We start from the raw sequence: 72,089 nt of genomic DNA on the forward strand, positions 1-72,089 counted from the left end.
ACCCCAGTTCAGACATGGCTATATGCAAATCAGTCTGACCCTGTGCCTCACGGGAACAGACCAGCCCGAACTGCCAAGCCATGTCTTCCCTGGACCGAAAACAAGCTTCCGAGGACCGGTTTCTGGCATTCCAGCCGTCTTCAGCCCGGCTTGCTTGAATCCAGTGGCAAAGTGAGCAAGGGACTCACGTCTGAGCATACCCTGCCACACCTATGGCGGCCAAAAGCGGTACAAAAGGGGGTGGTGATGGACGGAGCATCTGAATCAATCAAACACTCACACCCAGTCAAAAGATCTGGGTTTAATCCATCACCATTCTTTAGCCCACTCTGCCACCCCAGTTCAGACATGGCTATATGCAAATAAGTCTGACCCTGTGCCTCATGGGAACAGTCCAGCCCGAACTGCCAAGCCATGTCTTCCCTGGACCGGAAACAAGCTTCCGAGGACCGGTTTCTGGCATTCCAGCCGTCTTCAGCCCGGCTTGCTTGAATCCAGTGGCAAAGTGAGAAAGGGACTCACGTCTGAGCATACCCTGCCAAACTTATGTCGGCCTAAAGCGGTACAAAAGGGGGTGGTGATGGACGGAGCATCTGAATCAATCAAACACTCACACCCAGTCAAACGATCTGGGTTTAATCCATCACCGTTCTTTAGCCCACTCTGCCACCCCAGTTCAGACATGGCTATATGCAAATCAGTCTGAGCCTGTGCCTCATGGGAACAGTCCAGCCCGAACTGCCAAGCCATGTCTTCCCTGGACCGGAAACGAGCTTCCGAGGACCGTTTTCTGGCATTCTAGCCGTCTTCAGCCCAGCTTGCTTGAATCCAGTGGCAAAGTGAGCAAGGGACTCAAGTCTGAGCATACCCTGCCACACTTATGGCGGCCAAAAGCGGTACAAAAGTGGGTGGTGATGGACGGAGCATCTGAATCAATCAAACACTCACACCCAGTCAAAAGATCTGGGTTTAATCCATCACCGTTTTTTAGCCCACTCTGCCACCCCAGTTCAGACATGGCTATATGCAAATCAGTCTGACCCTGTGCCTCATGGGAACAGACCAGCCCGAACTGCCGAGCCATGTCTTCCCTGGACCGGAAACAAGATTCCGAGGACCGGTTTCTGGCATTCCAGCCGTCTTCAGCCCGGGTTGCTTGAATCCAGTGGCAAAGTGAGCAAGGGACTCACGTCTGAGCATACCCTGCCACACTTATGGCGGCCAAAAGCGGTACAAAAGGGGGTGGTGATGGACGGAGCATCTGAATCAATCAAACACTCACACAAAAGTCAAAAGATCTGGGTTTAATCCATCACCGTTCTTTAGCCCACTCTGCCACCCCAGTTCAGACATGGCTATATGCAAATCAGTCTGACCCTGTGCCTAATGATAACAGTCCAGCCCGAACCGCCAAGCCATGTCTTCCCTGGACCGGAAACAAGCTTCTGAGGACCGGTTTCTGGCATTCTAGCCGTCTTCAGCCCGGCTTGCTTGAATCCAGTGGCAAAGTGAGCAAGGGTCTCACATCTGAGCATACCGTGCCACACATATGGCGGTCAAAAGCTTTACAAAAGGGGGTGGTGATGGATGGAGCATCTGAACCAATCAAACACTCACACCCAGTCAAACGATCTGGGTTTAATCCATCACCGTTCTTTAGCCCACTCTGCCACCCCAGTTCAGACATGGCTGTATGCAAATCAGTCTGACCCTGTGCCTCATGGGAACAGTCCAGCCCGAACTGCCAAGCAATGTCTTCCCTGGACCGGAAACAAGCTTCCGAGGACAGTTTTCTGGCATTCCAGCCGTCTTCAGCCCGCTTGCTTGAATCCAGTGAGAAAGTGAGCAAGGGACTCAAGTCTGAGCATACCCTGCCACACTTATAGCGTCCAAAAGCGGTACAAAAGTGGGTGGTGATGGACGGAGCATCTGAATCAATCAAACACTTACACCCAGTCAAAAGATCTGGATTTAATCCATCACCGTTCTTTAGCCCATCTGCCACCCCAGTTCAGACATGGCTATATGCAAATCAGTCTGACCCTGTGCCTCATGGGAACAGCCCAGCCCGAACTGCCAAGCCATGTCTTGCCTGGACCGGAAACAAACTTCGGAGGACTGGTTTCTGGCATTCCAGCCGTCTTCAGCCCGGCTTGCTTGAATCCAGTGGCAAAGTGAGCAAGGGACTCACGTCTGAGCATACCCTGCCACACCTATGGCGGCCAAAGCGGTACAAAAGGGGGTGGTGATGGACGGAGCATCTGAATCAATCAAACACTCACACCCAGTCAAAAGATCTGGGTTTAATCCATCACCATTCTTCAGCCCACTCTGCCACCCCAGTTCAGACATGGTTATATGCAAATCAGTCTGACCCTGTGCCTCATGGGAACAGTCCAGCCCGAACTGCCAAGCCATGTCTTCCCTGGACCGGAAACAAGCTTCCGAGGACCGGTTTCTGGCATTCCAGCCGTCTTCAGCCCGGCTTGCTTGAATCCAGTGGCAAAGTGAGCAAGGGACTCACGTCTGAGCATACCCTGCCACACTTATGTCGGCCAAAAGCGGTACAAAAGGGGGTGGTGATGGACTGAGCATCTGAACCAATCAAACACTCACATCCAGTCAAAAGATCTGGGTTTAATCCATCACTGTTCTTTAGCCCACTCTGCCACCCCAGTTCAGACATGGCTATATGCAAATCAGTCTGACCCTGTGCCTCATGGGGACAGTCCAGCCCGAACTGCCAAGCCATGTCTTCCCTGGACCGGAAACAAGCTTCCGAGGACCGGTTTCTGGCATTCCAGCAGTCTTCAGCCCGGCTTGCTTGAATCCAGTGGCAAAGTGAGCAAGGGACTCACGTCTGAGCATACCCTGCCACACTTATGGCGGCCAAAAGCGGTACAAAAGGGGGTGGTGATGGACGGAGCATCTGAATCAATCAAACACTCACACCCAGTCAAAAGATCTGGGTTTAATCCATCACCATTCTTTAGCCCACTCTGCCACCCCAGTTCAGACATGGCTATATGCAAATAAGTCTGACCCTGTGCCTCATGGGAACAGTCCAGCCCGAACTGCCAAGCCATGTCTTCCCTGGACCGGAAACAAGCTTCCGAGGACCGGTTTCTGGCATTCCTGCCGTCTTCAGCCCGGCTTGCTTGAATCCAGTGGCAAAGTGAGCAAGGGACTCACGTCTGAGCATACCCTGCCACACTTATGTCGTCCAAAAGCGGTACAAAAGGGCGTGGTGATGGACGGAGCATCTGAATCAATCAAACACTCACACCCAGTCAAACGATCTGGGTTTAATCCATCACCGTTCTTTAGCCCACTCTGCCACCCCAGTTCAGACATGGCTATATGCAAATCAGTCTGAGCCTGTGCCTCATGGGAACAGTCCAGCCCGAACTGCCAAGCCATGTCTTCCCTGGACCGGAAACGAGCTTCCGAGGACCGTTTTCTGGCATTCTAGCCGTCTTCAGCCCAGCTTGCTTGAATCCAGTGGCAAAGTGAGCAAGGGACTCAAGTCTGAGCATACCCTGCCACACTTATGGCGGCCAAAAGCGGTACAAAAGTGGGTGGTGATGGACGGTGCATCTGAATCAATCAAACACTCACACCCTGTCAAAAGATCTGGGTTTAATCCATCACCGTTTTTTAGCCCAATCTGCCACCCCAGTTCAGACATGGCTATATGCAAATCAGTCTGACCCTGTGCCTCATGGGAACAGACCAGCCCGAACTGCCAAGCCATGTCTTCCCTGGACCGGAAACAAGCTTCCGAGGACCGGTTTCTGGCATTCCAGCTGTCTTCAGCCCGGCTTGCTTGAATCCTGTGGCAAAGTAAGCAAGGGACTCACGTCTGAGCATACCCTGCCACACTTATGGCGGCCAAAAGCGGTACAAAAGGGGGTGGTGATGGACGGAGCATCTGAATCAATCAAACACTCACACCCAGTCAAAAGATCTGGGTTTAATCCATCACCGTTCTTTAGCCCACTCTGCCACCCCAGTTCAGACATGGCTATATGCAAATCAGTCTGACCCTGTGCCTCATGATAACAGTCCAGCCCGAACCGCCAAGCCATGTCTTCCCTGGACCGGAAACAAGCTTCTGAGGACCGGCTTCTGGCATTCCAGCCATCTTCAGCCCGGCTTGCTTGAATCCAGTGGCAAAGTGAGCAAGGGTCTCACGTCTGAGCATACCGTGCCACACATATGGCGGTCAAAAGCTTTACAAAAGGGGTGGTGATGGATGGAGCATCTGAACCAATCAAACACTCACACCCAGTCAAACGATGTGGGTTTAATCCATCACCGTTCTTTAGCCCACTCTGCCACCCCAGTTCAGACATGGCTATATGCAAATCAGTCTGACCCTGTGCCTCATGGGAACAGTCCAGCCCGAACTGCCAAGCCATGTCTTCCCTGGACCGGAAACAAGCTTCCGAGGACCGGTTTCTGGCATTCCAGCCGTCTTCAGCCCGGCTTGCTTGAATCCAGTGACAAAGTGAGCAAGGGACTCAAGTCTGAGCATACCCTGCCACACTTATAGCGTCCAAAAGCGGTACAAAAGTGGGTGGTGATGGACGGAGCATCTGAATCAATCAAACACTTACACCCAGTCAAAAGATCTGGATTTAATCCATCACCGTTCTTTAGCCCATCTGCCATCCCAGTTCAGACATGGCTATATGCAAATCAGTCTGACCCTGTGCCTCATGGGAACAGTCCAGCCCGAACTGCCAAGCCATGTCTTGCCTGGACCGGAAACAAACTTCGGAGGACTAGTTTCTGGCATTCCAGCCATCTTCAGCCCGGCTTGCTTGAATCCAGTGGCAAAGTGAGCAAGGGACTCACGTCTGAGCATACCCTGCCACACCTATGGCGGACAAAAGCGGTACAAAAGGGGGTGGTGATGGACGGAGCATCTGAATCAATCAAACACTCACACCCAGTCAAAAGATCTGGGTTTAATCCATCACCATTCTTTAGCCCACTCTGCCACCCCAGTTCAGACATGGCTATATGCAAATCAGTCTGACCCTGTGCCTCATGGGAACAGTCCAGCCCGAACTACCAAGCCATGTCTTCCCTGGACCGGAAACAAGCTTCCGAGGACCGGTTTCTGGCATTCCAGCCGTCTTCAGCCCGGCTTGCTTGAATCCAGTGGCAAAGTGAGCAAGGGACTCACGTCTGAGCATACCCTGCCACACTTATGTCGGCCAAAAGCGGTACAAAAGGGGGTGGTGATGGACGGAGCATCTGAATCAAACAAACACTCACACCCAGTCAAACGATCTGGGTTTAATCCATCACCGTTCTTTAGCCCACTCTGCCACCCCAGTTCAGACATGGCTATATGCAAATCAGTCTGACCCTGTGCCTCATGGGAACAGTCCAGCCCGAACTGCCAAGCCATGTCTTCCCTGGACCGGAAACAAGCTTCCGAGGACCGGTTTCTGGCATTCCAGCCGTCTTCAGCCCGGCTTGCTTGAATCCAGTGGCAAAGTGAGCAAGGGACTCAAGTCTGAGCATACCCTGCCACACTTATGGCGGCCAAAAGCGGTACAAAAGTGGGTGGTGATAGATGGAGCATCTGAATCAATCAAACACTTACACCCAGGCAAAAGATCTGGGTTTAATCCATCACCGTTTTTTACCCAACTCTGCCACCCCAGTTCAGACATGGCTATATGCAAATCAGTCTGACCCTGTGCCTCACGGGAACAGACCAGCCCGAACTGCCAAGCCATGTCTTCCCTGGACCGAAAACAAGCTTCCGAGGACCGGTTTCTGGCATTCCAGCCGTCTTCAGCCCGGCTTGCTTGAATCCAGTGGCAAAGTGAGCAAGGGACTCACGTCTGAGCATACCCTGCCACACCTATGGCGGCCAAAAGCGGTACAAAAGGGGGTGGTGATGGACGGAGCATCTGAATCAATCAAACGCTCACACTCAGTCAAAAGATCTGGGTTTAATCCATCACCATTCTTTAGTCCACTCTGCCACCCCAGTTCAGACATGGCTATATGCAAATCAGTCTGACCCTGTGCCTCATGGGAACAGTCCAGCCCGAACTGCCAAGCCATGTCTTCCCTGTACCGGAAACAAGCTTCCGAGGACTGGTTTCTGGCATTCCAGCCGTCTTCAGCCCGGCTTGCAGGAATCCAGTGGCAAAGTGAGCAAGGGACTCACGTCTGAGCATACCCTGCCACACTTATGTCGGCCAAAAGTGGTACAAAAAGGGGTGGTGATGGACGGAGCATCTGAATCAAACAAACACTCACACCCAGTCAAATGATCTGGGTTTAATCCATCACCGTTCTATAGCCCACTCTGCCACCCCAGTTCAGACATGGCTATATGCAAATCAGTCTGACTCTGTGCCTCATGGGAACAGTGAAGGACTGGGTTCTTTAAGACCCAGCGGTGCCAGGGCACAACACCTGAAACCTTCGTGGGTAACCTGCTCCGGCGTACGAGTGACAGAGACACGGGACACTTCCTTCGGCGTCAAAGATTCAAGGTTTATTTACTGCAGGGAACACAGAAGTCACGACAAGTACAACACGTGCAACTTGGGGAGACTGCTTCAAATTGGTTCTGTGGATCGCTCCTTTTATACAGAATTTACCCATAGGACAACATGGTACACAAAGGTTTACAAGTTCCCATAATTATCCCCCAGAGGGGTCGCTTTGGTCACTTTGATACACATAAGGTCCGGAACATAAGTGCGGAAACATTTGGCGGTTCCCAACTGTAAAAACCCATCTTCCCAACATTAGTGCATTCCAATCGGCAGTAAAACAGATCGAAATAGGAACAAAGACAGGTGCAGAGGAAGATGGAGAAAGTGGGGAGATCGGAAAGGGTGTAAAAGGGGAGGTATCGGGAAACACGAGATACAGGCATCAAAGGGACGTGCCTAATGAGATGCACGGCTGAGACAATAAACCGGCACGGCGAGATGAGCCTCGAGCGGGGCCATCTGCCTTACAGTATCATCCCCCGCTACTTGAGGGCAAGAGACAAAATGGATGCCGTATCTAAGATGGAACGCGTGGGTACAGATGAAAAACCCACATAACAAACGAACGGTTTAAGTTAGCACAGCGAAACTGCGCACACTTACTAAACTCGTCATTTGCGGTTCATAGATACCAGACTCGACCATATCCGTGCGAGTCGAAAACATCACTTACAATTGTCACGGAACCTCAGACGCTCCTTTTGCCCTCATGTAGGCAAGCACTAGTCGGAATCATACTCGATATTCATCAGACCATCCAGATGTTGTTGTAGCATAGCTCTGTCCAACCGAGTCCCTTGGTAACAGGTGGCTGTCTCATACACGTTGTAGCACAGAGGCCACATAAGGCAGGACCGCACTGCACACAAAGGCAACACGTGAACAGGAACACCACAACGACTCCGATGATCATCAGAATCTTCCAACCCCAAGTCGACATCAGGCCCCAAAACCACCCAAGTAGCGTCCAATCCCCTACATCCACGTGTATGGATTCGGAGATCTTATGCAACTTCGAGATGGCTTGATAGACAGTCGGAGCATTATCAGGAATGAAAATACAGCAGCTCGAATGGATCACCTTACATACCCCACCTCGATCTGCTAAGATCACGTCTAAAACCATACGGTTTTGTAACGTCATAAGTCTATCCGCCTGAAGTTCAGTGGTGATATTACCAAGGGCACTGGCAGTAATGTTAGCTGTCGATTCTACCACTCGAGTCAACTGTCTCAGGTTCCTACTATTTACCATAGGTCCCCAAAACGGGAGGAAACCCTTGAAAAAGTCTCCTGCCTCTTGACCGGCAGTATCCTCTTCGCTAATTACGCCTCTCACAACTCTAGTCTTGTGATAATCTGCATCTACAGTGAACGTCGGAGGCAACAAGTTTGCGAGGAAGCATGAGCCCATGAAGTCAGAGGGCAACCATGCATATGCACGATCATGACAGATAAAGTATGTACCCTTGGCAGCCAGGAACACAGGGGACGAGACCATCGGCAGAATGTAATTTTCAGTGCAAGCACTCTCTCCAAGTCGGGCTTTCGATCTTCGGCCACGACCTATTAGACAAAAATTACCAATGTGGGGTACGACCCATATTGGAGGTGAGCTTTTAAGCTGTTTTTCACTAGTGAACACACTATATTCGCCTCTACTTAGGACCCTATAGGCTTGTACCTCTTCTTCAGGAATAAGCGAGGGATCATAGATATCGCTATCTAAATCCTCTATTGCTATAGACAAAGGTTTTTGGTACGAGGTAGGACCAGAGTAGGGGGAACGTGGTTCTCGAATGGGGTGGAAACCCAGTGCGCTTCGAAACATTGTTTGAAATGCTCGAACAGACCCTTGGGAACTATACGGTAACACCAGATATGGAATTCCCTTATCTGTAGTATGTGGCATCAACCCACACACCCAACAATTAGTAGTGTTGACCACTAACTGATGCTGATGGAGGAGCTGAATAAAGGAATTGTTGCGGAATTCTGCACGTCTAGCCTGCTCGTGTTCAGGTAAGATGTGAAAAGAATGAGGAGAAGCAGTGGAGGTAAGTTTAGGGTCAGGGGTAGGAGTAGGTGTAGCAGGTGGTAAGAAATAAGACATCGTGTAATACACCCCACCCGCCAATAATGCAGAAACAGTCAAAAACAACACGAATATTTGGAACAAAAAACATTTGGTACGACTGAGTTGCTGCAGCTTGAATCTATGAGCCTGAGCTTCTTCCAAGTTCATTAGCTTTGAGAATGCCATTCCCTATGACCGTCCGCAACGTTTCTTGACGCACTTCGTTCTGTGTAGCAGCAGTCAATCCCTAGGAGTTCCCAGGAACCGACGGTCTTTAACCTAGTGTCAAGACCTACTAACCAGAAGGAAGTACGCGCGCGGCCCTACGGCCTTTATTTCACAAGTGTATATATGCGAAAACAATGTTTCTCAGCTGTGGAAGCAAAAAGTGTAAAGAATGAAACTCAATGAATATATACAAAATAATTACAATGATACGAATGTTCAAACTGATCGTGGAAAACGGGATAATGCAATTGTCAAGGGACAGAACAGGATCTTTATTAGTCTCTGGTGCTAGATTGCAAAAAGTATCGGGTTTTCCCAGGACGTGTCTGTTCGTCAAACAAAGGATCCGTTGAAGGGACAGCGTCCTGTTGATCAGCTGAATGTTCTGGTCTTGAGTCTTTTGCTGACAAATGTTCAACAGTGCCTTTCTGCTGCACTGAGGATTCTCCGACAGGTTGTGCATCGCTGAAAGGTACAAACGCCGGCAATCCTTCGGTTTCAGTTGATGCAATGCCTCTCCTCACCCACGAGTCTGCTGGCAACGGGATAGGGACTTTCTTGGTATGGGTGGCATGCACCCAATTTTTCCGGCCCTCTAGACGAACTGCAGTTCTCGTGGCAAGGAGGACCTGGTAGGGTCCAGTGAACCTGGGATCCAAATTGTTCTTGCGCGAGAAGTTGCGCGTCACCACCCAATCTCCGGGCTGGAGCTGGTGGCCTGGACCCTCCGTCTGCAATGCTTCGTGAACCTGTTGGTGAATTAACCTCAGTTTAGCAGTCAAGTCATGAAGATAATCGATCAACATTGGATACTCAAGATCACAGAAAATACCTGGCCTAGGAACCCCCCAAACATTCGCAGGACGACCGAACACTATTTCATAGGGGCTGAGCCCTACTCGGGAGTGTACAGTCGCCCTAGTTGACAGTAATGCTAAGGGTAAAGCGTCAGGCCACGAGAGACCAGTCGTAGCCTGAATCTTCGCTAGCTTTAGTTTAAGGGTACCGTTATACCCTTCAACCAAACCAGCTGACTGGGGATGGTTGGCGCTATGGAATTTCTGATTAATTCCAAGGCCCTTGCATACACTCTTCATCACACTCCCCACAAACTCACTTCCGTTATCTGACCACACGACTCTAGGCATTCCGTACCGAGGAAAGTATTCCTTCAGTAGGATTTTTGCAGAAGACAAAGCAGTATTGTCTTTGAGAGGATAGGCCTCGATCCATCGGGAGAATGCGCAAATCACAACTAAAACGTATTTCAGGTTATTGCATCGCTCCATATGGATGAAGTCCAATTGAATCACCTCAAAGGGGCATGAAGGGGGAGCAAAACTGCCAGGAGGAGTTGGGGTTCCCTTGCCAGGATTGTACATCATACACACCATACAGTTCTTAACCAAGCGTTCAGCACATTTTGTAATACCATCATTCTTCCACACAGGAGACAGCAACTTGCAAATACCTTTCGCGCTAATATGTGCTACCCATGCGCCATTGTCACAACAGCCAGCACATATGCATCAGGCAACATCCATCTTTTCTGATCCGATAAGTCGATCCAACAACCATTCGCATCCAACTTTCCCGTACTTTCTTTCCACTTCGTCTTTTCAGTCTCGGTGGCTTCGTTCGGAATTGCTTTCACACTCTCGATAGTGTCCTCACACATACTGGATTCTGTGGGCCACCTAACCGAACTCGTCACATACATTCGAGTGCTAAGGTTCCGCGCAGTCTCCTTAGCAGTCTCATCCGCAAACGCATTACCACGACCAACATCATCCGTCACCTTACGATGCGCACTACATTTGACAATCGCCACTTGCTTAGGCAACGTAAGTGCATCCAAAAGATCATTCACAAGCTGGCCATGCTGAATCTTCGTACCATGCGATGTTAGAAAACCTCTCTCTCTCCACAACCGTCCAAAACTATGTGCGACGCCAAAGGCATATTGGCTATCGGTAAACACATTCACACGTTTCCCTTTTGCTAACACACACGCTCTAGTGAGAGCAATCAGCTCTGCAGCTTGGGCAGAATTCTGATTTAGTCTCGCAGTCTCAACAACAGTATTCAACGTTACAACAGCATAAGCAGTAGTCACATCGCCATTCGGCAACTTGAAACATGAACCATCCACATACAGTGTACCATCTGGGTCTTCCAATGGGGTGTTTTTAAGGTCCACTCGACCTTTCGTTTCCTCCTCTGTCCTCAAATAACAATCATGTTCTGTTATTTCATCTGACTCTGAGCTAATTGGTAACAAAGTTGCCGGGTTCAGAACATTACAACGTTTTATTTGAATGTGGCTTGCCAACAGCGTCAACTCGTACCCAGACAACCTCGCACTCGTCAAGTGCTGAGTTTTCGTACGATTCAAGAGAGTGTCGACTGCATGCGGAACCATCACCGTGAGCATATTATCCATGACCAATCCTGCTGATTGTCGGATAGAGACCGCAGCTGCCGCTGTTGCTCTCAAGCAACTCGGCAATGCTCTAGCTACTGGGTCCAAGGTCGAGGAAAAATATGCACATGGACGTTGCTTACCACCAAAAGGTTGCGTTAAGACACTCAACGCACAACCTTCCCTCTCGTGAACATATAATGTAAACGGCTTGCTATAGTCAGGAGTACCTAACACAGGAGCCAAACATAATGAATCACGTAATTCAGAAAAACTTTTCTGACATTCTTCCGTCCATGGTAAAGGAGTCGAAACATCCTTGCACGTAAGAGCTACCAATGGCTTCGCTAGCAATGAAAAATTTGGAATCCATTGCCTGCAGTACGACGTGATACCTAAAAAGGCACGCACATCTCTTTGGGTTGTTGGCACAGCCATTCGCGCAATTGCTGCAATTCTCTCTGGGGTCAACCGCCTTCCCTCCTTTGACAATAAGTGACCTAGATAGGTTACTTCTTGACAACAATATTGGAGCTTAGAAGGTGACACCTTGTGATTTAACTCGCAGAGATGTTGCAGCAGCGATACCGTAGCAATTTTGCAAATGTCCTGAGTATCTGCAGCTACCAATAGGTCATCGACGTATTGGATTAAGGCCGCACCAGCCGGCAACCTAAACACATCCAGTTGACCCTTCAAGGCTTGGCTGTAAATCGATGGACTTTCACAGTAGCCCTGAGGAGCACGTTTGAACCGGAAGCTGCGTCCACCAAGAGAGAAACCGAAAAGGTCTCTGCTCTCTTCTGCAATCGGGATGCTGAAGAACGCATTCTTCAAATCAATCACCGAAAACCAAGATGCAGAGGCTGGAATCAGAGTCAGTAGCGCCGTGATGTCAGGCACAACGGGGAACTGAGGAATCACAATTTTATTCACCTCCCGTAAATCGATAACAAAACGATAAACAGGTTGTTTCGAAGGATCAGTACGTTTTAGAATGGGCAGTACAGGGCTGTTGCACACGTTTCCCCGTGTTTCTTCAATAACATCTTTCTCGATCAAATCATAGATGATCGCTAGCAACGCTCGTTCACCATCAAGGGAGATACGATACTGGGGAATACGTGGCAATCGCACATTAGATTTCAACTGAACAACATAAGGGGAGATATCAAGTAGGCCCACATCATTGGGACCTGTTGCCCACAAAGACGCAGGAAGAGAACTCAATTCCGGCGGAAGCTTATCGAGAGACAAGTACATGGGAGAGACAACCCTCTCTCCCAACGTAAGCTTTACACCCGCAGGGGAACAATACAAAGTCGCATACAAACGTTTAAGCAAATCCAGGCCCAAAAGATTTTCACCACAACCCGTAGTTAAAATCAACGGAGCTTCTAGCACACGAGGCCCAATTGTAAGGGGCAAAGGGCACGAAACTGGATTGCTAACGGGGGCGCCAGAAAATCCAACGGAAACATTTGTTAAGCCAGACAAAGGTGCGCCAGGGAGTTTCGAATGCTTAATGGAACTTTTCGCTGCACCAGTGTCCAACAGAAAAGGCTCAACGACGCCCGATGTAGCAACTGCGACGTAAGGCCCTCTCTGATCAACCGGAACTGATACCACTCCCTCTCCTTGTCTATGGCTGTCCTAGTAATTACTGTCGTCAGTTCCCTGATCGACGTAATAATCGTCTACATTGTACTGCGCAGATCGTCATTGCGACGATCCACGTTGATCAAAAGAATTATCGGAATTTGATGAATTATCTGAACGATCATTCTGAGCTCCACGACCTCTACCACGTGGTGCCTGCTGTGAACCACCACGACCTCCTCTAGATGAGTTACCACTATTACGCTCGTTAAGAACAGGACAATTGAATTTAATGTGACCCTCTTGTCTACAATAAGCACATTGATTGTACCCTAACGAGGATCTTCGGGAAGAGGAGTCATTACGAGATTGTGATCTGTTCGATTGCGGCTGCGATCTATTTTGTTGCGAAGCGTTCTGATTCGAACGAGGAGGATACGCTTGCTGAAGCAATACTTTAGTTTTAAGCTCTTTCGTCTTTTTATCAGCACGATCGTTCTCTTCTTTCTCTCTATTCTCATAATATTGTGCCGTGGCCAATATCTGAGCTGAAGTAGAAACGGCCCATGCACTTTCCGAATTCTTTAATTTATTGCTCAAATCGGGCAATAAGTTCGAAACAAATTTATCCACGAACAACCTCTGACCACCCTCAGTGCTCATATCCTGACCACTATGATCAATGAATGCCTCCTCGAACCTCGTAAAGAAGTCGGAGACACTCTCGTCCTTCTTCTGTTTACAAGCTGACAATTTGTCCCAATTTACTCTCATAGCTGGCATAAGAGTTTTCATTAACGTTATTATTCTTTGAGGAAGATCAGTAATCAGTTGTTCAGGCTTAGCCCCACCGACTTGTCGCGTATCGGCCGCAGCAATGGCAGCCCAAGCACCACCTAATTCATTCGGATGGTTTTCCTGACGAATCTTAGCCCATACCGGTTGCGGTACAACATTACCAAACAGCATGTCAATATCGGCTAGATTCATTATCGTAGCGTCTACGAGCTGCGATAATTCCTTATAATACCCCGCAGGATTTTTGCGAGGGTCAGGCAAAGATTGCTTCACCTGTAACACTTCTGAGCGTTTCCATGGGAGATGTATCCACACTCTCTGGAAATGTGCCAATGTCGGAGGTTGAGCATTAGGATCAGCTGGCATCCATACTGGTGGAACTTCGCACATAGGAAATTGACCAGACTCATCCGTCTGTCTTTCAACATCCTCAACAAACAAGGCTTGAGGTATGGGAGTGGGACGGAAAGATAGCAACCGTTCAACAGCACGTCGAACATTGGTATCCACTATCAGTCCAGCCGAAAACTGAAGCTGTAGATCAGACAAAGCGGTCAGCACCTCGTCAGGTGCGTCGGCCGATAACTGATCACGATGGACCTTACACATTTCCTCGAACACGAATCTTTGGGTTGGTATATTAAATTGACAAAACGTATCGAGTACGACACGTGGTGGATTTCTAAGAGGATGCGTCATCCAACCCATCGCCATATTATATAGCGAAGCACGTTCTCTATTACCAGGAAGCTGACTACGTCTCTGAGGACCATCTGAACCAGCGGACCCAAGAACAGGTCCGAGCGAATGAAAGAAACTAGCCGCAAGAGGAGAATTACGACTACGAGTAGAGGGAGAAGTATAGGACACAGGACTAACAAGTGAAGGAGTAGAGACAGAAACAACAGCAGGGGTTAACAGAGCAGGAGCAGTAGCGTGAGCAGGAGTATGTGGAAGCGGAGGAGCAGTAGGAATAGCAACAGGCAAAGGAGCAGGAACAGTCGGAAGAACGGGTGCAGGTTGAGGAACAGGCAAAGGAAGAATAGGTGCAGGAACAGGTACAGGGGGAATCACAGGAGCTGTGGTACCCTGTACATATGGAGGTGGCGACTTCATAAGATAAGACATTAAAGAATCCTCAACTGCCTCTTCCTTCTTTTCCGATTCCGTAGGCAAAGTAGGATAGCATTTATCTATAGTCATACGCTGTAATCTATCAAACACTTCCTTTTCCTTAACCTCCTTATCATGCTGAAACTGCTCTGCTTTCTTTACAATAGTAGCAACATTATCTCTCTGATTTCGTTTAGTCTGTCTGATTTCTTTCTGTCGGGCTTCTTTACGCCACAACCGAAAGGCATCAAACATGGCCGGCCTTGACTTTTTCTCGAACAATTTAGCCTCTAGGTTATCTAAGATCGGGGTCTCAAAGCTACCATGAGGTGGCCAACTAAGGACACCGTCCTTCTTTGTGTAGCGAATCCAATAATCATTAAAGGTAATCGGGCCTAGCCCATGTTTACTGTACAGTTCATAAGTCGGAGTTCCAACCGGAGGTATCGGACACGAGTCCTCCAATCGGGAATCCGCACCACAAGGTCTGAAACAACTAAACAAAGTACTACGACCAGGCATCTTGCACACTAGCCGAGTTTCACAAACTTCAAGGGTTACGGGATTTACCAAGTCCCAGCAAAGAGCTAATACCCTCGGTTTTTGGCGTCTGCAGGCGTCAAATAACAAAACAAAGTACGCTGGCAAAGTGTCACCGACAAAAACACTCACACAGCGTCAACAACAAAAACACTCGCTAAAGTGTCAACAACCAAGAACTCTGGGAGCGACCCACAAATACTTAACTCAAAGATCGATGGCGTCACCAGGAAGGCTCGTCAATCGTCTCGCTATACCAAGGTCTACGCCAGGCGCCAAAACAGGTCTACAGTCAGGGCAGCAGTCCGTCGCAGCCGTCAGGAGGCGGGAATCTTCGCGGGAAAAGTCTTCGGGCCACTTGTTTCGACAACAGGATCGATGAAGCGGAGTGCACCTTCCCTCGGAGATTTCACACGAAGTTCCTCACGATCGTCGGGCTTGGACCGGTACCACTGATGCAGCCCCACGTTGGGCGCCAACTGAAGGACTGGGTTCTTTAAGACCCAGCGGTGCCAGGGCACACCACCTGAAACCTTCGTGGGTATCTTGCTCCGGCGTACGAGTGACTGAGACACGGGACACTTTCTTCGGCGTCAAAGATTCAAGGTTTATTTACTGCAGGGAACACAGAAGTCACGACAAGTACAACACGTGCAACTTGGGGAGACTGCTTCAAATTGGTTCTGTGGATCGCTCCTTTTATACAGAATTTACCCATAGGACAACATGGTACACAAAAGTTTACAACCCGGTTCCCATAATTATCCCCCAGAGGGGTCGCTTTGGTCACTTTGATACACATAAGGTCCGGAACATAAGTGCGGAAACATTTGGCGGTTCCCAACTGTAAAAACCCATCTTCCCAACATTAGTGCATTCCAATCGGCAGTAAAACAGATCGAAATAGGAACAAAGACAGGTGCAGAGGAAGATGGAGACAGTGGGGAGATCGGAAAGGGTGTAAAAGGGGAGGTATCGGGAAACACGAGATACAGGCATCAAAGGGACGTGCCTAATGAGATGCACGGCTGAGACAATAAACCGGCACGGCGAGATGAGCCTCGAGCGGGGCCATCTGCCTTACAGTATCATCCCCCTCATCATAAAGACACTTACAAAGGACATGTGTCTTCCGCAAATATCTTGGGAGTCCCAGGGTCGCGAAGCGGACAGCGTCCGTTCGCTGGCTACTTGAGGGCAAGAGACAAAATGGATGCCGTATCTAAGATGGAACGCGTGGGTACAGATGAAAAACCCACATAACAAACGAACGGTTTAAGTTAGCACAGCGAAACTGCGCACACTTACTAAACTCGTCATTTGCGGTTCATAGATACCAGACTCGACCATATCCGTGCGAGTCGAAAACATCACTTACAATTGTCACGGAACCTCAACAGTCCAGCCCGAACTGCCAAGCCATGTCTTCCCTGGACCGGAAACAAGCTTCCGAGGACCGGTTTCTGGCATTCCAGCCGTCTTCAGCCCGGCTTGCTTGAATCCAGTGGCAAAGTGAGCAAGGGACTCAAGTCTGAGCATACCCTGCCACACGTATGGGTGCCGAAAGCGGTACAAAAGTGGGTGGTGATGGATGGAGCATCTGAATCAATCAAACACTCACACCCAGTCAAAAGATCTGGGTTTAATCCATCACCCTTTTTTACCCAACTCTGCCACCCCAGTTCAGACATGGCTATATGCAAATCAGTCTGACCCTGTGCCTCATGGGAACAGACCAGCCCGAACTGCCAAGCCATGTCTTCCCTGGACCGGAAACAAGCTTCCGAGGACCGGTTTATGGCATTCCAGCCGTCTTCAGCCCGGCTTGCTTGAATCCAGTGGCAAAGTGAGCAAGGGACTCACGTCTGAGCATACCCTGCCACACTTATGGCGGCCAAAAGCGGTACAAAGGGGGTGGTGATGGACGAAGCATCTGAATCAATCAAACACTCACACCCAGTCAAAAGATCTGGGTTTAATCCATCACAGTTCTTTAGCCCACTCTGCCACCCCAGTTCAGACATGGCTATATGCAAATCAGTCTGACCCTGTGCCTCATGGGAACAGTCCAGCCCGAACTGCCAAGCCATGTCTTCCCTGGACCGAAAACAAGCTTCCGAGGACCGGTTTCTGGCATTCCAGCCGTCTTCAGTCTGGCTTGCTTGAATCCAGTGGCAAAGTGAGCAAGGGACTCACTTCTGAGCATACCCTGCCACACTTATGGCGGCCAAAAGCGGTACAAAAGGGGGTAATGATGGACGGAGCATCTGAATCAATCAAACACTCACACCCAGTCAAAAGATCTGGGTTTAATCCATCACCGTTCTTTAGCCCACTCTGCCACCCCAGTTCAGACATGGCTATATGCAAATCAGTCTGACCCTGTGCCTCATGGGAACAGTCCAGCCCGAACTGCCAAGCCATGTCTTCCATGGACCGGAAACAAGCTTCCGAGGACCGGTTTCTGGCATTCCAGCCGTCTTCAGCCCGGCTTGCTTGAATCCAGTGGGACAGTGAGCAAGGGACTCACGTCTGAGCATACCCTGCCACACTTATGGTGGCCAAAAGCGGTACAAAAGGGGGTGGTGATGATTGGAGCATCTGAATCAATCAAACACTCACACCCAGTCAAAAGATCTGGGTTTAATCCATCACCGTTCTTTAGCCCACTCTGCCATCCCAGTTCAGACATGGCTATATGCAAATCAGTCTGACCCTGTGCCTCATGGGAACAGTCCAGCCCGAACTGCCAAGCCATGTCTTCCCTGGACCGGAAACAAGCTTCCGAGGACTGGTTTCTGGCATTCCAGCCGTCTTCAGTCCGGCTTGCTTGAATCCAGTGGCAAAGTGAGCAAGGGACTCACGTCTGAGCATACCCTGCCACACTTATGGTGGCCAAAAGCGGTACAAAAGGGGGTGGTGATGGACGGAGCATCTGAATCAATCAAACACTCACACCCAGTCAAAAGATCTGGGTTTAATCCATCACCGTTCTTTAGCCCACTCTGCCACCCCAGTTCAGACATGGCTATATGCAAATCAGTCTGACCCTGATCCTCATGGGAAGAGTGCAGCCCGACCTGCCAAGCCATGTCTTCCATGGACCGGAACAAGCTTCCGAGGACCGGTTTCTGGCATTCCAGCCGTCATCAGCCCGGCTTGCTTGAATCCAGTGGCACAGTGAGCAAGGGACTCACGTCTGAGCTTACCCTGCCACACTTATGGTGGCCAAAAGCGGTACAAAAGGGGGTGGTGATGGATGGAGCATCTGAATCAATCAAACACTCACACCCAGTCAAAAGATCTGGGTTTAATCCATCACCGTTCTTTAGCCCACTCTGCCATCCTAGTTCAGACATGGCTATATGCAAATCAGTCTGACCCTGTGCCTCATGGGAACAGTCCTGCCCGAACTGCCAAGCCATGTCTTCCCTGGACCGTAAACAAGCTTCCGAGGACCGGTTTCTGGCATTCCAGCCGTCTTCAGCCCGGCTTGCTTGAATCCAGTGGCAAAGTGAGCAAGGGACTCATGTCTGAGCATACCCTGCCACACTTACGGTGGCCAAAAGCGGTACCAAAGGGGGTGGTGATGGACAGAGCATCTGAATCAATCAAACACTCACACCCAGTCAAAAGATCTGGGTTTAATCCATCACAGTTCTTTAGCCCACTCTGTCACCCCGGTTCAGACATGGCTATATGCAAATCAGTCTGACCCTGTGCCTCATGGGAACAGTCTAGCCCGAACTGCCAAGCCATGTCTTCCCTGGACCGGAAACAAGCTTCCGAGGACCGGTTTCTGGCATTCCAGCTGTCTTCAGCCCAGCTTGCTTGAATCCAGTGGCAAAGTGAGCAAGGGACTCACGTCTGAGCATACCTGCCATACTTATGGCGGCCAAAAGCGGTACAAAAGGGTGTGGTGATGGACGGAGCTTCTGAATCAATCAAACAATCACACCCAGTCAAAAGATCTGGGTTTAATCCATCACGTTCTTTAGCCCACTCTGCCACCCCAGTTCAGACATGGCTATATGCAAATCAGTCTGACCCTGTGCCTCATGGGAACAGTCCAGCCCGAACTGCCAAGCCATGTCTTGCCTGGACCGGAAACAAACTTCGGAGGACTGGTTTCTGGCATTCCAGCCGTCTTCAGCCCGGCTTGCTTGAATCCAGTGGCAAAGTGAGCAAGGGACTCACGTCTGAGGATACCCTCCCACACTTATGGCGGCCAAAAGCGATACAAAAGGGGGGGTGATGGACGGAGCATCTGAATCAATCAAACACTCACACCCAGTCAAAAGATCTGGGTTTAATCCATCACCGTACTTTAGCCCACTCTGCCACCCCAGTTCAGACATGGCTATATGCAAATCAGTCTGACCCTGTGCCTCATGGGAACAGTCCAGCCCGAACTGCCAAGCCATGTCTTCCCTGGACCGGAAACAAGCTTCTGAGGACCGGTTTCTGGCATTCCAGCCGTCTTCAGCCCGGCTTGCTTGAATCCAGTGGCAAAGTGAGCAAGGGTCTCACGTCTGAGCATACCGTGCCACACATATGGCGGTCAAAAGCTTTACAAAAGGGGGTGGTGATGGATGGAGCATCTGAACCAATCAAACACTCACACCCAGTCAAACGATCTGGGTTTAATCCATCACCGTTCTTTAGCCCACTCTGCCACCCCAGTTCAGACATGGCTATATGCAAATCAGTCTGACCCTGTGCCTCATGGGAACAGTCCAGCCCGAACTGCCAAGCCATGTCTTCCCTGGACCGGAAACAAGCTTCCGAGGACCGGTTTCTGGCATTCCAGCCGTCTTCAGCCCGGCTTGCTTGAATCCAGTGACAAAGTGAGCAAGGGACTCAAGTCTGAGCATACCCTGCCACACTTATAGCGTCCAAAAGCGGTACAAAAGTGGGTGGTGATGGACAAAGCATCTGAATCAATCAAACACCTAAACCCAGTCAAAAGATCTGGATTTATTCCATCACCGTTCTTTAGCCCATCTGCCACCCCAGTTCAGACATGGCTATATGCAAATCAGTCTGACCCTGTGCCTCATGGGAACAGTCCAGCCCGAACTGCCAAGCCATGTCTTGCCTGGACCGGAAACAAACTTCGGAGGACTGGTTTCTGGCATTCCAGCCGTCTTCAGCCCGGCTTGCTTGAATCCAGTGGCAAAGTGAGCAAGGGACTCACGTCTGAGCATACCCTGCCACACCTATGGCGGCCAAAAGCGGTACAAAAGGGGGTGGTGATGGACGGAGCATCTGAATCAATCAAACACTCACACCCAGTCAAAAGATCTGGGTTTAATCCATCACCATTCTTTAGCCCACTCTGCCACCCCAGTTCAGACATGGCTATATGCAAATCAGTCTGACCCTGTGCCTCATGGGAACAGTCCAGCCCGAACTGCCAAGCCATGTCTTCCCTGGACCGGAAACAAGCTTCCGAGGACCGGTTCCTGGCATTCCAGCCGTCTTCAGCCCGGCTTGCTTGAATCCAGTGGCAAAGTGAGCAAGGGACTCACGTCTGAGCATACCCTGACACACTTATGTCGGCCAAAAGCGGTACAAAAGGGGGTGGTGATGGACGGAGCATCTGAATCAAACAAACACTCACACCCAGTCAAACGATCTGGGTTTAATCCATCACCGTTCTTTAGCCCACTCTGCCACCCCAGTTCAGACATGGCTATATGCAAATCAGTCTGACCCTGTGCCTCATGGGAACAGTCCAGCCCGAACTGCCAAGCCATGTCTTCCCTGGACCGGAAACAAGCTTCCGAGGACCGGTTTCTGGCATTCCAGCCGTCTTCAGCCCGGCTTGCTTGAATCCAGTGGCAAAGTGAGCAAGGGACTCAAGTCTGAGCATACCCTGCCACACTTATGGCAGCCAAAAGTGGTACAAAAGTGGGTGGTGATAGATGGAGCATCTGAATCAATCAAACACTCACACCCAGGCAAAAGATCTGGGTTTAATCCATCACCGTTTTTTACCCAACTCTGCCACCCCAGTTCAGACATGGCTATATGCAAATCAGTCTGACCCTGTGCCTCATGGGAACAGACCAGCCCGAACTGCCAAGCCATGTCTTCCCTGGAACGAAAACAAGCTTCCGAGGACCGGTTTCTGGCATTCCAGCCGTCTTCAGCCCGGCTTGCTTGAATCCAGTGGCAAAGTGAGCAAGGGACTCACGTCTGAGCATACCCTGCCACACCTATGGCGGCCAAAAGCGGTACAAAAGGGGGTGGTGATGGACGGAGCATCTGAATCAATCAAACGCTCACACCCAGTCAAAAGATCTGGGTTTAAACCGTCACCATTCTTTAGTCCACTCTGCCACCCCAGTTCAGACATGGCTATATGCAAATCAGTCTGACCCTGTGCCTCATGGGAACAGTCCAGCCCGAACTGCCAAGCCATGTCTTCCCTGTACCGGAAACAAGCTTCCGAGGACTGGTTTCTGGCATTCCAGCCGTCTTCAGCCCGGCTTGCTTGAATCCAGTGGCAAAGTGAGCAAGGGACTCACGTCTGAGTATACCCTGCCACACTTATGTCGGCCAAAAGTGGTACAAAAGGGGGTGGTGATGGACGGAGCATCTGAATCAAACAAACACTCACACCCAGTCAAATGATCTGGGTTTAATCCATCACCGTTCTATAGCCCACTCTGCCACCCCAGTTCAGACATGGCTATATGCAAATCAATCTGACTCTGTGCCTCATGGGAACAGTCCAGCCCGAACTGCCAAGCCATGTCTTCCCTGGACCGGAAACAAGCTTCCGAGGACCGGTTTCTGGCATTCCAGCCGTCTTCAGCCTGGCTTGCTTGAATCCAGTGGCAAAGTGAGCAAGGGACTCAAGTCTGAGCATACCCTGCCACACGTATGGCGGCCGAAAGCGGTAAAAAAGTGGGTGGTGATGGATGGAGCATCTGAATCAATCAAACACTCACACCCAGTCAAAAGATCTGGGTTTAATCCATCACCCTTTTTTACCCAACTCTGCCACCCCAGTTCAGACATGGCTATATGCAAATCAGTCTGACCCTGTGCCTCATGGGAACAGACCAGCCCGAACTGCCAAGCCATGTCTTCCCTGGACCGGAAACAAGCTTCTGAGGACCGGTTTCTGGCATTCCAGCCGTCTTCAGCCCGGCTTGCTTGAATCCAGTGGCAAAGTGAGCAAGGGACTCACGTCTGAGCATACCCTGCCACACTTATGGCGGCCAAAAGCGGTACAAAGGGGGTGGTGATGGACGGAGCATCTGAATCAATTAAACACTCACACCCAGTCAAAAGATCTGGGTTTAATCCATCACAGTTCTTTAGCCCACTCTGCCACCCCAGTTCAGACATGGCTATATGCAAATCAGTCTGACCCTGTGCCTCATGGGAACAGTCCAGCCCGAACTGCCAAGCCATGTCTTCCCTGGACAGGAAACAAGCTTCCGAGGACCGGTTTCTGGCATTCCAGCCGTCTTCAGCCCGGCTTGCTTGAATCCAGTAGCAAAGTGAGCAAGGGACTCACGTCTGAGCATACCCTGCCACACCTATGGCGGCCAAAAGCGGTACAAAAGGGGGTGGTGATGGACGGAGCATCTGAATCAATCAAACGCTCACACCGAGTCAAAAGATCTGGGTTTAATCCGTCACCATTCTTTAGTCCACTCTGCCACCCCAGTTCAGACATGGCTATATGCAAATCAGTCTGACCCTGTGCCTCATGGGAACAGTCCAGCCCGAACTGCCAAGCCATGTCTTCCCTGTACCGGAAACAAGCTTCCGAGGACTGGTTTCTGGCATTCCAGCCGTCTTCAGCCCGGCTTGCTTGAATCCAGTGGCAAAGTGAGCAAGGGACTCACGTCTGAGCATACCCTGCCACACTTATGTCGGCCAAAAGTGGTACAAAAGGGGGTGGTGATGGACGGAGCATCTGAATCAAACAAACACTCACACCCAGTCAAATGATCTGGGTTTAATCCATCACCGTTCTATAGCCCACTCTGCCACCCCAGTTCAGACATGGCTATATGCAAATCAATCTGACTCTGTGCCTCATGGGAACAGTCCAGCCCGAACTGCCAAGCCATGTCTTCCCTGGACCGGAAACAAGCTTCCGAGGACTGGTTTCTGGCATTCCAACCGTCTTCAGCCCGGCTTGCTTGAATCCAGTGGCAAAGTGAGCAAGGGACTCAAGTCTGAGCATACCCTGCCACACGTATGGCGGCCGAAAGCGGTACAAAAGTGGGTGGTGATGGATGGAGCATCTGAATCAATCAAACACTCACACCCAGTCAAAAGATCTGGGTTTAATCCATCACCCTTTTTTACCCAACTCTGCCACCCCAGTTCAGACATGGTTATATGTAAATCAGTCTGACCCTGTGCCTCATGGGAACAGACCAGCCCGAACTGCCAAGCCATGTCTTCCCTGGACCGGAAACAAGCTTCTGAGGACCGGTTTCTGGCATTCCAGCCGTCTTCAGCCCGGCTTGCTTGAATCCAGTGGCAAAGTGAGCAAGGGACTCACGTCTGAGCATACCCTGCCACACTTATGGCGGCCAAAAGCGGTACAAAGGGGGTGGTGATGGACGGAGCATCTGAATCAATTAAACACTCACACCCAGTCAAAAGATCTGGGTTTAATCCATCATAGTTCTTTAGCCCACTCTGCCACCCCAGTTCAGACATGGCTATATGCAAATCAGTCTGACCCTGTGCCTCATGGGAACAGTCCAGCCCGAACTGCCAAGCCATGTCTTCCCTGGACCGGAAACAAGCTTCCGAGGACCGGTTTCTGGCATTCCAGCCGTCTTCAGTCTGGCTTGCTTGAATCCAGTGGCAAAGTGAGCAAGGGACTCACGTCTGAGCATACCCTGCCACACTTATGGCGGCCAAAAGTGGTACAAAAGGGGGTGGTGATGGACGGAGCATCTGAATCAATCAAACACTCACACCCAGTCAAAAGATCTGGGTTTAATCCATCACCGTTCTTTAGCCCACTCTGCCACCCCAGTTCAGACATGGCTATATGCAAATCAGTCTGACCCTGTGCCTCATGGGAACAGTCCAGCCCGAACTGCCAAGCCATGTCTTCCATGGACCGGAAACAAGCTTCCGAGGACCGGTTTCTGGCATTCCAGCCGTCTTCAGCCCGGCTTGCTTGAATCCAGTGGGACAGTGAGCAAGAGACTCACGTCTGAGCATACCCTGCCACACTTATGGTGGCCAAAAGCGGTACAAAAGGGGGTGGTGATGATTGGAGCATCTGAATCAATCAAACACTCACACCCAGTCAAAAGATCTGGGTTTAATCCATCACCGTTCTTTAGCCCACTCTGCCATCCCAGTTCAGACATGGCTATATGCAAATCAGTCTGACCCTGTGCCTCATGGGAACAGTCCAGCCCGAACTGCCAAGCCATGTCTTCCCTGGACCGGAAACAAGCTTCCGAGGACCGGTTTCTGGCATTCCAGCCGTCTTCAGCCCGGCTTGCTTGAATCCAGTGGCAAAGTGAGCAAGGGACTCACGTCTGAGCATACCCTGCCACACTTATGGCGGCCAAAAGCGGTACAAAGGGGGTGGTGATGGACGGAGCATCTGAATCAATTAAACACTCACACCCAGTCAAAAGATCTGGGTTTAATCCATCACAGTTCTTTAGCCCACTCTGCCACCCCAGTTCAGACATGGCTATATGCAAATCAGTCTGACCCTGTGCCTCATGGGAACAGTCCAGCCCGAACTGCCAAGCCATGTCTTCCCTGGACCGGAAACAAGCTTCCGAGGATCGGTTTCTGGCATTCCAGCCGTCTTCAGCCCGGCTTGCTTGAATCCAGTGGCAAAGTGAGCAAGGGACTCACGTCTGAGCATACCCTGCCACACCTATGGCGGCCAAAAGCGGTACAAAAGGGGGTGGTGATGGACGGAGCATCTGAATCAATCAAACGCTCACACCGAGTCAAAAGATCTGGGTTTAATCCGTCACCATTCTTTAGTCCACTCTGCCACCCCAGTTCAGACATGGCTATATGCAAATCAGTCTGACCCTGTGCCTCATGGGAACAGTCCAGCCCGAACTGCCAAGCCATGTCTTCCCTGTACCGGAAACAAGCTTCCGAGGACTGGTTTCTGGCATTCCAGCCGTCTTCAGCCCGGCTTGCTTGAATCCAGTGGCAAAGTGAGCAAGGGACTCACGTCTGAGCATACCCTGCCACACTTATGTCGGCCAAAAGTGGTACAAAAGGGGGTGGTGATGGACGGAGCATCTGAATCAAACAAACACTCACACCCAGTCAAATGATCTGGGTTTAATCCATCACCGTTCTATAGCCCACTCTGCCACCCCAGTTCAGACATGGCTATATGCAAATCAATCTGACTCTGTGCCTCATGGGAACAGTCCAGCCCGAACTGCCAAGCCATGTCTTCCCTGGACCGGAAACAAGCTTCCGAGGACTGGTTTCTGGCATTCCAGCCGTCTTCAGCCCGGCTTGCTTGAATCCAGTGGCAAAGTGAGCAAGGGACTCAAGTCTGAGCATACCCTGCCACACGTATGGCGGCCGAAAGCGGTACAAAAGTGGGTGGTGATGGATGGAGCATCTGAATCAATCAAACACTCACACCCAGTCAAAAGATCTGGGTTTAATCCATCACCCTTTTTTACCCAACTCTGCCACCCCAGTTCAGACATGGCTATATGCAAATCAGTCTGACCCTGTGCCTCATGGGAACAGACCAGCCCGAACTGCCAAGCCATGTCTTCCCTGGACCGGAAACAAGCTTCTGAGGACCGGTTTCTGGCATTCCAGCCGTCTTCAGCCCGGCTTGCTTTAATCCAGTGGCAAAGTGAGCAAGGGACTCACGTCTGAGCATACCCTGCCACACTTATGGCGGCCAAAAGCGGTACAAAGGGGGTGGTGATGGACGGAGCATCTGAATCAATTAAACACTCACACCCAGTCAAAAGATCTGGGTTTAATCCATCACAGTTCTTTAGCCCACTCTGCCACCCCAGTTCAGACATGGCTATATGCAAATCAGTCTGACCCTGTGCCTCATGGGAACAGTCCAGCCCGAACTGCCAAGCCATGTCTTCCCTGGACCGGAAACAAGCTTCCGAGGACCGGTTTCTGGCATTCCAGCCGTCTTCAGTCTGGCTTGCTTGAATCCAGTGGCAAAGTGAGCAAGGGACTCACGTCTGAGCATACCCTGCCACACTTATGGCGGCCAAAAGCGGTACAAAAGGGGGTGGTGATGGACGGAGCATCTGAATCAATCAAACACTCACACCCAGTCAAAAGATCTGGGTTTAATCCATCACCGTTCTTTAGCCCACTCTGCCACCCCAGTTCAGACATGGCTATATGCAAATCAGTCTGACCCTGTGCCTCATGGGAACAGTCCAGCCCGAACTGCCAAGCCATGTCTTCCATGGACCGGAAACAAGCTTCCGAGGACCGGTTTTTGGCATTCCAGCCGTCTTCAGCCCGGCTTGTTTGAATCCAGTGGGACAGTGAGCAAGGGACTCACGTCTGAGCATACCCTGCCACACTTATGGTGGCCAAAAGCGGTACAAAAGGGGGTGGTGATAGATGGAGCATCTGAATCAATCAAACACTCACACCTAGTCAAAAGATCTGGGTTTAATCCATCACCGTTCTTTAGCCCACTCTGCCATCCCAGTTCAGACATGGCTATATGCAAATCAGTCTGACCCTGTGCCTCATGGGAACAGTCCAGCCCGAACTGCCAAGCCATTTCTTCCCTGGACCGGAAACAAGCTTCCGAGGACTGGTTTCTGGCATTCCAGCCGTCTTCAGTCCGGCTTGCTTGAATCCAGTGGCAAAGTGAGCAAGGGACTCACGTCTGAGCATACCCTGCCACACTTATGGTGGCCAAAAGCGGTACAAAAGGGGGTGGTGATGGACGGAGCATCTGAATCAATCAAACACTCAAACCCAGTCAAAAGATCTGGGTTTAATCCATCACCGTTCTTTAGCCCACTCTGCCACCCCAGTTCAGACATGGCTATATGCAAATCAGTCTGACCCTGATCCTCATAGGAAGAGTCCAGCCCGACCTGCCAAGCCATGTCTTCCATGGACCGGAAACAAGCTTCCGAGGACCGGTTTCTGGCATTCCAGCCGTCTTCAGCCCGGCTTGCTTGAATCCAGTGGCACAGTGAGCAAGGGACTCACGTCTGAGCTTACCCTGCCACACTTATGGTGGCCAAAAGCGGTACAAAAGGGGGTGGTGATAGATGGAGCATCTGAATCAATCAAACACTCACACCCAGTCAAAAGATCTGGGTTTAATCCATCACCGTTCTTTAGCCCACTCTGCCACCCCAGTTCAGACATGGCTATATGCAAATCAGTCTGACCCTGATCCTCATGGGAAGAGTCCAGCCCGACCTGCCAAGCCATGTCTTCCATGGACCGGAAACAAGCTTCTGAGGACCGGTTTCTGGCATTCCAGCCGTCTTCAGCCCGGCTTGCTTGAATCCAGTGGCACAGTGAGCAAGGGACTCACGTCTGAGCTTACCCTGCCACACTTATGGTGGCCAAAAGCGGTACAAAAGGCGGTGGTGATGGATGGAGCATCTGAATCAATCAAACACTCACACCCAGTCAAAAGATCTGGGTTTAATCCATCACCGTTCTTTAGCCCACTCTGCCATCCTAGTTCAGACATGGCTATATGCAAATCAGTCTGACCCTGTGCCTCATGGGAACAGTCCAGCCCGAACTGCCATGCCATGTCTTCCCTGGACCGTAAACAAGCTTCCGAGGACCGGTTTCTGGCATTCCAGCCGTCTTCAGCCCGGCTTGCTTGAATCCAGTGGCAAAGTGAGCAAGGGACTCATGTCTGAGCATACCCTGCCACACTTATGGCGGCCAAAAGCGGTACAAAAGGGGGTGGTGATGGACGGACAATCTGAATCAATCAAACACTCACACCCAGTCAAAAGATCTGGGTTTAATCCATCACCGTTCTTTAGGCCACTCTGCCACCCCAGTTCAGACATGGCTATATGCAAATCAGTCTGACCCTGTGCCTCATGGGAACAGTCCAGCCCGAACTGCCAAGCCATGTCTTCCCTGGACCGGAAACAAGCTTCCGAGGACCGGTTTCTGGCATTCCAGCTGTCTTCAGCCCAGCTTGCTTGAATCCAGTGGCAAAGTGAGCAAGGGACTCATGTCTGAGCATACCCTGCCACACTTACGGTGGCCAAAAGCGGTACCAAAGGGGGTGGTGATGGACAGAGCATCTGAATCAATCAAACACTCACACCCAGTCAAAAGATCTGGGTTTAATCCATCACAGTTCTTTAGCCCACTCTGTCACCCCAGTTCAGACATGGCTATATGCAAATCAGTCTGACCCTGTGCCTCATGGGAACAGTCTAGCCCGAACTGCCAAGCCATGTCTTCCCTGGACCGGAAACAAGCTTCCGAGGACCGGTTTCTGGCATTCCAGCTGTCTTCAGCCCGGCTTGCTTGAATCCAGTGGCAAAGTGAGCAAGGGACTCACGTTTGAGCATACCTGCCATACTTATGGCGGCCAAAAGCGGTACAAAAGGGTGTGGTGATGGACGGAGCTTCTGAATCAATCAAACAATCACACCCAGTCAAAAGATCTGGGTTTAATCCATCACCGTTCTTTAGCCCACTCTGCCACCCCAGTTCAGACATGGCTATATGCAAATCAGTCTGACCCTGTGACTCATGGGAACAGTCTAGCCCGAACTGCCAAGCCATGTCTTCCCTGGACCGGAAACAAGCTTCCGAGGACCGGTTTCTGGCATTCCCGCCGTCTTCAGCCCGGCTTACTTGAATCCAGTGGCAAAGTGAGCAAGGGACTCACGTCTGAGGATACCCTCCCACACTTATGGCGGCCAAAAGCGATACAAAAGGGGGGGTGATGGACGGAGCATCTGAATCAATCAAACACTCACACCCAGTCAAAAGATCTGGGTTTAATCCATCACCGTTCTTTAGCCCACTCTGCCACCCCAGTTCAGACATGGCTATATGCAAATCAGTCTGACCCTGTGCCTCATGGGAACAGTCCAGCCCGAACTGCCAAGCCATGTCTTCCCTGGACCGGAAACAAGCTTCCAATAGGGTGTCATTACAAAATGTAAAACAGGCTTAGGAAAAATATGAAAATAAATTAACAGAACAATATATCGAAAGCAATAATACAAACCTAAAAGCGGACTTTAAGCGAAACAGAAATGATAAGATGGTCATAACTGTGAAGCAATACAATAATGGGGAGATAAAGGGAACAATGAAGAAATAAGGAATGTCAAATGGAATCAAGGGGTTTTGGAAACTTCTTGTTGGATAGGCAATAAATGAAATGAACGTTTGGCACATGCATCAAGGTATAATGTAATAGGAAGCCACAGTTCGGTACGCTTCATCGCCATGAGGATGGGAAAAACAAGAGCAGTGCCCAGTCTGTGATTATGACATACATCGTACCACCATGCTTTAAAGGAGATGTTTGAGAAGTTTTTCCAGTTAATTGTAGTCTGCTGGAAAGCAACAGCCAGTAACAAATCAACTGTGCGAACATTGAGTGTAACATTCTCCCAACAGGAAGATAGGCTTCCCAAGAAGATTTGAGTGAAAGAAAAAGGAATACAAGTGCGAAAAATTACATTAATTTGGGACCATACCTGCTTCCAGAAATCATAAACAGGATTACACGTGAACAACATATGAAAAAGAGTGGCTTGCGGGGAAGAACAAGACCAACAGAGGTCCGATGTCGTGGGAAATCTTTTGTGAAGAGTAGAAGGTGTAAGAAGAAGCCTATTGCAAATGAATAACAGGGATTGCGTCAAAGTCGCTGCCCTGGAGGATTTGCGAATTTTAGTCCATAACTTGTTCCACAAAGATATAGGCCAAGACATGGCAAAATCGCATTCCCATTGTTCTACTACCTTAGACTTGGGTCGAATAATCTCTGTGACATGGAGATACTTGTAAATGATCGAGGCTTTAGGTCTGGACTGTAGAAAAGAATGGAGTTGTGAAGTGGGCGTAATAGGAGTGGAGGGGGCACGTGAATGTAAAAATCGGGTATAGATTGTCATCACTGCCTCCTTAAGTCAAAGGTATTTGTGAACAAAGGAAGTGGGTAAGCCAAAAGACTGGCAAAGTTGTGAGAAATTTAGAAAAATTGAGTGTGAAAATAATTGAGATACCCAGAGTAGACACTTTTGCCTCCAAGATTTCCAGTAAAAGGGCTTGTTGTTGATTAAAAGGTTCTGGTTATGCCAGATGGTAGAGTTAAGAAACTCAGCAACAGTAACAGGGGGAGATGGAGCGGAAGAGAGAAGGAGTTTGGCAGTGAACTTGTGCAAGGGAGTGTTTATTGAAGAGGGTTTGCGAGAAAAGGAGAGAAATTCAGCAAAAGAGAAAGGGGAAAGGGAGAGACGCTGAACTTCAACCCATAGAGGACAGGGATCAGCAGAGTCCTGTAGCCAAAAAGAAGCTTTGCGCAGTAGAAAAGCCTTTTGGTAGGCCGGAAAATCTGGGAAGTTAACTCCACCTTCTGACTTCGGTCGTATTAATCTGGCAAGTGACATCCGAGATTTTTTGCCATTCCAAAGAAAAGAAGATAACACTGAGTTAATCTTTTTGAAAAATGTATAGTGAATAGGCAGTGGGATGTTAGAAATTGTGTAAAGAATTATGGGGGACAACATCATCTTAATAGTGTCGAGGCGACCCCACCACGACAAATAGAGAGGGTGCCACCTGGATGTCAAATCAGTTATTTTTTGGATACATTTAGTCATGCAAAGAAAACTGTATCTAAAATGGACGGAGTAACATGTAGACCTAAATATTTAATATGGGAATAACTCCAAGTGAAATTGGAAGCGCTAAACTCAGGTTTAAAAGTAAACTTTGTCAGGGGCAAAATCTCACATTTGTCATTATTAAGTTTATAGCCAGAGATGGAAGAGTATGCGTGTACCTCGTCTAGAAAGGCGGGTATGGATTCAGTGGGATTGGATACGAAAAGCAGAATATCATCCGCGTATGCAGCAAGTTTGATGTGGGTGTGCATGGTGCGGAAACCCTGTATGTTAGGATTCTGACAGAGTTTGGAGAGGAAGGGTTCTAAATCCAAATTAAAGAGAACAGGTGATAAGGGACAGCCTTGTCGGACACCTCTTCCGAGGTCAAAGAAGGAGGAGACCAAACCGTTGGCACAAACTGCAGCGCGTGGGTTGGAATAAAGAAGAGATACTAAAGAAATAAATTTGGAACCAAAACCAAACCATTTAAGGGTGGAGAAAAGATAGGTCCACTCAACCCTATTGAATGCTTTTTCGGCATCCAATGCAATCCCTGCAAAAGAATATTGCAGACGAGAGGACTTTGACAGGACATTAAATAAAAGTCTGGTATTGTCAGTAATAAATCGTCCTTTAACAAAGCCAGACTGCTCAAAACCCAGTAGATCGGGCAATATGAGATCTAACCTTGTTGCAAGCGATTTAGCAAATATTTTATAGTCTATATTGACCAAAGAAATGGGCCTATAGTTCCTATAGTATCTGGTATCCTTACCCTCCTTGGGGATGAGGCAGATGTGTGCATCAGAAAAGGAGCCTCAAGAGGCACCTAAGGAAGAAAATGTGTCTAATAAGGAGTGCAATTTAGGTAACAATAGTTGTGAAAAGTGAAGGTAAAATTCAACTGTGAAACCGTCTGGTCCCGGGGCTTTATCTTTTTTAAGATGCTTAAGTGCAGTGAGTAATTCCTGCTGGGATATGTCTGATTCTAAGGAGGTGAGATCCATGGGGAAATGTTGGGGTTTGTGTATGCTAGAGAAAAAGTGTGATAGAGATTGAGGAGAAGGTTGCATTTCTGAAGAGTATAGGGTCTTGTAGAAAAGAGAAAATTCAGAGAGAATGTCAGCATCTTTGTATTTAAGATCAGAGTTATTATCAAAAACAGATTCAATGCTCAGCTTATTGTGCTTGACTTTCAAATAATTAGCCAACATCTTCCCAGCCTTGTTTCGACCCCCATAAAATGTTGCACTCAACTTCAATAAGTACAAGGAAGCGTCATCAGTGGACTGTTTGTTAAACTGCATCTTGGCACCAACTTAAGCTGTCAAACTGTCCTGAGAATGTGAAGTAAAATCTCTCGCTTAAGCCTTGAAGGCATCCCAAATGGTGTGTTTGGGTATGGATTGTGTATCATTGAATTAAAAAAACTCACCAAAAAATTCAGTAAAGGAGGTAGTAAACTTAGGATCTGAAAGAAGGGCGTTGTTAAAGCGCCATCTCTTAGGCCCGTCAACTTTGGGCAAAATGTCAATACTAATTGAAACAGGGGCATGATCAGAGAGTAGTATCGGACCAATTTCGGCAATGGGGAGAGTTTGGGCTATGTGATGGGAAACAAAAATATAATCAATCTGTGACTGGGAATGGTGGGCAGGCAAATAGAAAGTAAATTCTTTCATCGTCGGGTTACAGAGACGCCAGGCGTCAATGAGTTTGTGCTGAGCGAAGAGTTTATTGGATTTGTTTGGGATATAAGGAACTTTAGAGTTCCTATTAAGAAAGGGATCAAGGGGTTGATTACAATCCTCTGCCAAGATGAAATTATCTGCAGCAAATTTGGTAATATGTGTGGACATCGAATGCCAAAAAGCGGGGTCGCCTCCAGTAGGGGCATAAACATTAAGCAAAGAAATTGGCGCTCCTTTAATGGACAACTTAACATGTGTCCATCTACCTTCAGAGTCAGATTCTTGAGATACACATGAATGAACTAGAGATTTCCGACACAAAATTGCTACCCCATTGCGCTTCCCATCAAGGAAAAGAATAGACAGCACCCACCCATCCCCGCCTAAGTTTGGCAGATTCTGCATCTGAAAGATGTGTTTCTTGCAGAAATGCAAAATCAGCATTTAATTTGGCTAGGTGAGAATTAATACCTTTAACATTCCATGTAACAGCTCTTAAAGACATAACATAAAATACATAGCATGATAAACACAATGAAGAAATCCATAGAAAAAGCCCGCAGAGAAAAGTAAACAGAGAAAGGAAAAAGAATCGTGGAAGAAGAGGAAGAAGAGGTGAAAAAATAATGTATAGGAGTATGAAGCAGTAAGAATACCAGCAGATAAGCCAGGGAAAATAAAGAGGAGAAAAATGAGAGTAGGCGGAAAACAGCCAGGAAATGAAAGATCACATGAGAAGAAGAGAGAAGGATGAAGTGAGAGAGTGAAAGATAAGGAGAGAAGAAATAATGTGTATGAATCGACACCTATCAAAAAGGGAAGAAAAAGGGAAGAGGAGAGGGAAAGGAAAAAAAATACAAAGAAAAGTACGTGGAACATGTGAAGGAAAAACATACTTACAGAGGAGAAGGGTATGGGGATACAATCAGGAACAAAATCAGAAGAAGGGAGAGGGGGGGTGAAGCCACATGGATTAGGCAGGACGTCCAGGGTCAGCGAGACGCCACACCAGGAAACATCACGGAACGAGGTTCTTGATCTACGAAAACATGAGGAGAGAAACAGTGAAAAATAGTCAAAAAGCGAACATTAGAAACGGTAGCTTAGAACAAAAGTAAGCTAGAGACACTAATAAACAGAATGCAACAAACAGTCTTAACAAATAAGTGACGAGCATAATAGAGAATGCATAAAGGAGGCAATAAAGAACCAGAAGGATGAGGGAGGAAAGGAAGAAGACGGACCAGAAAGGTCCATATCAGATGTGCGACAAGAATTCAAGAAACTTTGAAGGTGAACAGGGTCTTCGTATGTTGTGGTTTTGTTATTATAGGTGACCTTAAAAAGGCAAGGGTGGAAAAGTCCATATCTGGCTCCAATAGAGCGAAGATCAGCTCGCATGTCCAGGAATGTCTTGCGACGAGTTGCTGTGGTCTTAGCATAATCTTGCGCGAAGAACAGAAGTGAGCCTGACCAGGTAAGACGAGGAGAAGCTCTTGCTGCTGACAGAACTTTGAGAAGGTCCGTATATTCCAGGAAATACATGATGACACCTCTCGGTCTCAACGTAGTGGAAGTTGAAGTCGGAGCTTGACCAAGCCTGTGTGCCCGTTGGATATTAAGCACAGTACCTTCTGGCAGATGCAAAAGCTTGGGTAGGAGAGATTTGAAAAAGGCAATAAGATCATTCCCCTCACATCCCTCCACCAGGCCGTAGACACATAGATTACTGCGCCTATTACAATTTTGAAGGTGCTCCACCTGTTTTTGAAGAGAATGGACATGCAATTGTAAATGGGAGACCTTGGTAGACGATTCCTGGAGAGAAGAGACACTCTGTTCTACTTTGGTGACTCTTACATCCATCTGTGCCCAGTTGTCAGTCAGGATTTGCAATTTAGCATTGGTTTCTTCCATGAAAGGGTGGAGGGCCCTTATTTCATCCAACAGAAGCTCCATAAATATTGACGCTGTGGATTTAGGTGGTGAAGGAGGGTCTTTTTTTAACCTTTTGGAGGTAGCTTTCCCTGAGGTAATCATAGGTGGTTCCATCTCAAGCTGTGAGTCGCTGTTAGAAGAGGGTTGAGAGGCTTGGTATTTGGCAAACTTAGCGAACAATTTGGAGTTCTTAAGAAGAATGTGACTCGGATTATTAGTAGAAAAGGTCGCTAACTTCCTACCCATAAGGTACGGTGGCACACTGAAGAAAATACCTAAGTGAGCAATTAGGCACAATGTGAGACTGTGGTGAAAGCAAGAGTCAATAGAATCGCAAAAGGAGTGAATTAAATCCGCAGTTTGAGAAGCTCAAGTCACAGAAGTGATGAGTTCAATGTCGTGCTGGAAAATTCAGGTAGTCACAGCCAAAAACCGTAGTAACCACATGCAATACACAGCATATTCAGTAAAAAAGCTTCCAAAAGCAAGAGCATGTCATCAAGTCCCAAAATCCTTTAAGGAGGCAGCAGCTAAAACAGTCCAAAGAGAATATCAAGTGTGTGCGCCAAAATAGAAGCAGCGGTGAAAACTGAGGAAGTCCCAAAATGGCTGCCAAGCAGTTTATGAGAGTAAAGCCTCAGAGGATGACAAAGGGACGAAAAAATGCATTGGAGGTAACTAATACCAGAAAATAGCTTATTATGACGCAGATAGTGCAGAAACGAAGTCGTTTGGAGAGGCAGACAGCATTCTTCATGTGCAGCAAGTAGCAGAGCGTTACACCTGAAATGCGCTCTGAGGAGAGAAAATGGCAGCCGAGAGAGAGCCGCGACCGAAGCGTCTTTGTCAAAAAATGAAGCAGAGCAAACTCAAAGGGCATCCAAAAGATCTTCCGCGCATACCTGAGGCATTCCGACAATCGAAGCCTCCGTTGCCAAAGCTCGAGAAGAACGAGAACCATGGATGTTCATCGGCGCTGACGGAGCGTTCACACCGGAGCCGCCATACTCGTCGGGCGCCAAGCCACGCCCCCCACAATTCTTGATATACTGTACAAAACATTACTGGACACTTTCATTTCTTTTTCAGACGGGGATGTTGCCTACTACAAAACTTGGATAGCTGTGCAAACTAGTCAGCTAGAAAAGAGTGGCTGGGAACTAGTTGCCCGTCCTCCAGGACACAAGTACTGTAGGGCTATCTTCAAGTTCAACTTCAGAACCTGAGGGCAGTGCAGTTGGATCACAGCAGCCAAAACCACCAACAACAGCAAGAACAACATAAACACCAACAAGAACAGGAGCATCTGCCCCAAAATCGGCAAAGGAATGGTTTCTGCTGGCAGGGCTTAAGTCTACTGCTGAAGCAGAGGCAAAAGAGGCAGAGCAATGCGGAACACCAATGACCATTGAGCGGATGGTCCAGGCCTATCTGGATGACCGAGCAGAGGTTTACTTTGATCAAAACCCATTGCTGTATTTTGATTGGAAAAGGCTCCAATGGCCAGTGCTCAGCAGGCTGGCGTTAAACTATCTGTCTTGCCCCGTAGCAAGTGTCTCTGCTGAGCATGTTTTCAGTGCTGCTGGTGCCGTTCTGACAGTGAGAAGGACCAATCTCTTGCCCCAAAACTTGGAGAGGTTAACCATGATCAAATTGAATCAGCACTTTATAGCACAGGATTACACAATACCTGTAGTACCACAGCAGGTAGATGATGATGGCGACTTAGGTCTTAGGTGAGATACTTCTGGTTGAACCACCACAGTTTGGGGATGAGCGCTAATTCCCAGACAACTACGTTTTTTTTTTTTTAAATAATTCCATTACAATTTATCAATATATTTTGGATATAAAAGAAAACACATAGTATACTTTATCTAGCAAAGAAGGCAACAAAAAACCAAGAAGAAAGGATATCAATAAACTACATACAGGAAGCGAGAAGATACTGATCCTTAATGTTAACACTACATAAGTCATTCAAACACACTGACTCACGGTTCCTGAGAAAACAAACAAAGAGAAAGGGAGAGAAAAAACAAAGTAAAACACATTAGGAAACAATACATATCAATTAGACGGGGACAGAGCGGACCAGGCCGTGATGGGAGACCAAATCTTTTCCCCCTGCATCCTAGACTTAAGCCCCCTAGTAGCACAAATCGCTGACTCATAGTTATAGACTGCCAGAAACCGAGCGAGCCAGATTTGGAAGCTCGGAGGATCTTCCTCTTTCCAGTGAGTAGCCAAAATGATGCGGTACACAGCAGAACCAATAAATAGCATTGCTTCCTCACTGTGGTGCAGTCTCAAAGTGCAATCATATCCCAGCATAAAAATTGTAGGTGATTCTGGCAGATCTCGTCCAAACACCTCCTTCCAAAACTCCCAAATCATTTTCTTAAAAAGCCCTAAGCTGTCACATTCGTAGAACATATGCACAAGAGTCGCGGGTCCACTTTTGCACCTAGGACAGCGGTCGCTGTCAGTTTCCCCCATGCATGCAATTTGGCTGGTGTATAGTAGAGATTATAAACTGTTTTATAGAGCTGAGCCCTAAGGTTGGTAGAAAGTAAAAGTTGGGAGGCCATTGTCAATACCTTATCTAAATCCACATCTGGATTATCTAATTTGCTAGCCCAGGTTGCTTCCGTACGTTCAGTGTCATCAGGTGCGTTGGCGAGTAGAGCATTATAGAATGTACCTATTCTAGAGGAGGATTTCTAGATATCTTCCAACAGGGATATTCTGTTCCAGTTTATGGTAGGAAGCAATTGATTAATGCTTGACCTAACTTGAAGAAATTTAAGATAGTCGCTGCTAGGTATGCAAAATTGAGTCTGGAGGAGACAAAAATTAAGCTTTTTCTCAGGACCTAGAAGATCAAAAAGAGATGTAATTCCATAGCTCTCCCAGTTGGCAAAAGTCCCATCATTTATGTTTTGCGAGAAAAGAGACGATTGCCGAAGTGGGGAGTATTGGGTATATTTAGGAATTTGCAAATATTTAGTTATTTTAGTCCAGGTTTTCCAAGCCCCTGTAACAATCTTGAATTTGACTTTTTTATAATATCCAGGGTCATAGTGTCTGAGTAGAAGTCCTCTGGCTTTAGGACCAAGGGCCAGCTGGTATATTGATGGAATGTCCACCCCTGCTTCGTCCTGTATAGGACTAACCATGGGAGCAAATTGCTGTATATATGCAGCCCTGTAGTATAGGAACAACTGAGGGATAGCCAGACCGCCACTATTGTAAGGCAGGGACATGTATTTTAGTGATCTTCTGATCTTGCCGTATTGCCAGATGAATTTGGAGTTTTGGGAGTTGAGGATTTTGATAAATTTATCGGCTACTAATAGGGGAATGGCACGGAATAAATATAGGATTTTAGGGAAGATAGTCATTTTAATATAGTTCCCCCTACCTATGATGGTGAGATGAAGACTATTTACCCTAGCAAGATCCTGTCTTATTGTGTCGATAAGGGGTTCATAGTTGCATTTGACGATGTTTTGAGTTTCGGCAGTAATATGCACTCCTAGATACATAGCCTTATAGGCCCGCCTAGGGTCAGAGCAAAGCGTGTTTTGCGTGCATACAATTACTGTCTTACTCCTATTTAAGGAGTAGCCTGAGTAAGACCCAAATAAGAGTGCGGTTGCCTCTATCTCTGCTAGGGCTGTCTCCAGGTCAGGTGTTAAAATAGCGAAATCATCCGCGTAGGCAAGGACTTTAGTTTCAAAGGTGCCTGTTACCACGGGGTAAAGTCTAGGGTTAGCGAGGATTTTCAGAATCAGGGGGTTAATATACAAAGCAAAGAGAATTGGCGAGCATGGGCACCCCTGTCTCGTTCCTCTTGTGATGTTTATCAAGCCTGATTCCTGCCCCATTAAGTGTAATTTTGCTGTTGGATTACAGTTCATAGTTTTAATTGCTCTTGTAAATAAAGCCCCAAAGTTGTAATGTTCCAGAATGGCCCACAAGTACTCCCAGGACACCCGATCGAATGCCTTCTCGGCATCGAGGAGGATCATTAAAGCTTGGCCCCCTGTTGCAGACATGATGTCAAAGATCGTAATTGCTCTGCGGGTATGATCGGTGGTGCCCTTCTTAGGGATAAAGCCATGTTGCCATGGACTGACCAGTTGTGCAATGACTCTACTCAGTCGGTTGGGCAGGATCTTTGAATAGAGTTTAGAATCAGAGTTAATTAACGAAATCGGACGGTATGAAGCAGTGGAGTCGGCAGGATTGCCTTTTTTAGCAAAAATAATAATACTGGCAGCCTTCCAGGACTCTGGTGTTCTTCCACTCCATTGTATCCCAAGGAAGAGGTCTAAAAAAAATGGGAGTATTATTTTGCCTAGGACTTTATACAGTTCCAGGGGGATTTTGTCGGGGCCAGCCGCTTTCCCTGGACGTCAGTTCCTACAAAGCAAGTTCCAGCTCTGAGATGGTGATATCGCTCTCTAGGTCATTCTTAGTAAGGCTGTCAAGGCTTTTATCTGGGCAGGATAGGAAACTAGTAAGAAAGGTTTTAACATCTTCACTGTTGTGATCCTGGTCTTCTTGATATAGCTTCTGATAGTACCCCTGGAACATTTTAAGTATGTCTTCTGTTTTGGTATATTCTACGTTGTTCTCTTTTATTGAGGAGATTGCATTCAGAGAGGACTGCTGTCTTGTTCGTAGGGCTAATTGTTTCCCTACTTTTTCACCATTCTCGTAGAGGTTCTTACGCTGAGATCTATAGGATTCTGCCGATTTTTGTGTTAATACTTTATTAAGCTCCGTTTTGCAGATTAGGATCTGGCGAAGTATATGTGACCCATCTAAGGTCCTATTCTCGGCGATTGCGGTTGTGTGTGCCGTTTCTAAGTCAGCTAGTTCTGAAATTTTCATATAGTGCTCGGAGGCCTGTTGCTTCTGTAGTCTAGCTACATAACTGAGGGTTTCCCCCCTAAGAGCAGCCTTATAGTTGTCCCAAACTATGTTTCTGGAGGCGCTAAATCGATTTATATCAAAATGACCCTGAGTCCAGCTCCTAATATACGTAATATAATCATTATTGGCCAGCAACTTCCGATCGAATGTCCAATTGCGAGCCTTCCGGGTTGTGGGAGACATATTTACTGTCAGAGCCAAGATATTGTGATCTGATATCAGCTTCGGGTATTTTGTGATGGTGGCTTTATTTGAAATATTTCTAGTGGTGAAGATATAGTCAATCCTGGTGTGCTTATAGTGAGGGTGAGAAAAAAATGTGTATCCTGGGTCCTCCGGACACTTTAGGGACCAGATATCTACAAGATTATGACTAGCTATTAGTGAACTAACTGCTTTAAATACCCTGGGCTTGCGGTCAGAGTACTTTGGACTGGTTATATTATTAAGATCTGAACCGAGTGAGATATTAAAATCCCCTGTAAGAATTAGTGGACTGGGCCATCCTGCTAGGTCAATTTCTAATGTCTCAAATACAGATGAGTCATCCAGGTTGGAACCATAGACCGAACATATTGTTACTCCGAGAGTCAGCTCCACTATTGCTCATCTACCATGTTGGTCTTGGACCTGTTTAGCCGGCTTGCCTAGAAACCTTTTGCCTAGGATAGCAACACCCCGTGTATTAGCTGTGTGCGTTGTGGTTGCTAGGATATCATACCCCTGGATTTGTAAAAAACTTCTATTGTTCCAAGTCAGGTGAGTTTCTTGTAGACATATAATGTCCGGCGAGTGCCGCTTAATTATTTTGGCAAGCCAGCCCCGTTTGTGCCTATCTAGGAGCCCCACAACGTTCCAACTCCAAAGAGTTATCCTCCCCATTGAATGCTGGATATTATTCCCTCGTTTCCTATCGCTGAGTTTGTGTTTATTTTAAAAGAAATGAATTTGTAGAAGGAGTGTTTTTTTCTTTGCATTGGAATTATTTTCTTTTTTTGTGTTTTCTCCCTCATCCCACCCACCTTCCCCACACCCTGTCTCTCCCCCCCCTCTCGTCCCCCCTCTCGCTCCCACATTAAGGCAAACAGACTCCATCAGAGTCTTAAGAGCGATGTGAGTGATCACAGCAGCCAGGTCCCCCCGACATGCTAACAAAAAGAATCATTTGTTACAAAAAAGGAAAAAATAAGACGGAGCTCAACTATAACACCAGACCAGCTACATAAACTTTGTTTTCTTTGTCGTTAACTCTTAATGAGCAACAGTGAACATACACTTTAAGGTGAAAAAAAAGGAGTGTGAAAAAAAAACAGTCCACCCCGTGCTACCCTTCAGACTGCTTGAGATCGCTTACTGACCAACATCAAGCTAGAGTGTCATTTAGGAGAAGGGGCCACAAAAAAACCAGAAAACCAGAAAACGGAAAAGAAGAGAAAAAAAAAATCACAATGTGGCCTATTAGTATCACATAGTTCATCTGTACACAATGCTGAGTTGCTGCTTGCGTTGCACTAGGTGCCTAAACCAGCAATTCCCGTTACCCCCGCATCATTTGGGCTTACATACAGTAGTTTTCAGAAATCTGCCTATTTTTAAGCTATCCAAATATTCTTGGGCTTTAATTTCAGAGTCAAAGAATCTCGTCTGACCCCCAAGAATGACCTTTAGTCGTGCAGGGTTATTGAGGTAAACCGTTTCCTTTTTATCTTGAAAAGGTTTAATGAGCTGGCGTAGCCTCCACCTCCTCTCGACCGTGGTGTGACAAAAATCGGGTCTTCAAAAATAGGAGATGTCATTTAGAGTACGTTTGGCCTCTGGCCTAGCTTTCTCGGAGACCGCCTGTCTCAGCAAGATGTTCCCAAAATAAACTAGGATAGCCCGGGGGTAGGCACCAGGTTTCACAGGGGTCTTCAGTGTGAGTGGCATACGGTGTGCCCTCTGTATCTCGGCATCCCAGTTCCATTTTGACAACTCAGGAAGTGAGTCTCATAGCAGGTTAATAACAAAGGAACGAATATCATCCCCCTCGGCTTTTTCGGGTACGCCCAAAATGCGCAGGTTGTTCCTGCGCTGGCGATTTTCGAAGTCCACCAACTTCCATCGAATGTCCCCAATTTGTGCTTCATTGGACTCAACTCGTTCTCTGATGGCGACCACCTCAGTCTTGTTTGTTAAAGTTCTGTTTTCTACTTCGGTTAACCGATCGCAAAATGATCCACATGTCTTTACTAGTTTCCTCACTACACCTTGCACCCTTCGAAGTGCTGCTTGAGCTCTTCGCCCATCTTGGGAGGTCTCTTCTTGATGGGCTGCAATTGCCTGTAGGACCACATCTATGTATGGTGGGGCCGATACCGAGGTAGATGCAGTAGTAGTACCAGAAGTTGGGAGAACCATGGGGGTTAGTTGCTCAGTATTCGAATGATCCCAGTCGAGGCCTCCCCCATGGGTCTTACTGGTCCGTTTTCTACCTGCTTTTTGTCTGGGTTTGACAGTCAAGGCATTGTCCGCTTCAGACAGGCTATCAGATTCATCAGTGAGATACGATGTATCTCCCCATTCAACCTCCTCAAGCTCGGCATCGTCAGAGAAGGAAAAAAAGTCAGTGGTCTCTTTTTCTGAATCTTTTTCCAAGACCCTGAGAGTGGCACCCCCTTTGCTAGAATCTATGGGAAGGTCAGTAGTGGTGTCCGAGAGTACATGTATTGGGGTGCCCCCTACTACTGCAGTAGATGTAGCTTGCTCTATGATTCTCCCAGGGCAAGGGCTCGAGCGTGCACTTTGGCCTGCTGCAATGGCCTTATCTGGGATTTGTAAGCCGGGCTACCCCTGGGGGTTCCTTGGGCCTGCATTTGCACTTGATCGCTACTTGTTTCGTCAGTTACGCCAGTGTCTCTTCCAAGATCGATATTTTCATCTGGCCCCCCCCCCCGGGCTGGGGCTAACCTCCGTTGCCTCAAGTCCCCCATTGGCATACATAGTCACACTGTTGCTCTGTGTGTGTAAGATTGGCGTATTCAATGATTTGCTCACCTCAGTAATCACAGGTACAGGTGACTCTGCTGAGCCGTCCAGAGCTCCTTCAGTTTCAATTCGAGGAGCAAGTCCGGGTTCTGTATCGCTAGTCTTCTTGCTGATCCCAACCGCTGTTGAGCTCTCCGTAATGACAGTCGGAGCAGGGCTGTTGTTGCTGGATGCGGGTGAGCCCTGGCGCTGCCTTTCATGATTCGGATGCAAACTCGGGCCCTTCCGCATCAGGTCGACAATTGACGGCCCGGTTAGTTCCTTGCGAGCAGTTTTCTTCTGGGCCCCGGCTGGATTTGATATCGCAGTCCCTTCCATCCTGGATGCTTGTGGGGGTCAGAAACTACCGGAGACGCTGATTTTCCATGCACGGCATTCTGCTTTTCAAAGCCGGCATTCTGTTTGTCCATGCCGCGGCGCTCGGCTGCCTTTCTCTGGGTTTGTCTAGCGGCCCTTGCGCGAGCGGCTGCGGATAGTGCTGGCAGAACCTTAGGAGCCATCCCTGCCGATACTGGAGCCGATGCTGGGACTGGAGCTGTGGCAGGGGCCTAGTTCGGACTTACTTCTGTACGGTGAGTCCTACATATGCAGCAGGCGGGGTTTCTTAGCTGTGCTGCTGGGGACGTATTAGCAGGAAAAAGTGCTTTAGAACAGCACGGCCAATGTAGATATAGAGTACGATCGCTGGATGCATAGAGGGAAGGGGGGACCAGCCCCGGCACCGCTGTGGCAAACCAGCAAGGCAGGTTCCAGAGTTCCAGAGTTGCGAAGGCTGGTTAGAATTTTGCACTTTTGCAGTTCAAAGTGGTTCAAAGTGATTCAAAGTTGTTCAAAGTTTAGCATATTGAGCGCTGGTATGTTACTCCACACAATCCACTGTAGCAAACAGGAGCTCCATAGCATGAGCGGAGAGGACCAGGAGTGTGACCACCGCGATCCACGTCTGATCGCCATCTTGCCTCTTCCCAGACAACTAAGCTTTCGAGTTACTTTCTTTCTTTCTTTGACACCCCAAAACACCACCAAACAAAAGATATAGCTAAGGAACATTATTTACTTTATTATTTGTGTGTGTCACTGTCTTTCTGGTTCACAGATCCATCCCCACCATCTTACTCTTCTATTGTCGGATCAGAGTTGCAACTGTGTGCAGCCAGTGAAGATGTAAGTCCACCCTTGACTCCCCCTAAAGCCATTTCCCTCAAGCCAGACATTGGATTGCGAATACAAACAAATGTGTGCCTGCCTCTAATCCTGGGCCCTGTCTATCTGTCTATCTATCCTTTCCTAGCCTAAAGGGACTGCCCAAGAAGAACAGGTAAATGATGGCATGCATTGCACGCTGAGTGATTGTTGTTTGTTGTGAATGATGTCTACTATTCTACACACAAAAAAGTGACTCAAGTCAATCTTTTCCGATTCATTGCATTTTGAGTCGGTATGAGTCTGGACTCACTCGGGACACTGTTGGTACAGAGTTAGACACCATACTCGTAGTCAGAGTCAGGAAGATCAGAGATGAATGGTGGAATAACTCAGGGTGTGGGCGTGAGTGTGAGTACTTCGAGAAATGGCACCAGAAGAAGATGGAAGTTTTCAGATTCACTGAAACCAACTGATTTGGATGATGGTGACCTTGAAGTGGCTGGACGGTAAACAACAACACCAGACCAGACTTACATGTCTGTGTAGTGGTGGTGGGCGGCAGGTGTGGTGTGACTGATAGCGGTGCATTGATCTTTTTCTTCATTCAGAAAATGCTAGGGTGCTGTTTGAGCGTGAGTGCTCAGTGCTCAGTGCTCTCTGGCTCAAATTCGAAGCTAAGTGAAGGTTAGGTTGGTGGCCTGTTGGAGGTAACTGCCACAAACAGACATGATTTAGCCATGCTGCTTCTGAAAGCCTACTTGTTGCACTCCTTACACTTTCGGCAAGACGGTCAAGAACAGCGCCTGGAAAACGCGAGGAAGACCCATTCTCGATTAAAAAGAACCCTTCCTGCAGCTCCTAGGAGCAGCCTCGCTACAAAAGCAAAAGCGAGCCGCTTTTTTGTCAAACAGACAAGTTTTCAGACCAGAAAATTAAAATTTAAACCGGAATACCTAGCGCATAAAGGAAGACCGTCCTCTGCATAAGGCCTGCCTACAAACCATTTCAGGCACTATGACTTCATAAACCAACGGAGCAACAGAAGAGTGTTGATCTACTCCATCAATGTACAAGCTTACCAATAAGAAACCGAGTTCAAACCGGAAAAGGTCACATATCGCCAATTTTTTAAAAAAGCGACAGACCAAGTAACAGCTTAAGTTGAGGTATGTATTAAATCAACATACCCTAAATCAAAGTAATAGCTGAAATACCCACATTAGGATGACCGAGAGGTGATAATCTAAGTAAAATAAATATCGCCAATCCTCTGCCCTGAGTTCAGCCCGAAAGGATGTAAATAGAGGGTGAGACCAAACTGAAGGTTGCGGGATTCCCAAATAACGTATAGGATTGTTTTTGTTCTAGTAAAGTAAACGGACAACGATATAGCCCCATGTTTCCTCAAATAAAAAATGTTTTTTTAACACAAGAAGTGTCAACCAATGTATAGTTTTAATCCAATGAAACAAGGTTCACTGAAGTTGGGATGTACAACTTACTCATTCTATGAAAGCTACAGTTTAACTCTGTTCGCCTATTGAGGCAATACACCACATGTTAACATATGCTTTCTCTGTGTTTTTTAACTTTATAGAGATTTTAACTTACACACTGTCCTGAAGAAGGTGACGACATAAAAATCACCGAAACGCCACGTCGACAATATGTTTGTGTGATAAATTTGTTGTACCGTAATTAATTTTCTTAATTGTGTATATGACTCTATGAGATGAAATGTTATATTACTTGTTTTTAACATAATTTTTATATAAATAAATGTACGGATTTGTTCCGCATGGTGGTATGAACAGAGAAAAATACTAATATAAAAATAAAAAAATCTTTTTTTATTCAACCCACATCATAGTGTGTACATCCTTATTAACTTCAGAGTGGTAAACGATGGCCATTGAGGCATATTGAATTGTTTGTAAATTTGTTGATCCCTATACAACTTTGATACGTAGATTGGCTCACCCCAAAGCTCCTTTTTCGCAACTCCCCAAAGACGAAAGTCTTTTCTAGACTATAAGAAAAGGGAATTTGTATTCTGTTGCCCACACCATACTCGTAGTCAGAGTCAGGAAGATCAGAGATGAATGGTGGAATAACTCAGGGCGTGGGCGTGAGTGTGAGTACTTCGAGAAATGGCACCAGAAGAAGATGGAAGTTTTCAGATTCACTGAAACCAACTGATTTGGATGATGGTGACCTTGAAGTGGCTGGACAGTAAACAACAACACCAGACCAGACTCACATGTCTGTGTAGTGGTGGTGGGCGGCAGGTGTGGTGTGACTGATAGTGGTGCATTGATCTTTTTCTTCATTCAGAAAATGCTAGGGTGCTGTTTGAGCGTGAGTGCTCAGTGCTCAGTGCTCTCTGGCTCAAATTCGAAGCTAAGTGAAGGTTAGGTTGGTGGCCTGTTGGAGGTAACTGCCACAAACAGACATGATTTAGCCATGCTGCTTCTGAAAGCCTACTTGTTGCACTCCTTACACGGTTTAACTTTTGTTTTCTCCTTGATTTTTCAATATCCTTTTTGTTATTCCATCTACAGGCCCTTTACCCTGTGCCATACTGCAAAAACAACTCACACTTACCTTACCAAAAAGCATCCACCAGGCACCCAAGACTGATGGGCAGGCAGTCGAAGAGGAATGCAGAGAAACAATTTCCTATTTATACAGTATTATTTTTTTTCTCTTCAATCTTTACAACTGTGTGTGTTGTTTATGTTTGCTTATTTGACTCCTACCGATATTTTAATTGTAATTGCTATCTTTCAAAGCCCTGCACAACAGAACATAAAGTATGTAATGTGGGTCTTTCTGGGGGGAGACAGGCAATTGCATAATTAATATTCTGCCCTGTACTAGTCTAGTACTATTCATCATCATGCATGAATTTCCTTTTCCACCCATAACAGATTATCAATGGCTGGCTGCCAATATGAACGTGTTGTCCATATGAAATGTTTGTCTTTGTCAAACCTTTCCCTCAAATCCCCCTTCCAAACCATTCATCAAACCCCTCACCCTCTTTCCCCAGGCTGTGCGGTTTATTGAGGTGTGACTTAACAAATTACACCATTAATTGATCACACACTTGGTGGGGCGGATGGGGTGAAAGCAACACCAACTCAGTACAAGGTGAGGAGGATCTTATTCTTAAGCTCAGTAAAGCCCGCACCAGCAGTATAAATGATATATTATCACGCCCCCGCACAGTGTATGTTTTTTTTTTCATCTCATTGCCAGCATCATCATTCAGGCATTGTATTAATTTGCGTCTAAGGTTAAGCGTGTCCTCTTCCTACAGTTCATAATAACTCAACATTGTTCTGATTAATTCAATTTTTCATTGGTTACCATACTCTCACCTCGTGCCTGAGTCTGTACTACTAATGTAGTCTCTGGTGACTGTCATCAAGTTTGCATATAATAACAGCATTAACCTAGTTTATTTAATTTCAATTTGTTAACTTCCTTTTCGATAAATAGGCCCCACTCACCGAGCCCATATCCTACAGTACTAGTTTGCCTAGGAGGGAGTGGGACTTTGCTTAAGTTCTGATGAGTTTGCCTTCAATATCAAAAGAAACACTAGCATTGCATGCTGCTACTACTACTACTACCACCATGGCACCTTGGGAAACCATGGAGCCCTCACTTCATCTAATCAGGTAAGAGAAGTGAACTGTGGTTGAGTGATTCATTGTTGAATGGCAATCATTCTATACAATGGAAATTCACCCCCACCCCCTCCGAGTCCTAAGGGGTTAATAATAATATACAGTAGCAGAGTAGACTGCAGAGACCAGGAGGAGAGAGTAGTAGGACAAGGAAGGGTACCGCATCACTATTTTGTTTACAATATCAGCAGATTTTTAAAACTGGCTGTGGCGAAGGCAGCAGTGCAAAATAAAACAATAACCCTACAATTGTTTTAAAAAAATCATTCATTATCAAAAATTTGTAAAAGTATAAAAGTTTATTCCTTGAACAAATCTAAACCAAGCTCACAACTGGCCCATCCCTCTACCTAACCCCAATTAATGTCCAAGTCGTGTCCAAGAGTAAAATGTCCATAAATAAAGAAAAACCCAACAATCCCCCAACTCCCACCCACCCAAAAACAGAATAAAAAAGGGGCTGTAAAAGGCACTAACGGTGGGTTAGGAACTTTTTCTGGTGCCAGTCTATCCGTTCCTGCCTGACTTCAATGTTGGCCACCCTTAGCATGATGCAGCGCTCAAATCAACAGAAATAAGGGGAGCAGTAGTGATGTTGGAATGGCAGCGGGTGACCATTGGACCACGGTGATGGTGTTGTGGGGTGGTTATTGTGGCCTGGCCTGGGTCTGTGGCATCAGAAACAGCTTCTGCCTACTCAACCTCCAAGGCCACAAGCTGACAGTATTCTACCCTGATGGCCTCAAGTTTCTGCTGCCGGGTCTGGGCTGCAATCCCCTGCCTGCTAGGTGTCTTTGGATCAGCAGCTGGGTAGCTACATATCAAGAAATTAAAAAAAGACATATTGTAAACAATACTCTTAGCAAAACACATAGAAAAGTATGCCATGGGTATAGAGGGAGGGAGGTGATTGATGATGGGTGGGTAGGAAGGATACATAATTTTGCACTTGAGAACTAGTGTGAGTCCTGGGAAGAGTCTAAAATACCACCTCCTCAACCCTTTGAATCCGAAAAACCTAAAAAAAAATGTCTAGGCAAGTAAAGGAGCGAAGAACATTACTACAGAAGAGCACCCTAATCCCTTATTCTCCTTCCCAAAGATATTTCCATTAATAATTGCATTGTTCTGCTAGTATTTTATTTTGCATTCTTCACCCTTGGCTTTGCTACTCACCATTCTCTCAATCCACTCTTCACCATTAAAACCACCCATCCATATAGCCATCCATCCAAACATGGCTCTCTGTCTCACTCCAGTCCCATCTCAATTACAAACTTTTCAGCAACATACATTTGTCATTTACCCACCTATTTATTTATTTATTTATTTTAAGAGTTTTATATAGCGCTGGCTAGACCCAGAGGTATCAGAGTGCTTTCCATGGGGTTCCACAAAATTACATCAGTTACAATTTACACCAGTTGCTAGACAAACATTACACAAGCATTGAAGACGAGCTAAGTGAAAGTGCATCCTTAGGTTTATTTCAACCAAAAGAAACCACCACAGGATTCCAATCACCCATCCATGCAGGCATCCTTTCACACATACACTTTCACCCACCCAGGCAGGCTTCCTACCTGTATACCTTTCATTCATCCTTCACCCACCCATGCATCCTAGCTATAACCACCTATAGTATTTATGCATCCGGCGCTTTCACCAAGCATCCTTCTCTTTCAGTCATATATATTACATTTCCTCCATCCTTTACCCTTCCATCCTTCCCTTTTCCATCAACCCATACTTAAAGGTCTTGTTAATGATGCATTCTCTGCTGAGTTGAAGATTGGAGCAGCCATTAGTTATTCAGCTCAGCTCTGCTGTGTTCACCTGTTGTTCACAAGTCACCACAACACCTTTACAGTTTGTAATTAATTGTCAATAAGGAAGCAATACGACCTACCACAACTGCCACTGCCGCTGGCTCACCCCCCTCCGCAGCGGCATCTACAGACTGGCTGGTGCTGTCACTGCTGGCCCTGGCACTGGTGGTTGGTGTGGCTAGAAACAAAAAGATTACATATTTCTTAGATGCCAGATACTCCTCCCCCTATTAATAGTTTTATAGCAAAATAAAGAATTACAACACACATCATACACTACAATTTGGATACATTACAGACAGTATCTTATATAAAAAGTATCAGGTTGGGCATTTTGTTGTTGGCAATTTAAAAAAAAAGCCTCAAGTCAAGAGACAAGCTGTTAAGGAGTGGCTGGAGGTATTGATTGATGAATATGACGTTTTGAGAAAAAATTGCATGGAGTTTTCCTCCTCTTAATTCCTCTCAGACATGGTACGCAGTCATCAGTTCACCAACTGCTGCTAATAATACTAGGCCTAGCTAACAAGAAGACACAACTTTGGGGTATCCAACGTGACCATGGCCACTCTATTGTTTTAGTGATTGAGCCTTCTCATCTCAACATACATGCATTGAATACCTTACTTGGGCATGCAATCTGTAGGCAGAGGAGTGGTGGTAATAGTAGTAATATGTGACCAATGGGTTCTCTGAGTCTTAGAGTACCACCACACGGCCGTCCACAAAAGCGGAGAGGGAAAGCTGACTGAAAAAGCAGAAGAAAGGAAGCTACAGACAGACTAGTCACTAGAGACAGATTGACATAAAATACAGAAACTTGAAATATAGAAAATAAGGAAATAGGATAAGGCAAGGATAACAAGAATTGAGAAATGGACAGATCGAAGAGGATTTGGAAAAAAAATGTAAACCGAGTAGATGTCACATTATTCAAAAAGGAGCGGGAAAGTTAGGAGAATAAATGTATTAATGTTAACACCAAGAAGACTTACTGGGGCCAACAGAGCCATCGGTCGAGTAACGCTGGGAAGCACCTCCAGCTACCAGACCCTCACCCGTCTCAGCCCTCTTCTTGCCCCTGGATTCTGATGTAAAACATAAAGACAAAAATAGGCTAGTGGTAAATAAATATCTCCCCAAAATATATTTTGACAGGTAAAGGCAATCGCAATAACATTGAACTTTTCTGAATCAGCTCAACTTGTAGTAGTATATCGCAGACCATCCTATCCTATTCCAAATTTCCAAAACCTACCTACCTAGCCCTATTCCAAGTGTAGTAAACTACATTTTGGAATTACTAATAATAAATTGCAACAAATTATGTTTGCTTCTTCTCAAATCTCATTCGCAATCTCTCAACGCCCTTTGATGGGCCTATACACTAATTACTAAGTGCCAGATGTACGACGGCCAAAATAGCGCCTCACAAATTGCGAGTCTTTTGAGACTCGCAATTTGTGAGTCACTATTTAGGATGTACAGCAGTGTGTAACACACTGTTAGCGATTCCCAGTGTGTTCGCAAACAGAGAGGCTCATAAATATTAATGAGCCTCTCGCAATTTGCGACCCGATTGGGAATTGCAGGCTTTCCCAGGTATGATGGCCTGCTGGGCTCAGCAAACCACCATGTCTGGGACTGCTTTTAAATAAAGCAGTTTTTTTTAAATGCAGCCCATTTTTCTTAAAGGAAAACTGGATGCATTTTAAAAAAAAATATAATGAAACATTTTAGCTTTAGTTTTTAAGGGCAGACAGTGGTCCCTGGGACCACTGCCTGCCTTAAAAAACATATTTTTACCTTGCTTTTGCAAAGGGGAAGGGGTCCCCAGAGGACCCCGTTCCTTTTGCAACCCCATTACCACCCTCTTGAAGAGGGTGGTAATTTGTGAGTTTTTTGCGCCCGCAATTGCGGACACAAATCATTCTTACATAGGGTTGCGCTCGCTATTAGGAAGGGAACGCCCCTTTCTAATAGTGAGCTGCAAAATCCTATTTTGCTAATCACACAAAATTGTGACTCGCAAAATAGGGTTTGTAAATCCCCCCTGCTATTTTTGCATGCGCAAACGGGTTTGCAAACCTGTTTGCGCATGCAAGAATGGTCGTACATCTGGCCCTAAGGGCCTTACTAATGATTACAATGATGTCGGGTGGACGCTGTTGTGGCTCTGGAACCGTCCGACCTTAGGTCGGTCCCACAATCACAATGACCTCAATAGTCTATTACGAATCGATGCGATCGCCAATAGCCCGTAGGGCGATCGCAAACCTCCATTTGTCAATGGAAGCTTGTGTGGCAGGCGGAGAAGGCCCGCAGCAAAAGCACCTTTGAAAAATGGATGTTGTTGTTCACAAACGTCCCTGCACCATCCGTGTGGCATGCACCATGCAGTTGCAAACTTACAAATAACTAATTACAGAACGTCTTACATAATCATGTCTAATCACATCAGGCCAAGCTAGGGCCAATAAGGTTAGGTAAGCAAAGCACCTGTGTAGAATAAAATACTATTAAATAATATTTGAATAATTAACTTACCTGCATGTGAGCAGAATGCTTGCTATTATTTGGGGAAAAAATATTAGCTATGGCATAGAACACACAAGTAATAATAAGGTTCACTTCGCGATCCCCCTCCTAGCAGTTCGTTCCCAAAAATGATTTCTCTATAGCAATCAACTCTGATACTCTACTTTGTAAAAACATAGAGAAAGAATTGCCCGAGTGTGGGCCCTCTAAGAGCATTGCACTATTCCAGAGGAGCATGAGGCTTTGACATCAGATTGGCTGTTATGAGGTAGACCTGCATAACCTGCATAACCTCTGCATCGTGCTTTGCATAGTCCTTCAATGGCACGCATAGAATTTTCTGGTAAAACTTATTTAGGCCCTGGAAGCATCTGTGTCGGTTCTCCAAGGCACGAGTTTGTCTCTCTATCAGCATTGGGAAGTCTTGTTGGCGGGTTACAATTTTCCTCAAGTGGTTGAAATTGGGGGGGCTTAAGAAGTTTGAGAGGGTTTGGGCAGCCTATTTTGATTAAAATCTCACAATTTAGCCTATATACCAGGAGGTATTTTCAGCATGTTCGAATCCTATTTTAGTACTTTAATTTACTATACAATACTTCATATTTTATTGTTACATAGCTGTATTAATCGATATAGGATGAAATATTATTCTGACCATACTTGCTGATTTCTCTGTATATGTATATGTTTAAGGTACCTAAGGTTCAATCAGTTGTTTAGTGTGTGTTAATATTGGCAGTGGAGGCTGTTCCAAAATATTACGTGTTTCATTTTTTGAATACTAGCTTAAATGCATATATTGTCTTTCTTTTGTTGATTTTAGGATTTACTGTTCTCCGGCCTATTGGTGTTATTTAACAATCTTGCATCATTCAACACGTTTAATGAATTTTATGGATGTATGTATGTATAAAAAGTTTCTTATTATATGGATTTCAATTTTAAAAAGTGGTTGAAAATGTTGTACATGCTCCCCCTTCCAATCTAAGAATCTCACAACAAACAGAGGAATGTTATTTAAAGAATACATACTCCTACCTGGTAGGTATAATCCATGACAAACTCTACCCACATGTGTGGACATCTGATGCAGCCATCTTAATGCCTTACACGTTGAGGGTTGGCACCTAGGATGTTTGTGGTAATTATTGATCTAGAAAGAACTTGGCCTCACCTGGGGTTTTATCTCTGTGAAAATACACCTGAACCTGGGTTGAAGCCTCTAACAGGATACAATTGCAGTACCTCCACTCTGGGTCGAGCTAAGTCCTGCATAGCCATAATTAGCATCAATTTTCTTTTTTTCTTGCTTACAGAGGCCTGTAATCCAGACAACAGTATGATGAGGCAAAACGCTGGCACATATGTGACGTGGTCTATGAGCTGTCACCCTGCATACTCCCGCAACCTCCTCTTCTTCATGGTTCGTGGGCCTCCCTTGTTGGATCGAAAGGTATGATCATAAAGCTGTTTTCCCCAAGATTCTGCAGCATCAGAAGAATGAACATTGACATTCAAAGCCACGCTGAGGCATAATATCTCAAACGTCAAAAAATATATTGTAACTTTAAGGACTAGATGACACGTATAGACATAAGGAGCTTAACAGTGACCTCTATGTGTATACAATGTTTTATGACCATAACATAGGATTGTGTCTTCTGTGGCAGTTCCACAGATGTTTTTCTGTAGGGATATACACCTCGATGCAGCTGCTCACCAACACTGCATGACAGTGGCTATAGACATGTGTCCCTTGATGAAGCAGCTGCAGCAAAGAATAATTAGAACGTTTTGAGTTATGACAGTGTGACTGAGGGCCACTGTGATAGGTGTGATAACTCGTGCTGATGCTCATATAAGTTGAATGGGGGTGAAACACAAAGTAATATAGTTGAAATGAACATGCAGAATTAACGTGCATGGTTTAATGAAAATACATTCTAAAATGTAGAAAATGCACTTAGCAGTAATATTTACTGGTGTCAGGCCTCAAAAACACCTTTGCCTGACAAGCACATTCACTACTTGCTGAAGCACACATCAAATGTGTATTTCTTGACCTTTCCATGCTCATGTTTTTAACAAATAATACGTTTCATAAATGTTTTCATTTAAGTCCTGCAAAATATTTCTGCTTAGACAAAAGACACTGTTAAAACAAGATTAGAAATTGTCATTTAATTAAGTAATGGAAGACAACCTCCCATAAAAATGCAGCGTTTAAACATGAACTTGACCTTTTTAACTTATTTGTGCTCTCCAATGAGTGGGTTTCTGCCTAATATTTCCTTTTCATTAATACAGATGTTTTCACTTCTACATAGATCATTGTTAGTTAAATGCACAAGTTGATATTTTAGAAAGTTAGATATGTAGTTTTATGTGTGGGAAAGAAATCCTGCATGAGATAATGTTCCATACAAATATAAAAATCATGATGAAAGTAGCAAACTTATCATTACTGCTTATGGACTAGTGTATTCATGAGAAGAAGAGCAGTTTCCAGGAGAACACCGAAAGCTGTCTGGATGAGAGGAGGAGAAGAAGCAATATGAGCTGCAACATAATTTTCAACTGTTTATAATTCTGCGTGTCCTAGAATACCTCTTTCTTTTTTGCCTTTTTTCCATTGCTATGTTCAGACCCACTATACTGCTTGTCTTTATGAATTACCCAGACCCTATTTTATCCTGCCTTTTTCCACGTTGCTCTCAGACTCTACTGCATTTCATAAACCTTTCTTTACGGGAAGTTCTGCCTGATTGAATTTTTGATTTATTTTTTTGCTTTACATGCTGAAGATTTATGCTTGAACTCTCACTCTCTCTTGAACTGGAACCCTTCATGGGTTCCGACTGATATGTTTTCTCACCCGATTCCTAGTATAGGCATTCTTTTCTTTATGTAACACAGTATACAGACTTTTTAAATTATTTATGAACAGTCAATTTTGATTATCAATTTCTGTTCATTTTCTGAATTATTGAGATTAATACGAATAAAATGTATGATTTTGAATAAAGAAGATCTACTTTGAAGAAAAGGCCCCTTAAAATGTATACCTAACTTCCATTAACGACTGATCTTCTATAAAAAAATGACAAAAGTCCATGGCCTCTTTAGAGAAAGAATACAAATCAACGGGGATCAGCCGGTGTGATGGTAGACCGAGTTTATATTTAGACTTATTCCCACTCCAGCACAGTTGTGTTTTGTGTGACAGCTAGAGGAAAATTGAAGACAGTGAGAGACAAGTACATGTGACGTAAAGTCAAAAGTAAGTGCTGTGGCTAAAGACCTGTTGTCACTCTAGGATTGCTGGCAATGGGCACATGGATGGATTGAGTAAGTGACTGAAAACATAAACATACAGTTACTAAGTTGAGAAATCCAAGGATGTGTGTTGTGCACTTAGGACAGATATACAAGACCTGAAAACTTCAACCATTACACCTGCTGGTGAAACATGGTGAACATGGGGTCCCTCATGTGTCATTTATTCGTTGTTACAATATTCTCACACATATGCAGAATGAGTTTGCATAGAAAATTCCTGATTGACATGAATGTTGACTGATCAGGCTCTGTCGTCTGCTAAGTGACAGAAAGCAATCAATAGATCTGCACATGCTTTTGCCTCCTTTTTCTTCATTATCACATAAAAAAAATCTTCAAATATGTGAGTTTGGGATTTGCACAGTATAAAAACATCTTGTGTTTGATTTAATAGTGTAGTGTAGTTCCTATATTCCAAATAGGCTCTGCGCATTTGAATAATATATCATATAGATTAAACGTAGGACTGAGGTCGAATAGGTCTCTATCGAATATATTAAACTTAATTGGGAATGCCAGCTAGCTCAAAGGTCACTAGTAACTTTCTCGAATTCACAAGAAGGGATTAGTTTCTGATAACCGCATAAACATGCCAACTTTGTTTCTCAAGAATAAGAAAAGTATCTCTAGAGTCGTGGAAACAATAGATAAGTATTTCACTCAGTCACTTGTGCATGCTTCGTTTCTACAGAGGTGCAGAAAAATAGAGAGACGGGCGTTTTCAATAAAATGTTTTAATGAACAGTCTTCTTTCTCATGCAAGTAAAGTGAATTGCTACAATCATAATGCAGACTGAAAAGTATAATGCGTATAGTGAGAACAATATTAAAAAATAATACTGTAAGAGCATTGTATGGTTTCCAAACCATATATAAATACATACATAAATAACAAGGGCTAAAAGTACCCATCTGGTGCTTCTAAAATATGCCTACCCCAATGTACCTAACATAAGCCTAGTACGTGGTAAGAAGTAAGTGTGGTGTAGCATAGGGTTAGTTTTTCTTTGGCAAGAATCTATCCAAGGTTTCTCAAGGTTCTAATCAGCTCCACACCTTTAGTTTAGAATGAAGGAGGTCTGGTATCTCATAGGCACATGCATCAATGTTGGCTTTTGCGATTCCTTAATTCCGATTTTTAAGGAATCGCAATTAAGGAATCGCACAAGCCTATGCATGTAGAAATCGCTTAAAAAATAGCGATTTCTAAACATTCCTTAATTGCGAATCGCAATTAAGGAATACCTCCCCATTCATTCCTATGGGCCCTGAGGCCCATAGGAATGAATTTGAAGACATTCTCAATTTGCGATTCTCAATTAGAGAATCTCAAATTGAGAATGCAATTTCAAGGGTGCCAGGGTGTCAAAAGGACACCCTATTGCACCCCTGAAATTGATCTGTGCGCAACATGCAAATTACCATGAATTTCAACTTCATGGTAATTTGCTACTCCTATTAGCGAAATCGCAAAGTTTTTGACTTTGATGCATTGCATTTAAGGAATCTCAATTTGGGATTCCTTAAATGCAATCGCAATTTAAGAAATCTCCATTTAGAGATTCCTTAAATTGTGATTTTTGCATTTGGGATGATGCATCCCAAATGCAAAAATACCAGTCGCAAAGGGGCAGATTCTGAGAATCTGCAAGTTTGCGACCGGTTTTAAGCTTGATGAATCTATGCCTCAGTCTCAGGACTCGATTTCCCAACACCCCGGAAGGGGAGCTTGGAAACACTGGAGCTGGATTCTCGCCGAGAGAAATGCAGCCTCTCGATCAATGCGTCAGCTGGAGGGTCAACTTCCTTCGGCACTTGCTGTAGCTAGCTGCATCGGGCAAGTAGATAGTCGAACTGCTCCGAACCACTGTTTCTTGCTAGAGCAAGTGAAGGCATATTTATACCTTGAAGGTGTCTAGTTTGACATAAAGTCGTGCATATTAACGTCAGGAAAGAACCCCACAGGAATAGCAGTTCTTTGTAAAGTACATGAGTTCTTGGACAAATCAATATTCAAGCAAGGGAAGGTCACTGACTGCTTAAGCCGATTTTCCAAGAAATCGCTGTGACGTTTTGATATAGGTGGGAGTAGCCATGCCTGTATTTGGTATGTATGGGCTATGTCTAAATAAGGGAATGATTTATATGCCTATATTAGGGCAGTGTGAATTGTACCTATATAAGGGCATGAATCGGGAAAATTCACTCGGATCCTAAAACACCCACTCCACTTTATTATGTACGACATTACTAACTACATAAAACATATCTAAAAAATGATGTGTTTCAACCCCCATCCTAAATACAAAAACGCATTTAAAAGCAATGTTCCATTCAGAGCATATAGTTAACATTTAAAAAACGCTACCAAAATGAATCACGAAAATAAACTTATGAAAAGGCTCTTAAATACAGAAGAAAAAAGTCGAGACCATTCCATGACATAATATATAAATTGTTTTGTTGTGGACATGGTCAAATATTGTCCCTTGGAAGTATTCAAAGAATTCTTGTTCTCTAGGAATAGCAGATTACGGGTGCCCAAAAAAAGTTACATTCTGGAAAAAAAGTAAAATCTAGAAAAATAGAGTACTAAAGTTAGGAGTTTGTTTTGCGAACAGCAAAGGTCGAATTCGGAGAACACTGTTTGCTAACTTCAAAAGTCAATGTCATTGTTTGGAGAAAACATCAAATCTTCTAAGCTGGTAAAGAATTTGTCTACCACTGTACGTGAAGGTTGGAAAACCTCGTTAAGCAGATCAATTGCACACAGATGAGAAGCATCGCCGTCAGCGTCAGCCGCATTAGCAATGTTTGAAGTGGATGGTACCTGTGTGCCTGTTGCTCCACGTATCTCACCTTCTGCAGTTTGCATCTATGAGATCTCAATGAATGCTGTCATCAGGATTGGTAGCCGCTGTGGACAACACAGTGCATGAGCTGTTACAGGTTCAAGCAAAGATGCCGCCGCCATATTGGGTGTAGACCTGGGTTGACCACACAGTTGTTCGGCTCTTCCGACCCTGACAGTGCTATTTAAACCGCGCCTTCCTCACGCGCACCATTAGAATTGGGTAAATACCTCCTGAGGCGGAAGCCGGGAGATCAGTTGCTTGTGAATTTGTTGCTGTGATTTTAATACTGCTCAAATTGCACCAGACTTACTTTCTTTTGCCACACACTTTTCCCCCATTACCCGAATAGGCGCTGGGACCGGGATATTGGGTGTCGACCTGGGTTGACAGCACAGTTGTTTGGCTTCTCCCTTCCCTCCAGTATATGATGAGCATTCCTGGCCGGCTGCGCAGCGGACGTGCCGAAAGCGCGCCTAAGGCAAGCCCGTCTGCGCCCGTCCATGGCCGGCCGGGGCTAGGGTCCATGACCCCTGCTTTCCCCCTTGGACAAAGGAAGCATTATAGCTCAGGCTCTCTCCATAATTTAAGATCCCCCGCTGGAAAAAGCTTCTGCCTCCCCTATCACCCCTTAGATCTACCTGCCGTTTGCCCTCACTGTAATGTGGAGTTCATCACTACACAGCATAAAGAGGATCTGCGGGATTTCAAAATGTTTCTTTTGAACTGCAGGTCTCTACCTAAACATAGCATTGAAATGTCACTACTGCTGGATGAATTTACGCCTGACGCAGTCTTTTTGACTGAAACTTGTCTACCATCTGACTCCGAACCCGACTTGGTGCAAGCTCTCCCCCTAGTTATCAGATTGCACGTAAAGATCGCAGTCATGGGAAAGGTGGTGGACTCGCAATCTTTCATAAAGATCAATATACGTGCCACTGCACTTTTGACGCTATACCTGACTGCGAAAGTTTGTCTTTTTCTATTGAATTCTCTCCTAATGACAGTTTCCCAGGCATCCTTATTTATCGTCCTCCTGGTCCACTTAAACACTTCCACACAGCTTTACCCTCCTTTGTTGCTGATTTAGTCACGTCCCCTTCTAATTTCACGTTGTTGGGTGACCTTAATATTCATTTTTATAATAATTCTGAAAATGTTGCCGTAGAGCTGACGGCGAGTCTGGCTGCAGTCAGCTGGAGCAACTGATCCTATCCCCCACTCACATCAAAGGTCACCTTTTGGACCCTGTATTTAGTAATTGTGTGCATCTTAAGGTAGGCTCTATTAGTCATATCCCCTGGACCGACCATTTTCGGATTCCTCTTAATTGGTCTATACATAGACCCGTACCCTGCACCCCCATCCTGCGAAAAATGAGAAACTGGTCCAGAATTCCCTTAGAACAGTGGACTAGCTCTCTCACAGCCTCTAGACCTTTATTTACTCGGAACCCTTTATCAGAAAATAAGGAGTATGATAACTGGATTTCGAAGTCTCTTTACTCCATACTCCCCCTCTGTAAAACCAGCCTAAAAAGGCTGCGGAAAACAGCCCTGTGGTATTCGAGGAGCTTAGAGAGAAAAAGCGGCATTGTAAGAAGCTAGAAAGGAGGTGGCGCTTGGGATTCGCTGCTGTAGATAAAGTTATGTACAGGGAGGCTATTAGAGCCTATAAACTAGAAATAAAAGCAACACAATCTGCCTATTATAGTGGTAAAATCATGACAACCAGATCAAAACCAAAAGAGATTTTCCAAATAGTAAAAAGTCTCACCAAGCTCCTCCCTCCCTTGGTTTCTAACTACAACCTCCGCTGTAACGATTTAGCGGAATTTTTCTTTAAAAAATTAAACAATATCTATTTATCATCTTCAGACTCGGACTTAGACCCCTCTATTAAAGGATCACATCTCTTTACAGAAGTCGATTACCCCTACCGAAACACTTTCGATCACTTTCCCCTGTTCGACTTAGAGACACTTGAACCTCTGATACATCAAGTAAAGTCAGGCTCCCCATGTGATCCTGCCCCCCCTTGCATGCTGGTTGCAGTTATTCAGGTTATTCTCCCCACAATTATGGACCTACGCAACAGCTCTCTAGCTATAGGTATTGTTCCGCCCACCTGGAAACAAGCCATGGTGCGAGCACTCCTGAAAAAGCCTAATATTGACTCGAGCAACCTTAATAACTACCGCCCCATCTCTCTGCTACCCTGGGTGAGCAAAATCCTCTAGAAACATATCAATATACATCTAACAACGTTTCTCGAGAGTAACCATCTGCTTGATGTGACCCAGATGGGTTTCCGCCACAAACATGGGACGGAAACGGCTTTGCTGGCTGTAACAGAGGTAACCAGGTGGATCTTAGATCGGGGGGGGCTCAGTGGCAGTCATCCTCCTCGATCTGAGTGCCGCATTTGACACGGTGAACCATAAAATTCTGCTGTGCTGACTCCTTAGCTTGGGAGTGTCAGGGGAAGCTCTAGCCTGGCTTAAGTCCTTTTTGAGCGATAGGACCTTCCAAGTTTTTGAGGGAGACTCTGTTTCTTCAAGCAAACCCCTGGGTTGCGGAGTACCGCAGGGCTCATCGTTGAGCCCTACGCTATTCAACGTGTACATGAGACCGCTGGCTGAGATCGTCCGTCCATATGGTATTAAGATCATCACATATGCGGACGATACTCAGCTGGTGGTCTGTCTCGTGCAAAAGAATTGTCAGCAAGCGCAGGTCAGCCTGACGACTTGCATGGAAGAAGTCAAAAGCTGGATGACTGCGTCATGTCTCAAGCTCAACGGAGATAAAACCGAGCTTATGCTCCTCGGCCCCCCAGCTTCACCCACCATTGACCTCTTAAGGCCCATCAGTTTGGGTGCACCGCCTATACCCAAAGACAATATAAAAAGTCTTGGGGTCTGGTTGGACAAATCCCTGCCCCTAATACCCAAGCAACCAAGGTATCAGCAACTTGCTTCGGACTCATCAGGCTGTTGAATAAAATTCTTCCGCTCCTACCTTTTGAAGCCAAGCAAATTGTTATACAAGGGCTAATTCAATCTCGCCTTGACTTTAACAATGCCTTGGATTTAGGGGCGCCTGAATTCGTCTTGCAAAAACTTCAGCGAATCCAGAATTGTGCTGCACGCACGTTGCTCCAGCTCCCGCGCAGAATCTCGGTGGAGCCTGGGCTGAGGACTTTGCACTGGCTCCCTGTCAGGGAGAGAATCATATTCAAATCTGTGTGCATCTACCACCAAGCTTTTTGGAAATCCGGCCCTATGATCAACTACCCCTGGCTCTCAGCCTACTGCCCTAACAAACAGCTCCGCTCCACTCACGCCTTCTTGGCCACAGTCCCTCGCGTCAGGAGATCTAGGGCAGGAGGCAGGTCATTTTCCTATAACGCAGCTAAGCTGTGGAATTCACTCCCTCTCCACTTAAGATCTAATCCTAACCTACCCTCCTTTCGTAAGCAGCTCAAAACATTTCTTTTTAATAAACAAGACTAACTCTCTAAGCTGACTGTATCATGAGGTACTATCCCTGTTCACCAGCGCCTGGACGCCCGAGGGCAGCAGCCGCGCCAAATAAAAGGCCTTTTCATTTCATTTTCAAAGTATCAACTTCTGTTGGCAAGACTGATGGGCGTGTAAGACAGATGTCTAGCACGCATTCTTCTCCACATAGCAGGCATCGTAGAATAGGTAAGATGCAATCTTGCCAGATTGGTCGGAATGATAGAAAACATTGTATTTAGATCTCTTAAACGAGCCAAGCCCAGAATTTGTATCATGCGCTCACAACACTTCATTGCCAGGAGGGTGTTCTCCAAGGTGATCTGGGTGTCGATGGTGACCAGACTTGCCATACCGGAGCATAATGAATAATAAAATAGTATTCCTGCTATGAAACCAAAAACAAGAGGCAGGCCACCAAACACACGTGCACGAAGTTTGGAAATATGCATGGAACTGCTTCAAAGGGTGCTAAGAGTCCCGAAAAAATTGCCTTAAATACATATACAATGCCACTGGTATCAGACATGTTCAAGATACGACCTAATATCACTGAGAAATGTATAGGGCAGTTTGTCAATAAAAGGGCATGTATCGCTGCAGAAATACTTGCAACCTGCAGATCATACGTTTCTTTGGCTGAGGTCAGTGACACCGTTTTTTTTTTAAAGAATGGCTTCCAGTCTGCTTAAAGTATCAATTCGAATAGAAGAGATGTTCAGTGAAGGCCATAACGGCGACTCCCCATCTGTCTTAGTTTTAGGAAGCAATACTTGCATACAGCAAGTGACCCTGGCCGACACAATCACGATATAGGGTGCTCCTGGCAACATGCCACAACAGCTGTGATTATTTAGCATAATGTAACTTCAATTAGAAAGCTGCCTAAAAATTGGATATATCACCGCAGCTGGAAAACCTTGCAGGTGGCAGGATAAGTTGTTCGAGGAACCATCGCAGGCCCCATGTACGTTAATACCCTGCCATAAGAGTGAACCGCTTAATGTGTTTTCACAATTCGTACCACTAAGAAATACTTATTTTCCCCCACTCCAACATTTGTGTGTGTGTAAGGTAAATCCCCGGATGTCTTGATGTATTCTTTACCCAACCTTTCATATACGCCCGCTGGTATATGTTTTAAACAATACTGAAAATAGAAAATCGTTACAGGCAGAGTGATTGTGCCATGTATTATCCATTCTGTCGCTGGCTGCTCAGAAACAGTTAATGGTAATCTTTCCAGTTTTTCAATGCTCAGCACCGAATAGTCTGCCCCTCTTTCTGCCATAGTGATTTGTTTATCTGTTAAACACAGAAAACAATGAAGTGGTGTTGATTAGACGCCATGGCACATATCCAGAACAAAGGTTTTGCAATGTCCAGCCCAAAATCCTTATAGAGCGCAATTGTGACTGACCATGTTGTGACATGACCAAGTCCTGTTCCATTATGTTAATGGCAGAGGATACTATGCTGTCCAAAGAATATATTCTGGATGACAGAGTCATTAACCCATTGTCAACTACAGAGAGAGATTTCTCTAAATTAATACGATCAATTTCTCGTATCCGTTCTGCAGTCTCTGCTTGCGTTGTTTTCCATGCTTCATTATACATGGCATAAATACCGGCGTATGTAAATCATTTATGATGCGGTTTTGCAGGTCCTTGTAAGAAGTCGTTTAAATCAAAGCCATCTTTAAGTAAAGATAAGTGTTGTTTTACTTCCTTCAGTGTAGATTTTTGCAGCCACTCAAGGCAAAGTTTACCTACACTGTATGATACTATCCCTGGATGTTGTCTCTGGACATATCTTGGATCTGGCCTAGTGAATGTGAACCCTTGTTTTTTATTCAGGAATTTATCTTGACAGTTGTTTGTGTCTGTAGGCCAGATTAGTAGCAAAAAGAAAAACTGGTTGCGGTCTATACTGAAGACTGAGCCAATGGAATAGAAGCAAGCGTATTTGTGTTAGACAACTAATGTGTGTGAATGAAAGGAAATGAATCCCATCAGCCCACCCATGTGGCGGATCTTCGTCATCTGGGATTGAGAAGGGTCATGGTCCAGATAAGGAGACACACCTGATGATGTTGTGCGTATTTCTCCAATTCTCCAAGATCACCCAAATGGATCCGACCTTGAGTGTTATGTGTGGGTATAATGGTGTGGGAAAATAAATTGCAGTGAGGTAAATAATGTGAAACAAAGATCAGAAAAGGTGCTAGTTAAAATTGGCAACCATGATGAAAGGAAATGTTTATTGGGGATAAATCATGGTGTCAAGATTAAAAGAAAAGTGTATGGCGGTCTGAAATAATGACTGCCCTATAAAGTTGGTATCGTGGTCAACATGTTTCTGCCATGCAGGGGCGTCTCCCCTACCAGGCTTTCATCAGGACCAAAAATAGAATACACTACTGCAATGATGTACATAAATCAAAGTGAAGTATATTACCAAATAATAGTAATGGAGAATGGGCCGTCCGCGAGTTATTCACTGCGTCATTATTTCCAGAATTCTCAAAAAGGATTCTTTCCTGAAAAGAAGTTCAAAAAACACGTAGATATTTCCATTGTACATCTGTATCTAACACAGACACAACATGCCAACTATTGAGAACATATAGATTTTGCTTCATAGTCAACCTTTACAGTGATAGTGGATAACATTAATTGGAAAAAGTTGAAAAAAAGTTAAATATTACTCACCCAAAAAGTCTAGGGAGTAAACCTCACCTCTCCTGGCCACGGCTCAGGATTTGGAGGCCCGCTCTATATTTAGTGGAAAGAGAAATTTACATATCTGTGGGTTATCCTAAAAAGTGAGACCCATCAGGTAATTTATCCACTACATGTGCTGCCATATGGAAGCACTTGAACAACATTGCTATAAAGTCACTCAGAGATTTGGAGATGGCTGGCAGATAAAAAAGGCTAATGTCACGCACACCTAGTGTGTACATTTCAACACTCATTGTTAGAAAAGCAGTGTTTTTATTCAAATACATTTCTTGCTATATTTGAGGTACATAATTTAGACCCTCCTCTCATAGCCCGATTGATTCAGCTTCATCTCAGGGGCTAGATAGAGTGGTTCCTTCATTACCTTGTAATTGTTTAGGGAGTAAGAAAAGCATGAACCAAAAGCTAAAGGAAGAACAGAGCAGCGCAACGCACTGGTATTCCTTACCTGTCCGTCGGTACCTCTGGCCTCGTCCTGAGGCTCGAGGGGAGGTACCGACAGGACAAAGCTTAGTTGTTAATAAGTCCATGCTCAACCAATCGTCAGGCCATCCTGGATTATGTGGCCAACGGACCCATTTGGGAACCGCTGTAGTTAATCAAACACCAGCAAATGGGAGGCGACTCATGAGTTGACACTTGTTATTGGCCTTCTCATGGCCAATCGAATTCCCAATCACAAGTGATGTCTCAAAGCTGCTATTTCCGCTAATTGCACTTGTGTGTCCCTAGCGACTGCTTTTATCTTGTTAGTTGTTTTGATTAGAGGTGCGTTATGCAATAATTTCTCTCGTTTAGAAACCGGACCCATCACTCGACTTTCAGCCCAAACCGGATGATTTGGAGTCAGCCGATGTTCCACATTCATCAAGAACCAGGGATTGGTTAAAGGCCCGATATGGTACTCCTGATTAGCTCGCATTGAGCCAATAATATCTCACGTTTAATTGCTATATACGGAGTATGATTCAAGACGCGATCAATATTCCACCTCTGATATCGTGTATTTTTCACACAACATAAACGTATCTTATAAATCAAGGACCATCACGTGTCCTTCATTTCTGCCAAACTCGTCTCTTTTCAGATAGACAGAACCTGTCAATCAGTTTCTCCCAGACTCGGAAGTTTCTAAACAGCCGGTGTTCCTTTTCTCTAGGACTCCGGAGTGGTTAAAAATCCAAAATCAACTTACTGATTGGTCCACGTCTAGCCAATAACAGCTCGCATTTGTGCACGCATTAAAGGAAGTTATCAAAAGCGTGTTTAATATTGTTCCTCTACTATAGTAAGTTGTCGTGCAAAAGAAAGCTATGTTTTTTGTACCTCTACTGTATCATCTTGTCGTACCCTATGAGCCTATTTTGAGATCTGGGGAATATCGCGTCTCCTTGCAGTAAACTCAGACGACTACTCACCCACTCATAAGTCACAGATTGGTTTGTTTCCTAAATCAGAGCATCTGATTGGTCCAATATGTGGCCAATCGTTGCCCCTATCAGTACACTTCTTCGAAATCGCCTCCTTGGACGCTCTTATCTAGATTTTTAAAATTATTTCTGTCAGCAAAATTGTGCAGATATCACGTATATCGGTCCCTCAGAAAGTTACTTATTCACCTCATATAATTTTTGTTATTTTATTACGTGCAAACGTACAGGCTGGGAGATCTCATAATCAATATACTCCACCGGCCAGAAAGGATCATAGCCGGGTATGATGGTGCTTAAGCAACAACACAACATCTACCATGTGTGCAAGCATGGGTTCCATCGAGTATTTGTCGTAATTCGGTTATTATCGTGAACACAGTTTCGTTATTATCACAAACACACTGTTAACAATAACCTAATGTTATGTGGGCTAATCCCTTTTGGTCATTATATATTAAGGATGTTTCAATTCCTAAAGACAGCGTCTAAGATATTATCCTTAGCATAGGTTTGGTCATGGCGGTGTATTCTCCAAAGTACAGGACATATATTAGGCCTACATCACCGGGTACAACCACATGCATACAACCACAAAGGGGCAACTGTCCTTCAGAAAAGCTTTTCAACAGAATACATCCCTCTATATTAGTTAGAAGTACGTTTTCAAAGAGCAGCAACTGAAGATAATGACAGTACTGAAACCACATGGGGAGGTTAGAGGGACACCCATGGAATATCATTGTTCAGTCCTTCAATGTCACTCTTTAGGCGGAATATCCATTTGTGCTCTTTTAGAAAAAAAAACCTTGACACGTCTCCTACGTGGGATGGCACAAATGGTTTCTCCAAGACTGTCCAGCTCATCTCTTCTGGAGTGTGCTTCATTTGGAGAAAGTGATTGGTGAGCCTGGTTGCTTGTTTATTGCACCGGATGGTGCTTTAATGCTCATTTATGCGTGTTTTTATTTCTCTAGTCGTCATCCCTATGTAGCGCAAGGAACACGGACAAGTGATGAGATATATTAATTTGTCACTGTTACAATTTGTGTGACTCTTCAAGGTCCATGGCCTCGAAGTTCCAATGTCAATAGAGAGGGTCTTCCTTGTTTGTGGACAGGCAGTACATTATCCACAGGGGAAGTGACCCTGTACTGGGGGCAGATTCCACACTTTGTTGTGCTATGTGTTTAGAGCAGCCCAGGCTGTGGGTCCTTAGTTTGTGAACCTAGTGGAATAGATTTTACACTAGAAATAATCTGCTCACATTGGTGATTTGTGACACGTTTTTTGTGAGATGGCTGACTTTACGGGCTTGTCATTTGACGAAGATACTCTTCAGTCAATTTTAACTGACGATCCAAGCATCTTAGATGCAATTCCAACAACCGGACCTAATCACCAGGATGATTGGAGTTTACTGCTGGTCCTAAAAAAGACTCATTCACGAACAGTCATACATGGTCAGGTGATGGTGGAGTATCTCCATGGTAAATGTGCCCCCACAGGGCTCATAGTTACGAATGCCCCTCCTCTTTTCTTGACAGACACAACCTTCATAAAGGATTGGTCTCTTATAGCGTGGAAATGTCCACACAACTGGCTTATCCTTATCATTTCCACCGCTAAAAGACTGGCTGATGCAATCTTATTAGAGATTCAGATACTGGAGGGCAAAATTATTACAACCATAAAAGGCACGGCTTTCAAGAAACAACTTATTGATAACAACAAGACCAACAAAGAATATAATGAGTCTATCCGTTTTGCTAAGATTGACAAGTTTTGCAAGAATCTAGCGAAGTTTTCCATGGAAAAGGTTTTTCCATACACCAGTGAATCATATAAACCACCCGAGTACAACAACAGAGGCAGGAAGTACGGATCCATTTATTCAACATCTTCTTCCGACCCCGGGTCGAGTAACTCAGAAACATCCACTGGAAGCACGCCGACGAGACACAATCGCGGTGGGTACAATAGACCAAACCGGAGGGGCAACAGACGAGGTAATCAACCCTTTCAAGGAGCACCCTGGTGGCCAACGAGACAAAGTGGGTTTCATCAGCCCCAATATCCACAAATGATGCCCAACTTCCAAGCTCCACCTCAATGGTTTTTTGATCAGTCTTTTTTAGCCCAGGGCCGTGGATGGAGCAGGGTCCGGAGGAGAGGACAGCAACAAGTTCAATGGGAAGACGAGTTAAGGTACCCAAACACCAGAAGCAGCAGCAGGGGCAAACAACAACCACCACAACAGGCAGGACCAAGCTCAGAGAGAGTCTCGTAGTGAATTTGAGCTCTCAGGCTATATCAGATCTAGAAGAACGGGTCCTTAACAAAGGGTTAGGCTTTGCGCCTACCAATATTACTGATCCCTTCCAACTCCGCTGTGAAGGTGAAAAATTCTTTAGAAAGGTGCAGCTGCACTTTTTCTTCAAAGATAAAACACCGGAAACAGATGACAGTCCTACAAACACAGGACTAAAGAAACCTACCACTTTCACTCCACTTCTACACCAGGTTCCACCCCAAGTAGGAGCCTTTGAGAAGGCGGTGGTACATGACATCACCCGACTTGCGAAAAACAGCCTTTCTCAAATTTGTCACGGGAAGAAAGATCAGCCATTAGATCACTGGATAAAGACCCCCTATTATAATCAAACCAGCGGATAAGGGGGGAGCCACAGTAATCATGGACTTGACCACCTACAGAAAAGAATGTCTCAGGCAGCTTGGAGACCGAAGACATTATCGCCTTCTTACGGAAGATCCTACCACCCGGTTACAGAATGAGATCAAACATATGGTGGAGGAAGCGTCCGCAGAAGGGTGGATTACTGAATCTGAAGCTCGCTACCTGACAACGGCCCATCCTGTTACCCCGTATTTTTATAATTTGCCAAAAATACACAAGGCACAGAGACCGCCCCCAGGACGCCCGATCATCTCAGGCATCGGCTCGCTGCTGGAAGCTTTATCTACTTTTGTAAATGTGTTTCTGAGGCCACTGGTGAGGAAAATGCCAACATTTCTACAGGACACCTCAGACATCCTAAGACTTCTCCCAGGGATTGAGTTCAACGCCGAGACTGACCTACTGGGCAGTTTCGACGATGAATCCCTCTACACCTGCATACCCCAGCAAGAGACTCTGCAAGTGGTTAGAAGTCTCCTGGAAGATTCTGAGCTAGATTCCATCACTCTGAATAACTTCATAATGGAGTGTGCCCGTCTGGCTATGACCGAAAACTTTTTTGCCTTTGAGGATACCCTGTATTTGCAAGTATCAGGGACATCGATGGGCAGTGTTTTCGCCCCCTCCCTAGCGAATCTTTACGTACACATCTTTGAAGAGAAGTGCGTCCTCAACCACACCAACCCGTTCTTTGATCAGGTGTTGGTGTGGAAACGTTACATCGATGACATATTTGTCGTCTGGAAAGGGGCATTAGAAACTGTCATCAACTTCCAGAAGTGGCTCAATGAACAAAATCGTTTCCTAAAGTTTACTGTCGAGCACATCGAACAAGAGCTAGCATACCTGGACATTACCATCTTTCCTGAGAATGGATGCCTTGGAAGTAAACTATACCGCAAGCCAATGGCCCGGAACTCTTTGCTGTCCTACGCCAGCTACCATCCTAAGGCGTTACGAGAGAACTTGCCTTTTGGACAATTTTTAAGAGTCCGCAGGAATTGCTCTAGGACAACAGATTTTGGTCTCTTTTCCAGAGATCTTGCATCCAAATTGGAAGACCGCAATTACCCCAAACATCTGATTAAAAGAGCACAAAAGCGTGCAATGAATAACAATCGGGATGTCTTGCTAAGTCCCCCAGTCACGAAACCACCACTGGACAGACTGACATTTGTAACAACGTTCTGTACACTGTCCAACAAACTACAGAAAACGGTGAAAAAGAATTGGAAGATCCTGAACATTGCTGGCTCATCCATCCAAACACCGCTGTTCTCGTTTAAGAGGGGTACCAACCTGAAAGACAGCCTTGTCCATACGAGGCAGAGAGGCAAAAGCAATGAATTGATATCAGCAAACACTCTGTGGAATCTGCCCCCAGTACAGGGTCCTTTCCCCTGTGGACAATGTACTGCCTGTCCACAAACAAGGAAGACCCTCTCTAGTGACATTGGAACTTCGAGGCCATGGACCTTGAAGAGTCACACAAATTGTAACAGTGACAAATTAATATATCTCATCACATGTCCGTGTTCCTTGGTCTACATAGGGATGACAACTAGAAAAATAAAAACACGCATAAATGAGCATAAAAGCACCATCCGGTGCAATAAACAAGCAACCAAGCTCACCAATCACTTTCTCCAAATGAAGCACACTCCAGAAAAGATGAGCTGGACAGTCTTGGAGAAACCATTTGTGCCATCCCACGTAAGAGACGTGTCAAGGTTTCTTTTTCTAAATGAGCAAAAATGGATATTCCGCCTAAAGAGTGACATTGAAGGACTGAACAATTATATTCCATGGGTGTCCATCTAACCTCCCCATGTGGTTTCAGTACTGTCATTATCTTCAGTTGCTGCTCTTTAAAAACATACTTCTAACTAATATAGAGGGATGTATTCTGCTGAAAAGCTTTTCTGAAGGACAGTTGCCCCTTTGTGGTTGTATGCATGTGGTTGTACCCGGTGATGTAGGCCTGATATATGTCCTGTACTTTGGAGTATACACCACCAAGACCAAACCTATGCTAAGGATAATATATTAGACGCTGTCTTTAGGAATTGAGACATCCGTAATATATAATGACCAAAAGGGATTAGCCCACATAACATTACGTTATTGTAAACAGTGCGTTTGTGATAATAACGAAACTGTGTTCACGATAATAACCTAATTACAACAAATACTCGATGGAACCCACGCTTGCACACATGGCAGATGTTGTGTTGTTGCTTAAGCACCATCATACCCGGCTATGATCCTTTCTGGCCGGTGGAGTATATTGATTATGAGATCCCCCAGCCTGTACGTTTGCACGTAATAAAATAACAAAAATTGTATGAGGTGAAAAAGTCACTTTCTGAGGGACCGATATACGTGATATCTGCACAATTTTGCTGCCAGAAATAATTTAAAGAATCTAGATAAGAGCGTCCAAGGAGGCGATTTCGGAGAAGTGTACTGATAGGGGCAACGATTGGCCACATATTAGACCAATCAGATGCTCTGATTTAGGAAACAAACCAATCTGTGACTTATGAGTGGGTGAGTAGTCTTCTGAGTTTACTGCAAGGAGACGCGATACTCCCCAGATCTCAAAATAGGCTCATAGGGCACGACAAGATGATGCAGTAGAGGTAGAAAAAACATAGCTTTCTTATGCACGACAACCTAATATAGTAGAGGAACAATATTAAACACGCTTTTGATAGCTTCCTTTAATGCGTACACAAATGCGAGCTATTATTGGTGAGATATGGAATAATCAGTAAGTTGATTTTGGATTTTTAACCAATCCGGAGTCCTAGAGAAAAGGAACACCGGCTGTTTAGATACTTCCTAGTCTGGGAGAAACTGATTGACGGGTTCTGTCTATCTGAAAAGAGACGAGTTCGGCAGAATTGAAGGACACGCGAAGGTCCTTGATTTATAAGATAAGTTTACGTTGTGTGAAAAATACACGATATCAGAGGTGGAATATTGATCACATCTTGAATCATACTCCGTATATAGCACTTAAACGCAAGATATTATTGGCTCAATGTGAGCGAATCAGGAGCACCATTTCGGGCCCTTAACCAATCCCTGGTTCGTAATGAATGTGGAACGTCGGCTGACTCCGAATCATCCGGTTTGGGCTGAAAGTCGAGTGATGGGTCCGGTTTCTAAACAAGAGAAATTATTGCATAACGTGCCTCTAATCAAAACAACTAACAAGATAAAAGCGGTCGCTAGGGACACAAGAGTGCACTTAGCGTAAATAGCAGCTTTGACACATCACTTGTGATTGGGAATTCGATTGGCCATGAGAAAGCCAATGACAAGTATCAACTCATGAGTCGCCTCCCATTTACAGGTGTTTGATTAACTACAGCGGTTCCCAAATGGGTCCGCGGGCCACATGATCCAGGATGGCCTGATGATTGGTTGAGCATGGACTTATTAACAGCTAAGCTTTGTCCTGTCAGTACCTCCCCTCGTGCCTCAGGACGAGGCCAGAGGTACCGACGGACAGTTAAGGAATAGCAGTGCGTTGCGCTGCACTGT

Source organism: Lissotriton vulgaris, chromosome 6, assembly GCF_964263255.1.
Source record: "Lissotriton vulgaris chromosome 6, aLisVul1.2, whole genome shotgun sequence".
Classification (NCBI taxonomy): domain Eukaryota; kingdom Metazoa; phylum Chordata; class Amphibia; order Caudata; family Salamandridae; genus Lissotriton; species Lissotriton vulgaris.